We start from the raw sequence: 72,089 nt of genomic DNA, 5'->3' as shown, positions 1-72,089 counted from the left end.
TTCCATTTCAAAGTCCTTTTGGACGCTCTGTGTAAACGTTGCGCATCCAATCACAGAGGTTGAGGACTGATCACGGGGTTTGTCAAGCTAAGCACATGGTGTAGTCCCAAACGATAGCTGAGGATTCTGGGTAGTGTAGTGTCTTCTGCCGATCAAAAACTCCGAAAATATATTTGTTTCTCCGAATCGAAGGGGGAAAATACAAAAGCATTGTACACAATTCAAACCAATCAATGTTGTGTAATTAACAAGGACAATTTGGTGTTTATTAGTCGATGAGTAGTGCAGATATCACTGTAAAATCAATCGACAGTAAGGAGAATAGGCTACTTACTTCCGGGTGTAAAATTCTCCGTTATCCAATGGGAATGGACGCTCGTAATACAATACAGGGGACATGATCATTATCTTTTAAATAACGTTAACTGAAGGGAACAATCTATTTGACACAGCTGAAGCTCTGGCCTTCCTTAAAAACAAACTAATTTAATAAAATTAACAGTTGCATTACACACAATGCACGTTGTAGAAATGCGTGTGTGCACCACGACAAAGGAGCCTCATTCACTTTACATTGGGGTTGTTTGCGTGGTGCCGACACGCAAATGTAACAAAGTTCGTGACTCCACCACGCATTGTGGTGTTAAGGAGTCGTGGTGGAGTCACGCATTCTGGTGAGATCAGGTTGCCCATTCCTGTCTAAAACACTTGAATGTGGAGTCTTTAAACAACTCTCATGTTATCTCCATCAGAACAACCTTCTTGATCCGCACCAGTCTGGTTTCAAGGCAGGTCACTCTACAGAAACTGCTCTCCTTGGTGTCTCTGAGGAACTGCACACTGCTAAAGCAGCCTCCCTCTCCGCTGTCATCATCCTTCTGGACCTGTCTGCTGCATTCAACATGGTGAATCATCAGATCCTCCTTCACACTCTCCAAGAACTTGGCGTTTCAGGCTCTGCACTTTCCCTCCTCACCTCCTACCTCAAAGACCGCACATACAGGGTAACTTGGAGAGGGTCCGAGTCTGACCCTTGTCAATTATCTAGAGGGGTCCCTCAGGGCTCTGTCCTCGGTCCCCTCCTCTTCTCTCTGTACACAAACTCGCTCGGATATCTCATTAGTTCGCATGGTTTTTCATACCATTGCTACGCTGACGACACTCAATTCATGTAGTATTTTCTCCGTTCTGAAACCCAGGTTGTCACACGCATCTCTGCTTGTCTAGCAGACATCTCTCAGTGGATGCTCACCACGTCAAGCTCAACCTTGACAAGACTGAACTGCTTTTTCTTCCGGGAAAAGATTGTCCCACTCTTGACCTAACAATTAACATCGGCTCCTATGTTGTTTCACCGACTCAGACTGCTAGGAATCTGGGTGTGACCCTAGATAACAAACAGTCCTTCACTGCAAACATCGCTGCAACAACCTGCTGCTGCAGATACACACTTTACAACATCAGGAGGATACATCCCCTCCTGACCCTGAAAGCTATGCAGGTGCTGGTCCAGGCTCTAGTCATCTCACGCCTAGACTACTGCAACTCCCTCCTGGCTGGTCTACCTGCATGTACCATCCAACCTCTGCAGCTCATCCAGAATGCAGCTGCTCGTCTGGTCTTCAACCTTCCTACATTTTCCCACACCACACCGCCCCTCCGCTCCCTTCACTGGCTTCCAGTAACTGCTAGAATCCCCTTCAAGACACTGGTACTTGCGTACCATGCTGTTAATGGTTCTGGCCCTTCCTATATCCAGGACATGGTTAAACCATACACCCCAGCACGTGTACTCCACTCTGCATCAGCCAAACAGCTCGCTGCACCCTCACTGCGAGGGGGACCAAGTTCCCATCAGCAAAAACACGTCGGTTTGCTATCCTAGCTCCAAAATGGTGGAATGAGCTCCCCATTAACATCAGGACAGCTGAAAGCTTACACATCTTCCGGCGCAGACTGAAAACTAATCTCTTTCGACTCCACTTTGATAAGCAAAGTGAAGCAGGTAGGACCCAAACGCAGATAGCACTTGATAACACCTTTATTTCAAGGACTTAATTAGACTTGGACAGACAAAACACTCTACGGTGAACTAGGTCACAAACAAAAGAAGCACCAACACTGAACACAGGAAGAGACAAGACTAAATACAGGGAGGGGTAATCACAAGACGAGAAACAGCCGGGCAGGGGAGGAGAAACACAAGGGCCACAGGTGAACACAATCAGATAACTAGACACACCAAGGAAACTAACGACAGGAGGAAAAACACAGGGAAAAGGACCAGACAATAACCCAGGAGGAAAACATGACAGAGAGAACAGCAAAAACACCTAAACCTAGAAATGTGACATGACATGATAATCGTGACAGAACCCCCTCCTCAAGGGACGGATTCTAGACGTCCCTAAACACCAAAACAAAAGGCCAACAACGTCCAGCAGAGTGGGTCCGGAGGACGGGCCTTGGCTGACAGCCCAGGGCAAGGCAGAGTTTGAAGAGCAGGTCTCGGGCGGACGGCCCGGGGGAAAGGCAGAGTTCGAGGAGGGGGTCTCGGGCGAACGGCCCGGGGCAAGGCAGAGTTCGAGGAGGGGCGAAGACCACAGCGGGCGAACTCAGGGGACCGGGCTCGAGGGCGAAGAACTGACAGCTCCGGAGGCCGGGCAGGAGCCGGTGTCGACCGGACAGGATCCGGAGCCGGTGGGAAAGGTATCGGCAAGATTCCCCACGGAAGAGGACACAGGGCCGGCAGGACCCCCGGCAGGAGAGCAGTCGGCGGGACCTCCAACGGCTCAGGACATGGGGTTGGCAGGACCCCCGGCAGGAGAGTAGTCTGCGGGACCTCCAACGGCACAGGACATGGGGTTGGCAGGACCCCCGGCAGAAGAGTAGTCTGCGAGACCTCCAACGGCACAGGACATAGGGTTGGCAGGACCCCCAGCGGAACCTCCAACGGCACAGGACATAGGGTTGGCAGGACCCCCGGCAGAAGAGCAGTCTGCGGGACCTCCAATGGCACAGGACATGGAGTTGGCAGGACCCCCGGCAGAAGAGCAGTCTGCGGGACCTCCAACGGCACGGGACATAGGGTTGGCAGGACCCCCGGCAGAAGAGCAGTCTGCAGGACCTCCAACGGCTCAGGACATGGAGTTGGGACTCGAGAGAGGGCTCGAGAGAGGGAACTCGAGAGGAAATTTGAGAGTTGACTTGAGAGGTGACTTGAGAGGGATCTCGAGAGGTGACTTGAACGGAGACTCGATAGGAGACTTGAGAGGGAACTCGAGAGATGACTTGAGAGGGGACTCGAGAGGGGACTCGAGAAGAGACTTGAGAGGGGACCTGAGAGGGAACTCGAGAGGAGACTTGAGAGGGAACTCGAGAGGGGACTTGAGAGGGGACTCGAGAGGGGACTCGAGAAGAGACTTGAGAGGGGACCTGAGAGGGAACTCGAGGGGAGACTTGAGAGCTGACTCGAGAGGAGAATTGAGAGGGAATTCGAGAGAGGACTCGAAAAGGGACTCGAGAGGGGACCTGAGAGGGAACTCGAGAGGAGACTGGAGAGGGAACTCGAGAGGGAACTCGAGAGGGGACTTGAGAGGTGACTTGAGAGGTGACTCGGGTAGGAACTTGAGAGGGAACTCGAGAGGGGACTTGAGAGGGAACTGGAGAGGAGACTTGAAAGGGGACGCGAGAGGAGACTCGAGAGGGAACTGGAGAGGAGACTTGAGAGGAGACTTGAGAGGGGACTCGGGTAGGAACTTGAGAGGAGACTTGAGAGGGGACTTGAGAGGGAACTTGAGAGAGGACTCGAGAAGAGACTCGAGATGGGACCTGAGAGGGGCCTTGAGAGGGAACTTGAGAGGGAACTCGGGTAGGAACTTGAGAGAGGACTCGAGAAGAGACTCGAGATGGGACCTGAGAGGGGACTCGAGAGGGGACTCGAGAGGGGACTCGAGAGGGGTCTTGAGATGGGTCTTGAGAAGGAACTTGTGTCGGTCGGTTCGCCGACAGGACACGGGGAGCTGGCGTCGGCTGGAGAGCCAGCAGGAGACGAGGTGCTGGAGTCGGCCGGGACGCCGACAAGACTCGGGGAGCTGGCGTCGGCTGGGGAGCCAGCAGGAGACGAGGTGCACAGGTTGTCATGTCCGACTATCACAAGTAGAATCATGAAAAATACGCCGGTAAAATGTGCCTGTAGAAAACGGCTTATGCCACAATAGGATAGCAACAAGTAGTCAAGTTATAGTCAGTTTAGCTTCGGTTGCTATGCTAACATCACCCATTTTATACCAGAGAAACTTTCATAACAGCGTTGTGATGCTAAACAGCGTCAATTCAGACTGACACACATTCACTTAAGGGGAACTGGGGATATGTATCAGGTGCTTGTGTGACAGTCGACAGTGAATACTTTACAGCGGCCGCTGCTGTGAGTTAACGGGAGAATAAACTCCTGTGGAAGAGCAGCCAGCACTGCAGCAGTCGGTAAATGCCGCTGTAACTCATTAATAAACAATGAACCAAGGCACTCTGGAGAAAAGTATAAGGTTGGCGTCGTATGATTAAAAGCAACATGATCATCGACCCGACGCAGTCCCCCATTGTTGTTGTAGTTAGCGCCGTTGTGGAGAAAATCAGCAACGTAAACGGTGACGTCATGACGCAGCAGCGGCAGCACCGGGCTATGGGCGGTGTGAACAGAGCGGGAGCTGAACCGATGAACCGGTTCTGAACCAGAAAAGCTCTAGCACGGAGCTATAGGGAAAAGCCTTGGTGTGAAAGGGGTATGTGTGGCTCAAGAGAGTTTTGTTCAGCTGTTTCAAACTTGTACATCTTAGTTATTTTTGGGCAACTTTTATTTTATTTCAGAATTTTCTATGGAGTATAATAGACCTAAGGATTGTTATGTACCAACCCAGTCTCACGGCATTTCGTGTTATAGTCACGACATTTAATCTATTGATTCGTGTTCACCAACACGATTCTCCCCCTTTTTTTCGTGTCACACAGAACGAAATGTATTTCTATTGGTAGTATGTTTCGTGCCTGCAGCACGTCTTTTTGTCCGTTCGGGTCTTGGAAGACCGGAAGCTGTGGGGTTCATAAAAACATGTTCTTACTCAATATCAAGCCACGGTTATTGTTTTTATTTTAAATTGTATAATGTCAGACTTTTTTTGTCGTCTGTGAGGAAAAGAAATTAGGCTCAGAGCCTCAGAATACTGAAATCTGTATTTGTTTAAATCTTTTTTTCCTTTTAATTTGTTATTCTTTTCTAAATAACACACTGTTATTTACTCACCAATAACACACAATTATCCTTGTTTTTATTTATTTGTTTAATTTGGTTTAATTCCATAATCTCTTTTTTGGCGTCCGTCAGGAACTGAATTTCAAAATAAAAATAACCGGAAACAGACGTAGGCCTATAAGGGACATTTCGAGCATCATTGCGATACACAGCCACTGAACTGATTACCCAAGATCCTCAGCTATGGTTTAAGCTTGCTGATTGGATGTTTTAGCCGCAATGCATGTAGGGATATGGTGTTAATGCCATATCAAATCCGAAAAACATTTCTGAGTTTAGGATGGCCGAAGACACTACACTACCCATAATCCCCAGCTATCATTTAGGACTACTGTCCCCGTGATTAATCTTCAAGCTCTGGGATTGGATGTTGGAGTGGCAGTGCGCCAAGGTTACGCCGAGCGTTAAACAGCTGTTTGAAATGGAACGAAACCACATCAGACTATCCAAAACTGGAATCGAACGCCCCCCCAGAACTACACATGCTGGCTATTGTGTTTCGCAAAATATTCTATGGGACGTCTCTACTGAACGTTTTCGTTTTTCCCACAATTAGAAGTTGCCAGTATTAAACACATTGGTGTTATCAAATGAGTGAAAATCGCTTGTGTCCACAATGCGCAGCATTAATATACACCCACATGACAGCTCATTGTTACTTTGTAATTATACTCCACTACAATTCAGAGGTTAACCTGGTATTTTTACTCCACTACATTTATTTGAGTTACTTTGCAGATTCTGATTAATGATGTGAAATATAAACAACCCTTAAATCAGACTTTAGTTACACCTGAGTAAAATTCAGGGAAGGTGATTGTCAAGTGCCAACAATCAGGAGAGATATTTGATAGTTGGTGCTTGAGAAGACTAAACATGTATCTGCAATTGACATGAATGGAAACGTAATAAAGTATATTCATTACTCGTTATTCTCTACTAATAGTTAATTAAAGACTGTATAATGGCTATTTTGCACACCCCTTTCAAGATTTTCTAAGGTGTATTGACTACACAACTATGGTGTTGTTATGCAATGAATGAAAAACTTGGGTCGCAGCTGAGGTTCCTCAACAGTGCATTATAAGACGACATATGTGTGTGTACCTCCACCATTAAACTGTCATATTCTGCACATTTCTTATACTATCTACATACATAAGAGTATAATTCATATGTACAATATCAGTTAAAATAAGTGCTTCAACATAGTTAACATTGCAGGAAAGCAATATATTAGACATTAAGTACTTTGTCAGGCTTAATATTTATTTGTTGATACCCCCAAAGCTTTTTTCTTATTTAAAAGAAGACCTTAATCTAAAGTATTATTTAATGTTTAAATAAATGTTAATTCGTTTTTCTGTTTTGCACCTCCTCCTATTAATATCTTTGTACATCCTGCACTAAACTGTTTTATTGTAAAGATCACTTAAAGTATCTTCTTGATTTTTTATATTCTATATTTCTATCATTGACCTTCTACTTTCCCCCTATGAAAGTATGCACTCTTAATATTTTTTTCATCAAATATAACACATAAAAACAATAATTCAATAATGTGCTTTAATCACTAGGCGGTGCACACAAGGTACACACAGCCAATAACTTTGTATTATTAGTGTAGGACACTTATGTATGTACAACATCTGAAGATGTGTATTTTTATTCATGTTTTCACATAATTTTACAGCATATTGCTATATTATTTCAGACTCAGTATTTACATTCTTATATTCAAAGAAAATCAGTAATATCTTTAAAAACGACAAGTCCTTTTATATCAGCTGTGCACCGTTATAGTGTAAATATAACCTATCTACGAATTAGATCAAATATAAAAGTCAGCCGAATTAGTGTTGATACTGCAAGGAGATGTATTGTGTGAAGAGAAATTGAAGATGTTGTTTAATTGTTGATATATTTATGATCTACATCAAGTATTCAGTTTCGGCGGCATTTCTTCCAGTTTTTCCAAAGGTCTTCTCATCAGGGCTCTATAAATAAAGAACTATGGCAGATCTGTAATATGTAATGCAACCGAACCGTGTATTACAATGCCGTTATGTGATGACTTTCAAAGAGAAAAGCAAAAACACTCGGAATAAAGTATTATTTCCTTTAAAAAAAAAAAGTTTTTCGGATTTGATATGGCATGAACACCATATCCCTACATGCATTGTGGCTAAAACATCCAATCAGCGACCTTAAACCATAGCTGTTTCCGTCTACGTCTGTTTCCGGTTATTTTTATTTTGAAATTCAGTTCCTGAAGGACGCCAAAAAAGCCCGAGATTATGGAATTAAACAAATAAATAAAAACAAGGATAATTGTGTGTTATTGGTGAGTAAATAACAGTGTGTTATTTAGAAAAGAATAACAAATTAGAAGGAAAAAAAGATTTAAAAACAATACAGATTTCAGTATTCTGAGGCTCTGAGCCCCATTTCTTTTCCAAAAAAAAGTCCGACATTATACGATTTAAAATAAAAACAATAATCGTGGCTTCATATTGAGTAAGAACCATAGACTGTATATAAGCTTGCTTTTCTTATGCTACATTAATGACCTGCCGTCACATGTAGCATCTACAGTGCGGACGGTTATTCGCGGATGACTGCCTGCTCTACAGGCCTATTAAAAATGGAAGTGACCAAGAAGACCTACAGGGTGACCTGAGACTTCAGGAATGGGCTAACACTTGGGGAATGTGCTTTAATACTGTGCTACATCCTACGAAAAAGCAGATCAACAAACCCGCACAAACTATACTCTATGTGGCCAGGTGTTAAAAGAGGTGACCCACCAGCCTTATCTTGGGGTAGAAATCCATAATAACCTGAAATTTGGCCAACACCTGGGCCAAATTGTAACACTGGCAAACCGTTCGCTCGGCTTCCTACGCCGGAACCTGCGACGCTGTCCCCAGAAACTGAAGGAGACAGCTTTTGTGGCCCTAGTACGTTCTAAACTAGAGTACGCCAGCTCGGTCTGGGACCCCTACACTGATAAAGACAGTGATGCCCTGGAATCAGTACAAAGAAGAGGTGCAAGATTCATTTTTGGAGATTATGAATGCACAGCAGTGTCACAGAAATGCTCAAGCGGTTGAACTGGGTGGAATTAAGTGAAAGGCGGCGATTGGCTCATTTGGTTCTCTTCTTCAAGATTGTCCATAACATCTCAGCCATTGATGCATTAATGTACCTCGAGCCTACTTAGAAGAAGTGCAACCTGCAAAGCCAACTTTTTGAACTTCGAGCGAATTTTCGCAACTAGTGACACTCTTAAATACTCCTTCTTTCCGAGAACAATCAGAGAGTGGAACTTGCTACCAGAAGAAGCTGTCATCGCAGAGTCCGTGGAGTGCTTCTGGCAAATTTTAAGAGACATTTAGCGGGGATCATCCATCCCCCACTGAGCGTGATACCTCTGGGTTCTGCTCAGTATTAATCCAGATCCAGATAAGAACATGTTTTTATGAACCCCACAGCTTCCGGTCTTCCAAGACCCGAACAGACAAAAATACGTGCTGCAGGCACGAAACATACTACCAATAGAAATGCATTCGTGAACACGAACCAATAGATTAAATGTTGTGACTATAACACGAAATGCCGTGAGACTGGGTTGTATGTACAGTGGCCCTGAACTGCAAGTCAACACAGCATTTCAGGAAACACCACAGCATTTCAGGAAACACCACAGCATTTCACAAAACACCACAGCATTTCACAAAACACCACAGTATTGTGTATTGTTGCTGTTAGCATCTGGTGCTAGCTAGCTGCGCTAACGGATATAAGGAGCTGTTTCAACAACAAGGTGGAGGAGATAGTCCGGCAGTCAAAGGGATATTTTTACCCTAACCCCAAATTCTCTGATAAAGTTTTTTTCTCTGCTGATTATTCATATATAGGGTCTATATAAAGATATCTAGGGTGGTGTGGAGTTCTCATCCTTGGGCAATTTGAATTATTCACGATTTTGTGCAGGTACCCTTATTCGCGATATTCGTGAATCGCTGAATTAGGGGGTAGGGCTACTCTTTGACGTCTAGTGTAATGTAACATTCACATATTACAGCATATGATATACCATAGTAAAAAGGAATAACATACCTTTCCAACGGTGTATTATACATGTCTTTGTGATGAATAATAACGTCACATGACACTGGAATGTATGTCTTGCAAGGACGATCTACGGACATTTTTATAATAGTTTCCTAAAAATAAGGGGAAATATCGATTATTATATGGGCATGCATCTCTTGATGAGCTACGTAGGATGCATTGGGTCCCTTATGGCGGAGAGTGGTATAGTGGAGGTACTGAGTTCATCATTCGGTGGTGTGCTGAAGATGCTGATAGGAAAGAAGTTCCCTGAGAACGTAAGAGCATTGAGAATGTTGGTGGAGGAACTCCTCAAACCAGTCTTTGAGAAACATGAGTTGGAGAGGATGGATGACCTAATGAAGATCTTGGAGGATGCAGCATCAAAAAACAGACTAAGACTAAGCTGTGGGTCGATTGTTTGATCAAGCCGGTCTTCACAATTATGCAATATATTCGGGCGGGAAGGGAAGCAGACTGGCCACTTCATCTGGCTACAGTCAAGGAGATGATGCCTCTGTTCTATGCAGCTGCTCACTTCAATTATGCCCGATATGGTTTATATTATCTCCGAGCAATGGAATAAATGCCAGAGGAAGTACGCGAACACTTCATGAAAGGTCAGCATACGATGCATCACAGATCAGGTTTGTTCAACGGAATATGGAGCGACATGGCCATTGAAACCACGTTCATGAGATATGGACATGGTCAGAATGGCATCATCGGGATCACACTACGGCCAGAAACTCTGAAAACATGGGCCTACAGCATGCATGCGTGTAACAAAGTTGTCGGGAATCTGGATTCGATGAGGGACCATGAGCAACAGAAATGTCCATCACAGACCCATCACAAAGAAGAGATGAAAGCAAGAATGAAATCAGATGGAGAGGACAGAAAACATCTTTGAGAGAAGTTAGAACTTTGCATTGATCCACTCAACAATGATCAACACCCAGAGGGACTAGTAAACATTGTGACAGGAAAGGTATTTGACCATTCCTCTGTGAATGTTGACAAAGCCGTGGAGCTGGGAACAAAGCAAATGGAAACATTCGAAGCAGGTTGGCCAGTGAGCTTCCATGCGCCAATTCAGAAATGTGTCACGACGATGGCAGCGTTTCGCAAGCATATCAAAGTTGGTGATATGAAACTATTTGACACAGAGATGATCTATGCCAGAGCTATGGCTTTGCAGTCCAGCCATCGAAAATTCGATACGAACAATCTGATGTCACACGAACTGTCCCCAAAACCAACATCAATGTTTGATGACAGCGGGCACATGAAGGAGGCCAAAACTAAGTCAACCCTGAAAAACGCTCTGAAAGTTGAAGTGTCATCGAGGCATGCTGATGTTACTGCTTCATTCCTGGATGGATGTGCAGTTATGTGGGTAGTAAGCTGGCCTACCGGTGGTGGTACTGTGCAAGACTTCCTCGACAACTTTCGTCGACACATCCAGGTTCATCTACAGACGAGTGACGTGTACCTAATCTTCGATAGGTTTGTATATACTATATAACTTTGTAAAACTACATGTAGTCTAACACTAATTAGTAACATATGCCAGGTTTGTACATTCTATATAACATAAAACAAAACTAGAACTAATCACGCTGTGTCTGTATATACTATATAACATTATGGGATGTGGAATATAACATTTTGTTCATAGGTACAACGAGGGTAGCATTAAGGAGTCTACTAGAAGTGACCGGGACAAGGGAGCCAGTAGAGTGTACACACTTCGCCCAACAGCCCGACTGCCACCGCAGAAGGTGTTGCTTACTGTTAGCAGCAACAAGAAACAACTGATTGATTTGATAGTGGATGACCTTGTAGCCCATAAAGATGTGTTGACAGCATCATTGGTTGTCACTGGGAATGATCCAGTTCCAGTTCAAATCAGTCGAGGTGTGGTCACCAGAAGAGAGGACATGTCCATAACACATGAAGAGGCTGACACAATGATAATCCGACAGATTGCATATGTCGGAGCTTCAGAAGTCCTTGTTGTTGCCGACGACACAGACGTCTTGGTTCTGCTATGCCACTTTGTGTTCGAGGGTGACATCACTGGCCATGTCATGATGGTTTCTCCGGTGAAAGGAAGGTCTTTCATTGACATTAACGCAAGCGTTGAAAAGAACCGTGATGTGATGGGCAACTTATTAGCTGCTCACGGCGTGACCGGCTGTGATACCGTCGCAACGTATTATGGCATCGGGAAGGGAGTGGCACTGAAGGTTCTGAGGTCCAATGTCCACTCACTGTCCAATGTTGGCGACATCAACTGTTCTGTTGAAGATGCCGTTCAACAATCGACACGATTTCTACTTTCCTGCTATGGTCACCCCGAATGCGAGTCAATGACGGAAGCCAGACAAAAGATATGGTCAACGAAAGTGTCCCGCAGCATTGGTGGTGCTCCAAAACTCCAAACTCTTCCTCTAACAAATGAGACATTCAGAGAAAATGTGGCAAGAGGTCACCTCCAAGTAGCGATATGGAGACAAGCCATTCAGCCTAACCCTCCACTTATGGACCCTCTGAATTATGGCTGGTCCAAGGATGAAGGTAGCTCTTCTCTGTATCCAACAATTGCAGCAGAAAATGTTGCCTTCGCCCCAGAAGAGCTGCTGAAAGTGATCAAATGCTCGTGTGACAGTGCCGTACCTTGTAAAACTAAGCGATGTGGCTGTTACCTTGCCGGAATGGCATGTACATCATTCTGTAAATGTGAAGGTGGACATGGTTGTTTTAATCAAAAGACCAGGGAATGTCTCCAAGCAGAGACCGAGGATGAAAACATGTGAAACGAACACTGACAATAGCAGACTATATATGCACATACGTACAGTATATAACATTAATGTGCTAGTTAAGCTAAAATGACTTCTGTGGTTCTTGACTGTTGTAATTTTCTTTATTTTGCCTTCAGCAATAAAATTGTCTTTGTTATCAATACTGGTCATAACATTAGTAAAGTAGAGTGCAATAATATGTGTGCATGTGCTTGCTTGCTTGTGAGAACAACAACAATAACCCTCATATATCTTAATACCAGATTAAGCAAAACTAATTGGTAAATTGTTTGTATGAGCAGAAAACTTTAATTTGCAGAGTTGCCCTGAATGCCTTACACGTGATTTACAAGCGATAATACAAATATGCTGACTCGGCAAAATTGAAATAAAATACAGAAACGGCCATTGTAACACATCATTTTAATAATGAGGCATTCAGTTATTATAATACACATCAATACACCATATTAGCAGACCTCCAGTGATACCGCACATATAATCGATATTTCCCCTTATTTTTAGGAAACTATTATAAAAATGTCCGTAGATCGTCCTTGCAAGACATACATTCCATTGTCATGTGACGTTATTATTCATCACAAAGACACGTATAATACACCGTTGGAAAGGTATGTTATTCCTTTTTACTATGGTATAATATCATATGCTGTAATATGTGAATGTTACATTACACTAGACGTCAAAGAGTAGCCCTACCCCCTAATTCAGCGATTCACGAATATCGCGAATAAGGGTACCTGCACAAAATCGTGAAAAATTCAAATTGCCCAAGGGTGAGAACTCCACACCACCCTAGATGTCTTTATATAGACCCTATATATGAATAATCAGCAGAGAAAAAAACTTTATCAGAGAATTTGGGGTCAAGCTCCTCACTGCCGGACTAAGAGTCCTCTCCAGTCAGACTGAGAGAATAACTACAGCTCAGGTGAGGTAAAGGACTCTCTGAGTGTTTGTTTAGATGGTTAACTTTGTCTAAGTTATCTCTGTGGGTCTCAAACGGTTTGGTCACCATTTATGTAAACACATATTTCCATTTGAGGGGGGAGTGAGATTAGTGAAATATGCATGAATAATAAAAAAAAAAAGTGAACTAGGTGAACAAAGGTAAGATAAACTTTTAAAACTTGTTGAGAGCTAAAACTAGTCTTTGCTTCAGCCTCAAAGAGGAGCAGGGAGGAGAGGAGGGAGACCGGAGAGGCTGATTCAGGAGCCCAGACACACTCACAACTATAAATGAACCAAAAACAAATAAATAAAAAAGTTCAAATGTTTTTAAATATTGGATATGGTATGTTATTGGTTATGGCCATGTTCTTATGATTTTATGATTATTTAAATGTATAGAGTTCTGTTTCATATGGGTATAGTCTCTTTATTTCCCCCTCAAAATGCACCAGATTGATGCATTTAACTCCAACATTTAACAAAAAAAATCTTACAGGGGGTGCATGCCCCCGGACCTCCCAGAGGATTTGAGGTCCACCCCCACTTAAAATATGTTCACATGTATAGATTCCTAAATACATTTTCACATTTTTTTAAATAGTGACCCATGTCCATATGTTTATTTTTGGGTAGTAGATTTAAACTATAGGGCTATCACTATGTTGCGCTGTCGGGTGCTGACCAATCACGAAGCGTCCTTTCTTGACTGGCAGCAAAAACAACCAATCACAGCAATGCTTCTCTGGCTGGCTCTGTCCAATCACAAACAAGAAGTGTTCTGAAAGTGCAGTCGGATTCTCACAGTCTCTTCTCCTAAATCCTTTTGAATTCTCCTATCCACTATCCCTTAACCCTGTGACGTTTCACTCAGAGGTCAAGGAATAGACGATAGGGTTAGAATTTAGGAGCTGATTTTTGGATTATCCGACTGCAGCCCTGGTGTTTTGTGAAATGCTGTGGCGTTTTGTGAAATGCTGTGCTGTTTTCTCGCTGTGGCGTTTTGTGAAATGCTGTGCTGTTTTCTCAAATGCTGTGGTGTTTTGTGAAATGCTGTGGTGTTTTCTCAAATGCTGTAGTGTTTTGTGAAATGCTGTGGTGTTTTCTCAAATGCTGTAGTGTTTTGTGAAATGCTGTGGGGTTTTCGCAAATGCTGTGGTGTTTTGTGAAATGCTGTGGTGTTTCCTGAAATGCTGTATTGTTTTATGAAATGCTGTATCGTTTTCTGAAATGCTGTAGCATTTTCTGAAATGCTGTAGCATTTTCTAAAATGCTGTATCGTTTTCTGAAATGCTGTAGCGTTTTCTAAAATGCTGTAGTGTTTTGTGAAATGCTGTGGTGTTTCCTGAAATGCTGTGGTGCTTCCTGAAATGCTGTTTTGACTTGCACTTCAGGGCCACCGTAGTTATTCTTAATTGACTATAACAAAAAAAGCGTTGTCATATTTTTATAGTCACAACAAATGCCTGATATCTCTTACATTGCATTTTGGAAGATCACTGTATTATGTCAAAGGTAGGCCTATGTCTATGTATATATCTTATAAATGAGCATAAGCAGTGTCAATATATAATATTAATGAACGTTCTAGTTCATTCAAAGCCAGCTAACTCACTTTTTGATCATTAGCTTATATAGAAGAACATGTGCAATATCGTCAGAAGAGTTTTGATGTAGTTGTTCAACTCCACAGTTTCCACTAGCACTAGGCTACATTGTGTTTTTGTGCAGGGTTTATTTCTTTCTGAACTATTGTCACCGCATGATGTAAAAGTAGCTTCTATAACAAAAGGCTGTAAACATGTCACATGTCTGGTAAATAGAAATGTAGAAGTTAATTAATTTATGGTGAGAACTATATCAGGTGTGGTCATTTTAAATGTCTGTTTACATTTTAATGCCACAATATCACAACTCTTTATTACGATATTATATTAGTGATTTTAAGTGAGTTATGACAAGATACAAATAATGTCTATAAATATAGTTTGAAACATCCCAAAACTCTCATGTGTTCACTGTGACACGCCTGTTGCAGCCTTACTTTACATTCCCCACTGATCCACGCAGGCTTCACCCTCTCCTCCAGGCCTCTGACTGAGCATTTGTGCCCCCTCCCTCCTCCCCAGCTGGCCTGCGGTCAGTTGCTGTACACCTGCACCACAGCAGACATTATGGGAGCTCAGCAGCGTAACATCTGATTCAGGCTCTGCAGGGGCGGCGTGTGTCGTGTGTTCAGCCAGGTTTTCACCCTCAGAGTTCGACAGACAGAGCAAAGCAGGCCCGCCATTTCGCCTCCTCCTCGGTAGTCTTTTTTATTTCTCAGCGCTTTACGGCGGAGCAGCGGCAGGAGGAGGAGAAGCGGCGGCGACGACTGGCGGAGCGGTGGAGGCAGGCAGTCAGGAGGAGAGACGCAGGGATCCGGCGTGCCACATCGGGATGAGAGCGACACAGAGACCCGGGTCGGATGAGTCAGCGAGTGGACCCTGCAATCACGGCATCCCTGAAATCTGACTGACGGAGCGCCAGAAAGAAGAAACAATATAACAATTTCTGATTGTTGTTGTAGTCGGATTCCGTTTCTCTTTATTCCGCCCTCCCCTGGTCCGCGTCTGCCATAGCCTAGTTTTGATTTGGTATTCCACCTAGGTGGGAAAGGGGGTCCGGCAAGGTTGCGGAGGAGGTGGAGGTTTTATTTTATTTTTTTCCCCTTAAAAGCTCACACCCGAAGATAACAACTGAAACAACAATTCTAAAGTCTTTTGTTGCATTGAGTGAGTGAAGATGTCGGGGCAGAGCATTACGGACAGGATAACTGCAGCCCAGCACAGTGTAACGGGATCCGCCGTGTCAAAAACAGTATGCAAGGCAACCACTCACGAAGTAATGGGCCCGAAAAAGAAACATTTGGATTGTGAGTATCCTTTTTTTTCTCAACTTTACAGTACACAAGTGTTAAATCACCGCAGGCTGAGCGGAAACGCCGCTTCAGCTGTCTGAGTTATGGCGGTGGAGGAGCTACCAGGCCTCAAAGCCTAAGCGATGCTACATGCTAAATTGCTCATGTCAGGGAGATTATATGGTTATAACATCGTGCACAGGCCTTGTTGACATAGTGCTCTACATAATTAAAACGGGTTGAAAGACGTAGTGTCCCTTTATTAAGCCTTACAAATGGGTTTCTTTTCATGTTTTGTCACAAATAGCTGTCAGACTAGCTTATCTGGCTGTCTGGTTTTGTTCACCCCTTTTCTCGTGTCATTCCCATGTCTACTCATTTATTTGTATTTTAAATGTTTAGCCTGCGTTGCAGATACATTGGATGAATATTTATTGAGATGCATCTTAAAGGAAACGGGTACATCGGTGTAAGCTAGTGGGCCCCTGACTCTCACAGGCCCTGATATGAACATTTACTGGAGTCCAATTTCATCTCCCATCTTGGTGCACCTGCAGCTGGACAAGTGTCTATTGCAGGCTACAGGGTGAAGTGATTGAGTAAAAAACCTGGTGTTGCTCATGGAATTATCATGATGTGTAAGACACTATGAATCTGAGTTTGTGGCTGAGGTTTGTGAGTTTCCTTCCTCCTTTACTCAGGAAGTCAAACACCTCTGCTTGTACCCTGACGTAAGCACAATAGCTTAAATCCTCGTGTGACCATTAGTGTGATGCACTCCCAGAAAGAGGAGTCACTGTTCTTCTGTACTTAGGCAGGCAGTGGGTAGATTTTCTGCATATTGATCTGCACTTGCAAATGCATGATGGCAGCAATGAAAGAGTTTTTTGATAAAATGTCCTGCGTCATCATAAGAGTTCAGTAACAGTGCAGGAAAAAGTGTGTGCTGAATCCAGGCTCATTGTCATGATCTGTGGAGAGGAATCGAAGATAACATGATGAGTTAACTGGTCATAAGTAATGGTTAGTTGCTGAATATTCTGGCTCAATGTTAAAAGTTGCAGGTGCCACACCTGTTGTGCTGCTTGGGCTCACTCCCCTGAGGTGAGATGAGCAAAAGTTGGCAGAGTGAGACTCAAATATCCAATGTGACTGACGTGTCTGAGTATACAGAACAGTGTATAATCTGTTTAGATACAGTATGAACACAGTATCATCTTGTTTACTGTTGAAACATGAAGGTGTCTGGATTATTTGATTTATAGTTAAGATGGATTCTGACAATATAGTAGAGTTTTCCCTAATATGTAAGTATTTATATATGGCATTATTAGAGCGTTATCAATACTTTAAATGAGGGGAGAAAGAGATGTGGAAAAGCCTAAGTTTAAAGATCATACTTGCAGTATGCACAATTATGGCTGGATATGAATATGGTTGTATCATAGTCTTAAATGTTGTCCTATCCTAACTAAGCAGTTTTGCAGGAACCTTTTTGAGACGATGGTCAAGCTAATGCATTACAATGATTGATTCTGTCTGACCAAAGGTCTAAAACCTAAAGATATTGAGTTAAAGATGTTGAGTTTACGATAACATAATGCAAAGAAAAGCAAAAACTCTTTAGATTTGAGAAGTTGGAATAAGGTAATATTTGTCCTTTTTGCTTGATGGAAGACTTTGGCTTTCTGATTGTAGTTCATCTACTGTAGGATACATGAGTTTTTGGGATTTAAGGTATTATACTTTTTACAATTTCCTACAACTCTTTTTCTTACCTAACCAGAAGCCAAAGTTATCAATAGTCAAATATATGTCATCATAAGCAGTCCGATAAGAAAATGGCGTTTAAATGAGTTTTATTTCATGAGTCTATTGGAGTGTTATCCCCACCTGTTGATTTGTGGAGTTGTCAAAAACTATACAGGGAACCTTTTAAATAAACCAGATTATTAATCTGACATTTGATGACAGTTTTTTTTATTCTGTTCTGGCCTGATCTCTTACTTTGTTCCTCTCTGTAACAACACTTAATTCACTCGCAATCATGCAGATCACAATCATCAGAGATATGTGTGATTGTTTATACACATTGCTTGTTCTCCTCTGTTGTTTTGACCGTGGTTTGACTTTGCACAAGTAAAACAGAGACTGGATTTATTTTAGGATTTTATTTTTTTTTAAATTATTGGCAACTTTTGAAAATCAACGCTACAAACATGTCTTGTACTATAACAGACAGTTTTAGGGTTGGATACCTCGTCCTCCACATAGTTATTTAGTGCTTCTGGGCAAATAAACAAGTTTAAAGAGTCATTATTTAGAACATTTAGGATTGATACAATTACGATACCTGCCTAAACTATCTTGCTGCCAATACTGAAACATTATTACATCAGAAATCTGTAAAAGTAATGGGCAAATGAACACATGTTTAAGGTTATCCTGAGCAGAGATGGGGTCGTTACTAAAAAAAAAAGTACTACTTCGTTACTCTCTACATAAAGTAACTCGTTACTTTACTCGCAGGGCCGGCCCGCCCCTCCCTACAGGCAGATCACGCAGACTGCTAAAGTTTCAAATGTTCTCTTTAGTTCAGTTTCCATTGTCGCATAAGACTGATCCAGATAGCTCCTGAATGTTTTCCTATCTGACCGTGGCTGTCCTCTGTCTCCTGCTATCTGTATTTTGCGCAGTATATCTCTGCTCACGCTGTTGCGTCGGCGTGTTCTCCTGCGTGTTAGCCATGTGTCGCACTGGAACACACCGCCAAGACTTCAGCCGAGCACGTACCAACTGCGCATGCGTGAGTGGCAATAACTCTCCTTACCAGCAGGCGGCGGTAGTGTGTATTCGTCATTCAAAACAGGCAACAACCGGAAAACAGAGAAGAAGAACAGACTACGTGATATAAACAAACAACAAATAGCTGTGCGTTAGCTTCACCTTAGCATGTGTTCTTTGCAGGTGTTTGTTGAGGTTTGATTATGACTGATTTTAGTAAGTAACGAAGTAACGCGTGTCGGGGCAATGTTAGTAACTGTAGTGTGATTACTGAATTATAAAAGTAGCACGTTACACTACTCCGTTACTGACAAAAGTAATATTACAAAGTAACAGTAACGCGTTACAAAGTAACAGTAATGCGTTACAAACACTGTTACTTTGTAATATTACTAATTATTATTTTAACTGATATTATAGAACAGGGATCACCAACTACATTTGTCCAAGGGCCGAAATGTAACCAATAGACACTATCGCGGGCCAGCGATTTTTATATAGCCCATAATCTTATAAATACTATTCAGATTACTTTTAGAATACTTTTGGAATACTTTCTTTTTCCATAACAGATGGGTATGTTTTGGTGAACAGGAGACACGTATTTTACTGTTTTCATGGCTTATCAAGAACTCAAACACAACATCTTGGTGACAGCTCTCTCATCTGCACCACACATAAAAAAACATCACCCGGACTGCATTCTTTGTACTGTCTTAAAACCTTTCCTTGGAATATGTTATGAATTGTAAGGTGTCCTTGGGTGCTTTGAAAGGCGCCCCTAAATTGAATGAATTATCATTATTATTTATTATCTGAAACGATGTAATAACTTTTAAAACGTGTTCAAGTCACTTGCCCCATGCATTCAGCAGCAGCAGGCCATTCACTTTGATTTCATCCCGTTATGAAATGTCATCATTTCGACAATAAATAAATGCTACATAAACGATATCTTGCACATTTTATCCAACCATCTCCGTTTCTAACTTTCAATATATTTTAAAAGAGATCTCTCTCTCTCATCTGCGTGCGGGGGCGGGGCCTCACAGACACGCTGCATCTCTCTCGCTCACAGACATGCTGCAGCGCCGTGCAGTGTGCACACAGTTCTGCCGGTAATGAATATTACATTTTGTGAGGAAACTTTTCCTCCAATAAGTATTCCAAAATGTATTCACTTCAGGTTTACGAAAGTAACTGTAATCAGATTACTCGTTTTTCAAATGTAACGCCAGCTGAATACAGTTAGTCTACTTGATTTTTGTATTCTGATTACGTAACGCCGTTATGTATTCCGTTACAACCCAACCCTGCTTCTAGGCTACTGTCCCGCAGCTCCAGCCTCTCTGTTGGACTCTGCTGTGGTGCGGAGCGCATTAACCAGACTCTTCACAACGAAGGATCACTTCTTCTTCAGGGGAGGGAAGGTTTCGCAGTACGCAGTCTACTGTCCCGCAGCTGCTGCCTCTCTGTTGGACTCCGGTACTGCACCTTACTCACGAGACGTTGTAAACAAAGAAATGGGTGGGGGGCGAACACAGTAACCACTCCGCCAACGCCACAGTCACCCCCGTTGTGCGGGCCGGATGAGAATGTCTGGCGGGCCGGATGTGGCCCTCGGGCCGCCAGTTGGTGGTCACTGTTATAGAAGGTTACTTTGTAATATCACTAACGCGTTACTTTGTAACGCGTTACTTTGTAACACGTTACTTTGTAACACGTTACTGTTACTTTGTAACGCGTTACACCCAATTCTGATCCCGAGTTCGTTTTTAGTGATTATATATTAAGTCCCAACACCCTAATGGTGATTAACACTGTTCAGCAGCGTCATGCTCTTTCATGATTGTTACATGAATGAATTAGAATCATTAATGTTAACCACAGTGAATATTTAGTGGCTGATTGTTACATGACAGTGCTGTCAGTTTATCCTCCTCCCCCATATTCCTCCTCCTTACTCGTACTCATCTCCTCTTCATCATCTTCTTCTGTGGGCAGCTCAGCCACCCATGCTAACTGCTGCTGCTTCTCTGGAAGGTTATCCTGTCCTACTTAAAGTCCCCCGCCTTTGAAAAGTCAAATATAGGACAGAAAGGGAGGCCCAATTACCCCGCCAGTCTGATCGCTGCTGTGAATGGCAGGGTTATTCTCACTCTGACTAACATCATTCAAGCAGCACATGGATGTAGGGTGAACATGTTTGCAGAGGAAGTGGGGCAGAAAATGTATGATTTACATCTTAATGTCCTGCACTTTACCTTGCTCTGTTAAAAGGATGTTTTCATTCCATTAACAATTTAAATGAATGCTATCAGTGTCTGCTTCTGCTTCAGGGGTCCCTGATTGCATCGGTGATGGTTCTATGTTTATTATGCTAATTTTATATAGAAAACTTGTTGCTTAACATACTGTTATTTTAGGGTATTTTGAGTAGAATTATTCTGTAATTGTAACTCAGGTCTACAGGGTAATTATTGTGACTAACAATGAGATGTATTAACAGTCAATAATTGACAAATAGATTTGGCAATCAAGCATCTATTCTAGAATATTAAATGCCAGCAAAAAGTCAGCAGGAATATTTTTGCTATTTTGGGTAATTTTAAATGTAAATGAATAACCAACTTCAATTATACATTCTACAGAGGTTTTCAGGGGGGTATATCGAGTGAATCCAACTGAATAAATAAGATATGAACATTTGATACTTAATTTAGAATGGTATTAGGTGGAGAACATCGGCAAAGCCCAGAGAATGCTTGAGACATAACTTAAACAATCAATTGAATATAGGGGTATAACGGTATCCGTATTCGTCCCGTACCGTCACGGTTCGGCACATGCAGTCACATGGCGAATACGCCTTTTTTTTTTTACGAGTGGGAAAAAAGTCTGTCATTCAGGTGTAGTGTCACCCACAGTGATGTCCCTGAACGCGTTCAATGAACGATCGTTCATGAACGCGTTCATATTTTGGGCGAACGTGAACTGAACGTACTGTATTTCCGCTAGATGAACGTAATTGAGAACGCGTTCATTCTCAGCGCTGTATAACGGCGTTCAAAAGTGCGTTCATTCTTAGCACTGTATTATAACGGCGTTCAAAAGTGTGCCAGATTTCATATGCCTTTCAGCCGAAAACCCAGTTAAAACACACCGTAAACAGGCTTCAAAATAATGCGGAAAACCACCCAATCTGGCAACAGCAAGCTGCCTGTGACGCGTACGCGCCTGTCACCCCTGGCTGTCGCACTAAAATATAAATATACTAAATATATCAGACTCCTCACAACAAACAATGTGGAACCGCGGAACCGGCGAGCATTGAATGAATGAATTAGTATGGACGAAGCCGAGAGCAGAGCTCTGCAGCAGCACTCGCTCAGAGTGAGACTCTACGGCAGGGGTGGGGAACCTCCGGCCTCCGGCCATCTACGGCCCGCGAGACAATTTGGTACGGCCCTCGAGGTAATTTATAAACACACGCAAAAAATAAAAAAATGAAAGAAATCTAGACCGCAAAAAAATTAAACAAGCGAGTGCCTGTTTTTCCTGGCCAAGGTCAGGGTCCTTGAACACAACACGAGCCTAAACGTGTCATCACGTGGTATATGTCTCGACTGACAGGGGTGCAGTTCTGACGGAGAGCACCAGAACGCCACTCCAGCACTTCAGAAATTGCAGTACCGATAAGTCCATACACATGCCGCAGTTTCTGCGTGTCTGTGTCTTTAGTTGAAAGCCCAGTGGCGATCTGCTCATCTGTCATACTGATCAGACAGTCAATAACTGTGTTGTTATCATTAGCATCTGGTTAGCTAGCTATGCTAACGAATATAAGAAGCTTTGTCTACAACCAGTGAGGCAGAGATGGGGACTCGAGTCTGCGACTCGGACTCGAGTCGCACTTAAGTCGCACACACAGAGACTTCAGACTTGACTTGGACTCGTGACCAAAAGACTTCAGACTCGACTTGGACTCGTGTGTTGGGACTCGTGAACAATCATTGTGTTTTCTATTTTTGGCGTATTAAAGGTGGGGTAGGTAAATTTGAGAGAAACCGGCTCGAGATCGCTAGAATTTGAAAATACACAACCGGAGATAATCTGCTAGAGGCTGCTACTTCCTTATAGAGCCCGCCTCCTCCAACACAAACGAACGCGCACATGACCAATGAGGGCACGAGATAAGTTTGTGCCCAGATGGAAGGCTGACAGGCAGGTAGGCCATCCAGTTATTTTAGCCGGGCTCATTACACGCAGACGTGCGCGCCTCTGTTATTACCTCGTAGTAACACAATGGCGACCGGCGGCACACCTGCGGCTGTACCGCTCGTAATTAGGTTCAACTACAAAAACTTCGAACAAAACGCCAGCGGCACCAACAAAAGGAGCGCACACTGCAAAGTCTGCAATATCAAAATCAAGGATGCTGGCGCAACAACGTAGAATTTCATCAGGCACAACTCACCCGAAGAGGTCAGTCACATTAACGCATATGGACGGTTAGCAAACATGTTTAGCTCAGCATCATCAGCTATGTAATGTTAACTTAGCTTGCTACTAGCTTTGTAACTGAATATTTGAAAAGATTAGTGAATTGCTTGTCGCACTTGTTTGAGTTGAGTGGTGTTGACATCCAACTCTTGACATGACATAAAAAAGGTCGGTAACGTTAATCATTACGTTCCGCTGCCACTATCTACTGGCTAACGTTAAACGTAGAAAAATACATAGTAACATACATAAATACATCTGTCGGTTTATAGGCAGGTTACAGGTTTATTGTTGACCACGTAACGTTAATGTTACAGGTTTATCAGGTTACCATGACACTGGCTTTGAGTGAGAGGATAGAGGAATATGTTTATTAACAGTAGACTTAAAAAATGTCATTAGAGACCCCAGACAATACGGTTGCAGAGGTCACATTTTAAAATGTTTGTCCACTGGCCAAATGGCTAGCCTAGTGAATGTTGACATTTTACCAGCCACTCAATAGATTGCCATTGTTATTTTTGGCTGGTGCGTGCAACATACAGTACTACCAGCCACTTGTATGATTTACCAGCATTTGGCTGGTAAATGGTTTTAATTTTGTGTCCAGCAGATGAAGCCTACTATAGCAGCAGACAATAGAAGTCTTATTACAACCAGAAGAGACATGAGACTTTTATTTTTTTAGAGACTTGAGACTTGACTTGGACTCGTGACCAAAGACTTGAGACTTGATCAAGTCTCACCCCACAAAGACTTGAGACTTGACTTGGACTTGCAAAAAAAGACTTGTGAACATCTCTGCAGTGAGGTAAAGGCACATCTTTATATGATCATTATAGTTATAAAAAAAAATAAGAGAATAAAGTAAACGGGTATAAAATACTATATAACAGTTATTAATAAAGAAGAATACAGTTTGAAAGGGTAGTGATTTGTCAAATATCCATAAATTAAAAGAAAATCTGCTTACAGTTGTGTTTGGGTGTTGAGAGATGTGTCCATATATCTCCTAATGTTGCTCTCAAAGTGCAACAAATCTTCCCGGGGGAGCATGCCCCCCGGACCCCTCTAGAGGAGGTTAGGTCCCCCCCCCCACTTAAATCATGTTCACATGGATAGGAAACTAAATACATTTTCACACATCTTGTGTCCATAAATTATCTTTCTGTTTTGGTGGTCACGCCACACCGTGCACGTGCATGCATACGCGAGTCATGGTGAGATATCTGGATTAAGTGGTTGCTTTTTCTTTGCACAGAATGAAATGAATGGGCTGTGATTTTAGTTTTTTTAAGCAGAGGTCAATAACTTGTACGGCCCTCTGAGGATATTGTAAAAATTGAAATGGCCCATTAACATCGTACAGGAGACAAATAATAGCTCGCAGCAACGTATTGAAAAAAGAACTATGAACTATAAATTAGTTCATTTTTGAAACCATGAACTTTAGTTCAACATTTTGAATTATGAACTATGAACTGAACTAGTTCATTTTAAAATGTGTGAACTGTGAACTGAACTAGTTCATGTAGAAAGTGAACTTTCCCAACACTGGTCACCCACTACACTATATATAATCCAGGGGGCGGTATTGCGCCTAAAAGCTGTTTGCCAGCCGCCCTTAAACAACAAATGAAGAACAAGAAGAAACAACAACAAAACCAACTAAATACAAGAAGAAGAAAAGTTAGTATGGTGAGTTCAGATAACACACAGGAGCTAGAACCCACCTGCTTCTTTTAAATCAGCTGTGTGGGAACATTTCCGGTTCCCTGTGGACTACAACAACGATGAAGTGTGCGAGTGGTGGATCCGACGAGGACGGTGTGTCGGCGTTGTTCGATAGCGGTGCGGTATGCTAATGAAAACACACGCCAAACATGCTAAATCATATCAGAAGGGATCACCCAGATTTGCCAATCACCGTAGCCCGGCAAAAGACAACAGCTGTTCAACAGCTGATCCCCGCTGTTTTTAAGAAGCCAATAGACATGAAAGCCGTGAAACCAAAATAAATAACGGAAACTTTTGGCATAATGTTTTTCAACGACTTTGCGCTCTGGAAAGACTTTCTTATTATTTATGATGTAATATTTTCAAGACATTCTTTTTAGTTTTACAGCTTGATGAAACCTTTTAGTTTGACATCAGCCATTATAGATAATATGGCCATCTGAGTGTGTGTGGTGCTGTTTGTGGTTTGTTTTTAACTGTTTAATACAGTTAATTATTCAAAATGTCAGAGTTCCTTATTTTGAAACTGAAACTTGCACTACTGTTCAAAAATAAATAACAACAAACCTGGAATTACTCATTTGGGACTTTTTTTTGCTTTTTCTTGTTGTACCGAACCGTGACCCCCAAACCGAGGTACGAACCGAACCTTGACTTCTGTGAACCGTTACACCCCTAATTGAATATCTAAGTTATTGTGTCAAGATGTTATGTTTGTATTTTATTTGGAGATCAATTTGTAATCTATTTTCAGTTTTAACTTGACCAAACCTCTCTTTGAAAAGTATCCACTTAAATATAGGAATTAGCAGCAGTGTGTTTTGCAACTTTTGGTATTTTGCAAATGCTGCTAACAGGTGACCAAACTGCACATAATGACCTGTTGTGGAGGAGTAAAGTGTGAGTCACATCGGAGACTGTTTTTGTCTCAGACATCCAAAAATGAAATGGTGCATCTGTGTTCGCTTTTTACTTTTCATCGTAGGCAGCAGGTTGTCTGTTCACTAACTCATCGTGAGGCCTTTTGACAATTCACTCTGTGTGTGTGTGTGTGTGTGTGTGTGTGTGTGTGTGTGTGTGTGTGTGTGTGTGTGTGTGTGTGTGTGTGTGTGTGTGTGTGTGTGTGTGTGTGTGTGTGTGTGTGTGTGTGTGTGTGTGTGTGTGTGTGTGTGTGTGTGTGTGTGTGTGTGTGTGTGTGTGTGTGTGTGTGTCTCTATCTATCTCATTATATATTTAGCCTTGGAAAATCAGATGCCTCTTCTCCTTCTGTCACCTCCACCCAATATAATGATATTAATATAGAACTAAATATCAAATATCCCCAACTCAACACACTATCGATTGTGCAATGATATTTTCAGTTTTGTCACACAATAACGGATTATATTTAAGCAGTGTTTTTTACACAAATTGTAATTTGACTATTATCAAGACTTAACGATTATCCAAATATTTGCGCAATAATGGACAACAATGGTCTTATCATAATAAAATATGTATTTCTGCACTTATATTCCAAATAATGGAAGGATAAAGCACAGTATATTGGAGAAGAGCAGTTTGACATTTTCTTTTGATGGACTTTTCTTTTTTTTCAGCCTTGGAAAATAAAACGTTTATTTTTGATAGTTACTCTTATGTTTAACGGAAACTTGTGTTGTTTTGTTTCAGATTTGATCCACTGCACCAACGAGATGAACGTGAACATCCCCCAGCTGGCGGACTCTCTGTTTGAGCGGACCACCAACACCAGCTGGGTGGTGGTGTTTAAGTCTCTCATCACCACACAGCACCTCATGGTCTATGGCAACGAGGTGACGCTCCTCAGCATGCACAGGCAGACCATTTCACCGTTAATGTGTTACCTATTAGGAGTGTGGTGTTGTTTTGTTAACCTGTCTCCCCTTCCTCACAGCGGTTTGTCCAGTACTTGGCCTCAAGGAATACATTATTCAACCTCAGTAACTTTCTGGACAAAAGTGGGCTACAAGGTAACAATTTGATTCTGGCTGTTTATCGTAGTTCTAAGTTATTCTGAAATGATGCTCTGTTTCTTAAAGTACATGTTCCTTCTGTTGTTTCATTGCAGGTTATGACATGTCCACATTTATCAGGAGGTATAGTCGATATCTGAACGAGAAAGCTGTTTCATATAGACAGGTCGCCTTTGACTTCACAAAAGTTAAACGCGGGTAAGGACCTTTTTATTTTTAATATTTATTTTCTATTCTACAATATCAAACTGTCAAAATATTTACTTTTGTAATATCTGAAAGAAGAGTGGTATTTAGTCTGCAACAAACTATCATATTCTTTATTGCTAAACATCTCAAGTATTTTATGTAGTCTAAAACATTTCAGAAATAAACCAATTACAATATTCCAGATATCTTCAAAACAGTTTTTTGTATTATTATTACTTCTAAGTATGATTGTACACTGAATATCTTTTGGGTTTAAGCATGACATCTGTCATAAAAATGAAATGCATTCAGTCTGTTTGCTCATCTCTCTCTCTCTGTCTCCCCCCCACCTTCCCCCTCTCTTCCCTCTCCTTCTCCGACCCTTGCTTTGTCTGCACAGAGTGGACGGCGTAATGAGGACCATGAACACGGAAAAGCTGCTGAAGACCATCCCAATTATTCAGAACCAGATGGATGCCCTCCTCGATTTCAATGTGAGTTTGAGGTGAAGCCCCCCGCAGCGCTGCAGCTCGTGTAGTAAAAAGCAGCTGGAAGAGGCTGCTGCAAACTGAGGCAGATGCATTACTGTCGTTTGTTTATCCACGTCAACACATCGCTGTGGGGGAGCTCTAAGATAAACCACTGCTTTCCCTCAGGTCAATGCCAACGAGCTGACTAATGGAGTCATCAATGCAGCCTTCATGCTGCTCTTCAAAGACTCCATCAGGCTCTTCGCTGCTTACAATGAAGGCATCATCAACCTGCTCGGTAAGACCACGTTCACCTTTTGTCTTCATTTTCTGCCCAATTCTTTGTGGTTGCTCATGCAAAATTATTCTTTTCACTAAATAGAGAAATACTTTGACATGAAGAAGACTCAATGTAAAGAAGGCTTGGACATTTACAAGAAGTTTCTCACCCGAATGACCCGGATATCAGAGTTCCTCAAAGTAGCAGAGGTAACAAGAACTTAATGTTTTTTCTTTTTTACAGAAACTCTTTTCTGCTCTTATTTAAAGTGGACCTATCATGCTATGTTTGAAAAATATATTGTAGGGCCATACCTAATATAAAACATGTCTGTGAAGTTTTTTTTTCAAAATACCAAACAGATCATGCATTTTAGCCATGCCTCATTTCGCTCCATTTGCTCTTTTCCAGCCTTGTTTTTGCAAGGGCTGATTCTGTGACGTAGCTTTAATGCAAATGAGCTGCCACGCCCCCCTGCAGGAGAGGGGAGCATGCTCTGATCAGCTGCTGGGCTCTCAGAAGAGGGGGAGGAAAAGAGAGGCTCCGTCCTCCGTGTTTTATTCTTATATGATTTATATAGTCATTATTCATTTGTTTTTAAAGCTCAATAAATAACAAAGAAGACCTTTGACCAGCACTTTTCTAATTTTGTCCGGAAGATTTCAACTTTAACGGACATGTTGACCAGCAAAAAATCTAACTGAAACTCTGCCGCACGGTCCCCTCGTTCCTTGGAAGAGGCGGAGAGGTGGGTGTTTTTCATCTGCTGGTGGACTACCGGAGAGAATTACAGCGAGGGAGGGATTGCATTGAATTACAGCAACAGGAGCAAACGTTTGCCTCGGGGAGGGAGAAAAAGAGCCACAGCGGAGAATAAACAGAAGGGCAACCATGCGCGGGAAGTCTTCTTCGCTGTCTTACAGTGCCACTTACAGGCCTGGCATATGCACTACAGCGTCTCCAGCGCTTTCGAGCGTGGCCGCGGCCCAACCCCCCATTCCCCTGATAGGTGGAGAGTTGCCCATATAGGCGGAGCACCCCTTTTTCTGACGTCAGAACAATTCAAATCTGTATCAGCCCCGTTTTTAGAGATTTGGGTATGGAGGAAAAGAGAGGGTTGTGTTTTCTGACACTTGGTGAGTTCCCTGACACACCGGGGACACATATTCATGTATAAAAGACGTACAAAAGTGCATTTTGCATGATAGGTCCCCATTTAAGATGTTTTTTGTTCAGTGAAATGCCTTAATGCTGCAGGGAAGTGATTGTAATTATTTTTGTTTTTCTCGTCTAACAGCAGGTGGGCATTGATCGAGGAGATATCCCAGACCTTTCACAGGTAAGCACCGAGCCTTGAGAAAAATCTGAGAAGATAGCTTTTTCGTTCTTAATAGGAAGTCTTTCCTTGCTCTCTTACTCTTATTTTGAGCTCCAACTGCTCTGTTATTATCACCGGCGTTGTTTTTATTGAACTAGGGTTTAGTACACAAGACACAGAAAGTTATTAAAATAAGACACTTTGCATGATTTCCTTCCCAAGCGCATGTTTGCCAAAGGAGGTGCTCTTCTTCTCCTGTTTCTCGTCCTTTTTCTTCTTCTTCTCCTTCTCCTTTTCTTCTTTCCCTATCCTTCTTCTTCTCCTTCTTTCTACAGTAAATAAAGGTGTTGTTCCACTAAGTGTTTTAAAGTAATCACTGTAATTGCAGTCCACTCAGTAAATCCGCACAGTGACAGTTAGATGAAGTGCACATACTGTTGTGCTATGGGGAACCAATTGAACAGAAACACGTTACCCCGGAGAACTGCAGCCAAAATGCATCCCCCCCTCTGACTGTCACCACCTTTATATTCTGTATTCTCCCCCTTATCTTTCCACTTTAGTTCACAGTTTGTGTAAGTACTATCATTTCACTCTTCTTCTATGTCCGTGACTTGCTTCAGTGTTGTCTTTCTGCATGCCTCTGCTCTGACTCTGTCTCCTACATCGTGGTGAAAAAAAGTTGAAGGAAAAAACCCTCGCTGTGGTAAATTTCTGTTCACTTTGGTCACGTTATTGAGGTGTAAACCAGTGTAGCTCATCTCCTGTAGAGTGGCTGCCCCGTTGTACTTAGACACGGCCGATTCAACAACACCCCGGCTGTTGAAGAGTCGTGCTGCAGTACGTCATCCCACGTAGATGTGACGCTCATCCAAAGTAGCTTTTTGGCTGGAATGCAGTCATCTATCAGTGGTGGGTAACTGTTAGCCCAACGCTAGTTTTTGTGGCCCAAATTCAACCTCCTAATCAAATACATAAATTGGCTGTTTGGTGTATTTCATGGTGTGGGATGTTTTTGCTCCATCGTGGTTGCCCACCACTGTCCTTTATGGTCTGGATGTCCACGTAGACTACATCTTCTACGTCTTAGGAACTTGCTGATTGTGTGTTTTCTGTCACGGCAGGCTCCCAGTAGCCTTCTGGAAGCTCTGGAGCAGCACTTGGCCTCTTTAGAGGGCAAGAAGGTCAAAGACTCCACGGCTGCCAGCAGGTACATTAAAGCTCCCCTCAATATTACTGAACTCCTCTCTCCTCTTCCTCAAATCTGTCTTCCAATTTATATTGCTCAGAGATATAACGTTTAATTAGATTGTGCTGAATCAAGTCAGTCTTTTAGTCAAGTTTTATTTTGACTATGATTTGTATAGCAAGCATTCGCAAGAGCTGAAAATATGACGGTATGTCAAAAGTAAAGCATTTTGAGAGAATTGCACAGATACAAATGTGTAATAAAAAAAAACTATAAAAAGAATAAACCAATTAATGCAGAGTACATTTGTGTCTCTTTCCTCCAGGGCCAGCACTCTGTCAAACGCAGTGTCATCGCTGGCCAGCACAGGCATGTCTTTCACTAAAGTGGACGAGCGGGAGAAGCAGGCGGCTCTGGAAGAGGAACAGGCTCGACTCAAAGCTCTGAAGGTGGACTTTCTGTTTTAAAAACAACACCTTTACACTTTAATATTCCCAGTTGTTGCCTGTATGTTTGAATGAAAGTTTCTCTTCACTCAGGAACAGAGGCTCAAAGAGCTCTCCAAGAGGCCCTCCTTCGCCACCACCGACACATCGCCCGTCTCCACCACCGGGGGCACCATCAGCACAGCACCAGCCATCGACCTCTTCTCCACGCCCAGCTGCTCCAACGGGTACGCATACATCGACGGGATATATTTGAGTTATGGATAGGTTTATTTCGTTTTTTTCCCACTATTTTATATCAATGCTGCAATTATCTAGTCCCTTAACATTCATCCACTTTAGATAACTAAGAAAAGGTCTCTATATAGATGTGTATTGTCTGTTCATACTCTTCGTGGAAGGTCATTTCAAAAACCGTAAACTTTTTTTAGTCTAATAAATAAACAAATAACAAAACCCATGTCATTTATGTAACAAAAAATCCAAACTACACCTTCAGAATTCAATGTTCTCTCTTTCACTGAACTAACACTTTTAGTTCATGCAATTTTCTCATATTTTCCCAAAAACTACCAATATTTTCCGTCCAATCACAAAACCCTATCTTGTACAAACAAAATGTAAAAAATAATCAATCTTCATGGCAGTGCATGTGGAACACAACAGTTATGAAATAAAGAGTAACATCTTAAACAAATAGGCAGAAAAAAACACCACATACACCATGTTCGCATCTATAAATATAGAGAAGTTTATTTTAAGACGAAAAGGGTATTTTTGACTCCAACCTTTGAATCAGGACTTTACATTTTTTATTTTGGCCACCTTTTTAGTTGTTTTTTCACATGAGAAAGGGGGTCTCTTTTTAACGTTGTTAAACATTGGTTTTCTTTCCCCTCTGCAGTGCAGTGAAGATGGAGAGCGACCTCTTTGACCTGCAGGCCTTCCAGGCCTCCATGCAGTCGGGCTCCTCAGGGCTTCCAGTGGCTACAGCGTGGGCAGGTACACAGCGACCTCTCAGCACCTCCAACATCTGTGTTTCTCAACATTCTGGGTCTTTTCTGCATGCTGTCCTTCTCTTGTTGTCTGACTCTGATTCCCCCCTCTTCCTCTCCACTCTTTTTGTCTGTCTTTGTCTTTTTTCTCTGTCTCTCTTTCCTCTGCCTGCCTAGATCCTTTCACCTCTGCAGAAGCTGGAGATGAATCCATGCCAAACCTTAACCCTTTCCTCTCAAAAATCGTTGTCGAAGCCACTCACTTGCCTGTCGTGTCTTCAGACGGTGTTAGCTTTCCCTCTAGGACATCTGGTCATGAAATGTTTGGTGGTAATGACTCATTTTGTTTCTCCTCAAAAGTCTTCTTGTCGCTCTTGTTCATTTCTCTGTTGCCACTTAAAAAGCATGACTAGCCTGCATGTTTACTGTGCTGACTGTTGATTTTCTGTCTCTTAATTGATCTTCTTTTATCTGTCTTCAAAGCAATCCTCATTGCAGTTCATACCAAGCTCCAGCTATGTTTTATTGTAGCCAGTGTAGAGGCCCTACACCCATTTCGCTTTACCTTCCATCCTCTATTCAAATTAAGTTTGGTGTTGCATTGTTATACAATCATGCCTTAGAGCTTTTAAGTTAAAACCTGTTCTCCTTTTTACCAACCCTATTTTTGATTCTCCAGATCGTTACAATCCTTTTATTGACACAAACTCATCCGTTTCAACCAATTACAAACGCACAGTTCGGATAGAACACTCAATCTCAGGTACTATGATGGCTCTCCATCCCAGCCTATGTTTCCTGAGCCCTGGCAAACATAGGGTCCCATACACTACCCTCAGGGCTCCTATTTAGATATAAACTGTATGTGGTCATAGACTAGAAAAAGTTTGACATTTTGGGAAATACAATGATTTGTCCTCTAGCCTGGAGAAGATTGATAACCTTCGTATATGTGTGTTTGTCTGCTACTACACACCTTTATTTCTGCTCTGAAACCAAAAGGACAGGTTTTTATTTTTTATTTGATTGTTTTTCACTGATCTTCTTATCCAACACTCAGCAGGAAGTTTCCCAAAATGTCAGACTATTCCTTTAATCCCCCCTTTTGGGAGCTACAATACTTTTCTACACTATTCTATCCTTCTATTAATCTTAAGCTGTACTTAAAACACTCAGAACTGAACAACAACAATCATGTTATCTGTCTTCTTTCTGCCTGTACTGCTGTCATTTCCCACCCGTCTCTTTGGCCTGGTCTTGAAATGCTTTTTCCTTTTTGCTCTTTTTCTTCTCCTCTCTTTCTTCTTTGTCTATCTCGTCCTGCTTCCTGTGGCGTGTCAGACTCCTTCTGTGGTCCAGTGTCCATTGCTCAGCACCTCCCACACCAGGCTCCCTTCCCCACTGAGCCCTCTGTAGCAGGTCTATTCAGAGGTACTGAAGGCTCTGCGGCGCACTAGATTTATTTTGCTATTCTGTGGAGAAAGTGGTAGCACTCAGCTCTCTGTTCAATTGTTCTGTAAAAATGGTTTAGAAATGGTTTAAAATAACCACACTACATTCAAACTTCATCTTACATTTGGAACTTCCATTCAGACAACATTTGAGTTAAAACAATATATTTTTTTAAATGGAAGCTTTAATGTTTTTTACGGACAAGGATTTAACGTTTACAGATTTTAAGGTGCTGGTAAATAACGGCCTGAGTGAAATAAAAAAAATCATGCGAGAATCAGATGAATCATACAGTATTACAAACTCCTGAGGGTAAACCAGTTTCTACCGTTGCATCTATGGACACTGTTCTACACGGGCCAGTGCACAAAACAAAGTCCAAATATTCACTTTTTTATCTCTGTAACTGCAGCTGTCTCCATCTCTTGTGAAGGATACTCGACGCCGCAGGCCGCTGCTCAGCAGTCGGCTGGAGGACTCCAAGTGGACTTTGAGTCCGTCTTTGGAGCCAAAGCCGCAGGCAACAACAGCCTCGATTGTGATGGTGAGGATTTACATTCAATAACTGCAATATGATGGTTTTAAGTAAACATTCATCTAAAATTAAAAGGTAGGTAGGCAGTAAGGTGAAAGTTATACTACTTTTCCAAAACACTAAAGCTCCTTTTTAGTTTATGTAGCAGTCTGCTTTTTCTGTCCTTAACATTTACAGATTATTTTTTAAAAGAAAACTCTAAAAGGTCCAAAACATTCTCTGCATTTTTCACGTTTTTCTTTTTTAATATATTCTTGAAAAAGTAAAATGAGAACAATTTACTCAGACTCATCACTGATCTTGATAAGTACAACATAATACAAGAATAGAGTGATATAGTCCTGCACTTATCTCTATCCTTTTTAATTGTTAAACTACTACTGACAAAATACTTTAAAGATATACATGTGTAACCCAACAAGTATCCATGGGTTTATTGTCTCTGTGTCTTGTCAGATATTTCTGGCGGTATCCTGAAACCGACCCATGCCGGCTCCGGCCAGGCGTGCGGTCTGCTGCCGGACAAGCTGGTGTCAGATGACCTTGACTCCTCCCTGGCTAACCTTGTGGGCAGTGAGTGTGATGCTGTGGCTTCCAGCTCCTCTAATTAAAGCGCATGCTCATTAAGGCATTGACGTCTAAGACCTTCCCATTGAACTGTCTTTTTTTCTTTTCTCAGACCTCGGGATTGGAAACGGCACGATGAAAAAGTAAGAAATGGCTGAGCGCTCTGTGGCTTCAACAGACACACACACTCTGCATCACACACACTCTGCATCACACACACTCTGCATCACACACACTCTGCATCACACACACTCTGCATCACACACTCTCTGCATCACACACACTCTCTGCATCACACACACTCTCTGCATCACACACACTCTCTGCATCACACACTCTCTGCATCACACACTCTCTGCATCACACACAGCAGCAGCGTGGTGCTTTTAGGGCAGATACAAACTGTTGCTAACATCCACTGTCGTCTTAATCTGCAGCGACATGCACTGGGTTCAGCCGGGGGAGAAGAGGATGACCGGCGGCACCGGCTGGCAGCTCAAAGCGGCGCCGTCCACGACCTGGAACCCCGTTTCCATGGTGACGCACAGATTTCTAACTGTAGTGCTCCTCATTTCTGCTGCTCTGTCAGTTTATTGCCCAATAATGGCAGATGATGTATTGTTATGCTGCTAGTTTGTGTTCTCACTACCCTGTTTGTTTTTACCTCAGCCATCGTCAGTCATGGCCTTCCCTGCCACCACACCCACAGGCATAATGGGATACGGCATGGTCAGTATTCTGGGAAATGTACAGTGTAGATCTAGTAGCTTTTAGGAACTCTTATATAATATAATATCCGAAATGCCGCTGAATCAGATGAATTTACCTGTTCCTTATGTTTCGAGAATGAATTGACATTGATTGAGTTTAACTGGATCAAGAGACTTTTCTCTTTTGAAAGTTGTTTTTATTTAAAGCACATGCAGTATTATTATTATTCCACTTTCACTGACACAGGGTTGTCTTTTTTTACTTTTGAGGGGTAATGTATGGAATGCACACAGACAGCACTTGTTGTTGCATGATATGATTATTCTTCATAATTATTAACAGTTTCAAATATTATACAGTAACACTGTAAACGTAGTCACCTATGATGCTTACGTTTTGTTGAATGAGAATCCATTATGTGTAGAGTTTGAAATGTTTGAGTTTAGCGCCCTCTAGAGGTTGTATGAAACATTATGAATTCAAAGATAACGCTTAAATTAATCTATTTTATAACAAGGAAGTCAACGTTTACTCATTAAATGTGCTTGTGTTATCTTAGTCATTATTCATATAACACATCCTTTAAATATATATTCTTGGTCTTGAATAAATTGTCACTATTGTATGACAGACTACAGACCAAATAATAAACCAAAAAGTGTTGTACCTTTACAGTTATAAACTCTACACATAGCGTCTTCATTTTTATTTTTTAAGCCAATGCACCCCCACTGACATGACTCCTCTCCTCTGCGCAGCCTCAACAGATGGGCTCTATGGGGATGATGAACCCCCCCACCATGATGTACTCCCAGCCGGTGATGAGGCCTCCCAACCCCTTCGGCTCTGTGTCCAGCGCTCAGGTGGGTGATCAGCAGTCTGACCACGCCCCCGAGCTGATGCACAATGAAGTCAGTATCTGTTTGCGCAGTTATCAGGTTGAGTAAATAGGTGTATCCATTGTGCCGTGACGCGTATCGTAATTAGTCACCATGTAAGCCTTGTTGTCGGTGTGAATACCGCTGAAGATGATGACAGTTTTAACAATGGACCCATCACTCTAATGATGAGCAAAACTGTGAATCATCTCAGTCTTGACCCCCCCCAAAAGTACTCCTTTTTATTATTAACCCTTCTTTCATACGTGACAGCCTCTCCAAACTAATCTCATCCCTGCTTCAGTCTCTGTACTGACTCTGACTTCTCCTCTGGTCCTCCTACTTCCTGTATTTGGTCCTGAAATAGCCCTCCGCAGCCTCTAGTCCTTCCAGCCAGAGCCCCCTCCGAGCCCCCGGACAGGACCCGTTTGCACACCTCTCTCTCAAGGATTTCTTGTAGAGCGTCTCTTTAGGTACAGCATGCCCTTTGCTAGCGGTTGCTCCTGCATGTGTTGCACGCTCACTGCTAACTCCCCTTTCTTTCAACATCCTTGATGTCTCCCTCATCTGATTAGATGCTACAGGTTTACTTTTCTTTTTTTCTGTTTTATTTTCACCCGTGTTGCTTGGATTTCTTGCTGTTTTAATGGATGTAATGTGTCTTTAACATAGCTAGACTCATTCTAACCCTTTGTCCATGCACTGTCATCACGTATTGCTCCAACCTGTGTCAACTGAAGCTTGCAGCCACTGCTAGTTTAACCAGTTGACTGTTTGCTTAGCTCTGTCCTGCAAGTTATCATTAGGCAGTGTTGTCTCCAACAATTATATTTTAAAAACCATGAAACACAAATATCGTCAGAAAATGGTTGTAGATTAATGTTGAGCCGCTATTGCTTCAATAGTGGTAATTAAGTTGACATTAGCTCTATGGGTTGGTTTAAACTGTGGTCTCTCTGGCTGACTTCTAATATTTTCAGCTGACTCCTTTTTAAAACAAGGGAAAACATTTTCTTAAATTAGCACAATAATGTCTGCATGATATCATGTTAAAGGCTCATAAGGGTTGTCAGGTTTGAATAACTTTGCTTTCTGTAGGGTAACCTAACCCTAACCCTAACTCGTTACTAACAGGTTGATTTTATAGAAAAAAAGGGCTAAATAACATTAAATACAAGAGACGCTTTATTTAGTTTATATTTTCATTGACATTTTGAAGAGCTATATGCCCCAAGATGGGCTGAAGTTTGATGGTTTCTGGTTTAAAAAGTGTTATAATTTTAATATAAGGTCCTTTGTTGGTGGTATATAGGCCCATCAGAAGAGCCAATTAGATGATGCATTGATTCTACATTTTTAATACACATTTAGCTGCTCTTTTATTCTCTCAGAGAGCGACACATGTTCTCATATTTTTGGTTTTTAGAAGCCAAGGAGAACCAGACCTGCCAAGGAACAGCCAGATAAACAGCACCTCAACACAAATCCAGAGCTTACAACACCTGCTATTATATTATACATATAAGCTATTGCTGTTCTGGGGAAGGGTTTAGCAAACAGTCAATTACCTTATTGATTATTTCTATTCTCATTTAAGCAATTTACTAAGACTGTGTTTTACCTTTCTTGCAGATGCAGTTCATGTAATGAAGAAAAAGTGTCTCTCGGAAGATGAAGCACTTAGCAGCAAAGCTTTGTCCTAACTCTACAGCGAAACATTCACACACTCCCCAAATACAGACATTTCAAGAACACAATGGTGCAACGACTGTCAGAAACCATGGTAACCATGTCCCAGTGACGTTTGGCGGTAGCTCACACCCATTATTCTGTAACTTGTCCGAGACGTGGAGTGATGCTGCCGTCTAAACCCCCTTAAAGAGGATTCCTTATCCATTTTACAGTGTATTCTGTAAAGATAGATATGGGTGCTGAGAAACTTTGATGTTATGTATTTGGAAATACTGTGGTTGGATTAAAGGCTTGATGTTCAGCGCGGAGGGGGTCCGATCATCAGTCATCCACTCCCTACAGTTATTTAACTGTCACTAAGTAGTGATGCTAATGGCGTTTACACCTGTTTAGTTTTTGTCTTTTTTACCGTGTTTACAGTAGACATTCCTCGTGTGTTTGTATTTATTTATGATTATTGGTTTAAGAATGGGGGGGAAAAAATAATGTAAAATCTATCATTGAACAGCTGTGGGAGTGCTTCAGCATTAAACCAGGATCTCAGACTATCATTGAGAGGTAGAGTTACAAAAAAAAACTATTATATAAATTACACCTGTTAAGCGGAATGATAGAGCACTAAATATTCTATGAGTTTTGTGTTAAGAAACCTTTTTACTAGATGAAAGATTTCACAATCTCCATTGTACTCAAAGTGCAGGGGTTAGAGTATGAGTCAGTCAGCAGTATATATTCGATTCTGTGCCTAGGGTTTTTTGCAATGGATCGTTTCCTGTCTAGTTGAAAAACACGTAATCCACGAATCTGAACGTCACACTGGGCTCCATTTGCTTTAAGCTTGGCATGCCATTGACTCACTGACCGTATTCAAGGCTGCCTTTACTCTGAATGTGAACGAGTTGTCTTCATGTTGCACACATCTTTCCACACTATCGTTCCTCAGTGGAAGTGGGTGGGGGCGGGGTGACAGGATGGAGTGTGTCTGCTTGTTGGTTAGCCATCGCTACGCTAACGGGGAAAAAGGGTCACAGATTTGATGTAAATTAATTGTATAAAAGATCCAGAGGACCAGGGTGGAGCGGAGGAGCACTGTTGATCGGCGCTCTGTGTGTATATAAAAACTGACTGTTCTTTGAGTTCAAAAGTGAAAGATGTATGAAATATGAAAGCAATTCAATCAAATTTGACTCTACCTAAGTTTGATTCAGGATATTCTCTGCGTTTGTCTCCGCAGATATTTTCTTTATGTAATTAGAACGTATAGCAGACAATGACTGAAGTGTTTTCTTTCTTTTACAAATAAAGAGCAGCTTCCACAAACTGTTGTGCCGAATATATGTTTATTTTATGTAAATGTGAAATCTGTCATACAGAAATGTGAATCACTGGCATACAGCAGCCAGTTTTTACTGGGTTGTTAACATGCAGCTGATTATTATTTTCTTGATTAATCAAAGTAATATAGTTATTGTTGATCAAAGCACAACCATAAAGTCAACTTGTTCTCTTAAGACAAGGCAGCTCAATCAAGAGTGTTTGGATATTTAACTTGTATATAAAATAACCAGCAACTAGTAAGTATTTAAGTAAATGTTATTCACAAAATGCCTCTAGAGAGTTTAGGATACTTGAAATAACAATAACAACTTAACAAAAATCAAACAAGCTAACAAAGTCATGCCATGGTAGGCACTTATCACACCATTTTGAGGTCATAAGCCAAACATTTTTGATAACGTTCTCGTGTTTTTAACCAAATGACACAATCAGCCAGCAGCATAACTCATATTTTATTCATCTTCCGCAGTTATAAAGCCTCAGAGACTTCCCAGCTTCTGTCAAGGTCTGGTTTCCAGATGTTTTTGTTTATCTCTTCTTTCTGGACTGATCAGCAACTAATCAGTAGTTTGAACATAAAGGTGTTATCATCATCAGGTTACAGTTGGAATAATGTCTGCAGCGTGTGTACTCCCAACACAGGCCTTCAAACATATTTGTATTGTGAACATGTGATTGCGTTTTTAAATACCTCAGGATGTCCACACCCTTTTGTCAAACATAATGATATCAACTGAGGACACCTGCTGGACCTCACCTGCCATTACAGCACAAAAGACACCTCAGAGGAAAAAAAGAGTTTAACTGCTCTGCTGGCTGCTTGTACTTGCTGCACTTGACAGGTCCTCCCACACAATCACACACACACACACACACACACACACACACACACACACACACACACACACACACACACACACACACACACACACACACACACACACACACACACACACACACACACACACACACACACACACACACACACACACACACACACACACACTCACTCACTCACTCAGTTCCACCCTCTCAGCTCACAGCAGCAGCACATCCAGCAGCATCAGAGCAGTGGAGGAGTGAAACACCGGGACACCTTCTTCACCTGTTTGCTTTTGTTAACTGACAGACACATCAGGACGGGATTTAAAGTAGCCGTTTGTAACCAGCCTGCATGCGTCCTGTAAGGTAGGAGACACACTGACATCAATAAAGGTCAACTTGCATCATTACTTATTCATAAATAGGTGTTTGCTAAAAGTGGATAACAAAAGGATGCAATCAGTAGCATGATTTAACTATTTCTGAAAATATCCATTGCTAGAACCTGTGTAAAACAAGTCAAACTACTTTTATTTGAAACAGTCAAAGCCAAAGTTAACATAATACATCAAATTAGATTAAGTTTGCCTAACCGAGAGAAAAACAACGGCAGTGTCCTACAGCTTATTCACTTTTATCTCAGAATCTGCAGCTGCACAAAGACATGTATCATTTTACTTTCTTTTGGTCTTATGTGATGAAAAATGTGTTGTTTTTAGTGTAAATATAAATGCTCACAAAGTCGGTACTTTGGGCATTTGACTTCTTACCTGTTGTGTAAACAGCCAGTTTCCTAAATAAACATGCAAAAGGAGCTCACAAAATACACTTAACCAGTCAAGCCCCGAGCCTGTTGTTCAGGCCTCAGGAAATTCAGATTGAACATAGTCAAAAAATGTAAATTATAGTGTCCGTCCAAAAACAAAACAATACTTATAGTGAAAACCACCCTTGAATGATGGGTTAGTAGACTAAAAGCTTTAGGAATCCAAACTATAACATAATAATAAGTACCCTGTATCAATATTGATGCAAAATAAGTGACATTTTACCTTTTTAGAGAGATTTAGAGAAAAACAAACAATTCTAGGGTAATTTGGGTGCATTTTCCATATCTCTGGCCCCCCTCGGTCGATTTTGATCATTGACACCTCTTTTTAACCGTTAGCCAATAGAATCGAGGGGAAGTTCCTGAAATCCATCATTTCAAAGTGACACAGACACATTGGATTAACCTATGGATTAATATTCAGCAGCCTTTTTATCGTTTTAGTGCCATTGAACACAACTTTTGATCAGAACAACAGCATAGGTAAAACAATGTCCCGTTTTTGCTCCGTAAAGCTCCGTGTCGTGAAGTCTGTGTTTGCTTCCCCTGTCGCGAGTTCTGATCGCTCAAGTGATGATACTTATACCCCTAAAATCTAGAACAAATATATTGTTTGTGCAGATTCGATATGTAATAAGGGTATTTATACCTAGAGTTCTGTGTGTTAGCATTCTTTCGCTAAGGGCTCATTTAGACGCTTCTTGTGAGACTTGTGTTTTGTTTCGGTAAAACTGGTTCTGTCAATTAGCTGAGTTTCTTCGCGTTAAGTGGGTATGACACATTAATAGGTTTTTAAATGTTAAGAAGCCATCAGACGCTGTTTTCTTGCAAGATGTTGGTTTAACTGTTTTTTTAAGTACTTTGTGGTGTAGAAACAGGGGTGGAAAAAGTACTTAGATTATTTTCTTATGTAAAGTACAAACCTATAGCTACTGGGATTAATCTACTTTAAGTATTAAAAGTACCAGTATGTAGATAATCATTATTATAATTCATAAGATGATTCGACTTTTAACGTTAATGCATTATTGTGTCAAGCATAATTTGTAGTTTGCAGGTCACCCTTGAAAAAAAGATCTTTTCTCAAGGGGCTTTCACCTGGTTAAATAAAGGCTGCAAACAAAGTTTTGTGGTAAATTGAGATGGGCTCATTTAAATAGGTTTTTTGTCCAGTGGTACCAAACAAGAGGACTGGGCCCCTTTAAAGGGACACAAGATAAACTAAATGCTTTGAATGTTATAACTTATAAGTTTATCATATGTGAAGGACCAGGGTACGCAACAATCAGGAATGCAGGTACAAAAATAAGGATTTTATTTGCCCAATATATGTTCAGTCTTAAGATGGGTAATAAAATCAATTAGGTTTAAACCAAGCGGCAAACTCTGGGGAACAGCCGGGAAGCCAATACGGAAGTGCCACACACTGCAGTTCATACATGGGCCGCTAGGGTCTGGCTGCAGAAAGGAGCAATTTCCATAGACCCCCATGTTAAAATGCCCAACTTTACAGCAGAAAAAAACATGTTTCTACCCATGGATGCAATAAATATTATTATCGATATAGTTAGATTCCACCTTCATGATTATGAATCTGTGAGTGAATTGTTTTCTAACACGACCCTTTTATTTATATTAGGTCTTAAAGTGTTTGCATAAATTAGGGCGTGGTCACATTGATGGACACGTACATGCCTCACTGTCAGCTAACAGCAACTTGTCCACTCTGCTAGGCTACAACCATAGAGGCTACAACGTTAGTTAGTCATAGTACTGTACTTGACCCTTTAGCTTTAGCCGTGTTCGTGGTGATTGTGCCTTTTAGGGAATATTGTTACAAATACCAGACAATTAAAATGTCGTGCTGTGCGCTTGAATGTACTAACAGAACTTCCAAGAAGTCTAAAATGATAATATTATACATGTTAACCCCGTTCGCAGGTGTTTGTGTGCTTGGTAGCTTAGCTTGTTACTTATTAGCCAGTAAGGACGTAACCCTTTATGCATACATATACATTTTAGTTTATGATTCAGCCTTGGGTAAGACTTGTATAGTCTATGGCTATGACGCCCATAATGCTAAACGGGAGCAAATGTTAATAGGGGACCCGATTATCCCAGTGGTGGCCGCCGGAGCTAACGGAGCCGCAGGGGGCTAGCTCCAGCCGGCGTCCCGGAGCTAGCCCACTGCGGCTCCGTTAGGTCCGGGCGGTGGAGTCCGTCTTTTCTCAGCGTGTGAATGACAATCATTAAGAGTAACAAAATATAGCTAATTCTCTTGCAGATTGTCTCATTTTATTATGAATGTAACGTTTATATATAGGGGAACGACACTGTTAGCAGTAACTTGGTATGCATGTATTTCATGTTAGCTTAGCTTCTTAGCCTGAGCTAGCTCTGTTTACTTCCAGTTCGGAGGCAGCTCCGCCTACTAAGGGCTTCACGGCAACTCTGGAGAATTCTATGGGTGACGTCACGGACACTATGTCCATTTATATATACAGTCTATGGTTTAAACTAGTGATGTTACGTATTGCGCCGAGGCTTCGGAGCGTGTGTCGAGTAATCCCCGAAGCTTTTTGTGAAGCATGTATCGAGGCTTGTATCGTTTTGTGCCAGTGACGTCATCGATGACAAACGAAGCCTCGCTGCCTGTCGATACCACGTAACTGCTTCACGAAGTGATTCAGATCGGTTGAATCGTTGAACCACAACGCTCATAATACCCATGGATGTATAATAAGAACCATATTACCCCTCCTGGGTCCGTGTACTTTTTGTCAGTTTGATTTTTCGTTTAAACCAAAAGCCAAAAAACGGAAATACCAGCCTTTTTCCGTTTTTTTGTTTTTTATTTAAAACGAAAAAACGGGAAACCAACGCCGTTTTTCCGTTGTTGTCTGAATAAAAAGACGGATAACGAGAAAACCTAATATAAAAAAAGGTAAGTGGACAGTATGTCCCTGCGTAGTGGGAGCTGCCATGGCTGCCCGCACAGCAGCTGATATATCTCCGCTAGCCAGTACATAGCTGGCCAGTGCGGAGCTATCAGAATAAGTGTGTGGCGTTGCTCTCTGGCCAGAGTTGGAGGTATCAGAGCCAGGGGCGGGAACGCGTACAGAGTCTACCGCTCCATAGGATAAGTTTGCGCGCCAGTGTGTGTAACTGGAGAGAATGCAAGCCCCCTTGGCGGTTAATATACGATATTGTGGTCGTATTGTCTGTCCTCACGAGGACGTGATGTCCCCTGAGGAAAGGCAGAAAGCGTTTTAGGGTGAGAAACACCGCTAAAAGCTCCAGGTAATTTATGTGCGCCCGCTGTAGGTCTCTGCTCCAGAGACCCCTCACTGGGTGACCTTCATAAATACCTCCCCAACCTGTCAGACATGCGTCCGTGGTGACCACTTACGTGAAAGGACAGCACCCATAGACACACCTCATACTAGGAAAGTCGGGTGCAGCCAGTGGCGCAGTGCCATTACGCATTTCACAGTAACCATCACTCTTTAGTTTTAGGGCAGCCACCCAGCGCTGAAACTCCCTCATGTGTAAGCGTCCCAGTCGTACGACCAGGATAGCTGACGCCATGAGCCCCAGCAATCGCAGGCATGATCTGAAGAGAACATGTTTGCGCAGCTGGAAAAGAGCGAGACAAGCTCTGAAAGCTTTCACTCTTTCCGCTGACAAGCGAGCTGAAAAGGGCACCGAGTTCAGGCGTAAACCCAGGAAGAGTATAGTCTGCGCGGGGCACAACATGCTCTTCTCTGTGTTTATTATGAAACCCAGGTTGAGCAGGTGCTTTACGAGGACATTTGCGTAACAGCCTCCTGCTCCGACTGTGCGAGAAGCAGCCAGTCGTCCAGGTAGGTCGCCAGGCGAATACCCTGTTGTCTTAACGGGGCTATCGCGGCTTCCGTACATCGTACAAACACCCTTGGACTGACAGACAGACCGAAGGGGAGTACTCTGTATTCATAACAGATCCTCTGAAATGCGAATCTCAGATATTTCCTGTGTGGGTAATATACTTGGATGTGAAAATACGCATCTTTCAAGTCGACTGATGTAAACCAGTCGTTTTGTCGCACGAGCCGCAGCAGAGATGTGTGAGTGAGCATTCTGAACTTATATCTTTTTAGATATTTGTTCAGAGCCCTCAAATTAAGTATTGGCCGAATTCCGTTCCTTCCCTGTTTGGGAACGAGGAAGTACTTGGAATAGAAGCTGCCCTGACGCTGCTCGGCGGGTACAATAGATATAGCCCTCTTTTCTAGGAGTGAGAGAATCTCTCTCTCCAGAATGAGGGCTGACTCTCCTCGGGCCTGCGAATGCAGAATGCCCGAGAAGCGAGGGGGGGTGACAGCGAATTGGAGTCTGTAGCCCCGTGTTACTGTCTTGAAAACCCAAGCAGATGATGTGAGCATCTTCCACTGCATGCTCCTTAGAGCCAGTGGAGATGTCACATCTCCTCCTCTCTTGCCCCTTTCACACCAGCGCCTTTTCAGCTCCGGCTCGGAGCTAGAGCCTGAAAAGCGCCGGGTTTTCCTGTTCACACCGCAGCGGCGCCGGCTCTTAGCTCCGGAATCCGCTTAATTTCCAGCTCCAAAAAATTGTCGGTCCAGAGGCAAGAGCTTTGGAGCTAAGAGGCGACGTCGCTTACGTCTCTCTTACGTCGAGGCGTGCAGGAAACTAAACCCACCTCCCCTGAACATGGGTCGACTGTTATGCCTGCCAACAAGCAGTAGTGCCTATAAACACACTTTATAAAGTCAAGCAACACTAACCAGGCTTCGTGTGATTCTGTTTATTTGTACCTTACTTTGACCATCCGTTCACTGTTATCGATCATTGTGGAGAGAGGCAGACGTGTTGTTTTGTATTATTGCAGCTATCGGATGCAAGTAGTCAGTTTAGCTTCGGTTGCTATGGTAACATCACCCGTTTTATACCAGAGAAACTTTCATAACAGCGTTGTGATACCAAACAGTGTCAATTCAGACTGACACACATTCACTTAGGCTAAGGGGAACTGGGGATATGTATCAGCTGCTTGTGTGAGTCGGACAGTGAATACTTTAGAGCGGCCGCTGCAGTGTGAGCTAACCGGGAGCTAACGGGAGAATAAACTCCCGTGGAAGAGCAGCCAACACTGCAGCGGTCGGTAAATGCTGCAGAAACACATTAATAAACAATGAACCACGGCACTCTGGAGCAAAGTATAAGGTTGGAGAAGTCGTTATTCAATTTATTCTGGCTTGGTGTGATTAAAAGCAACACGATCATCGACCCGACGCAGTTGTTGTTGTTGTTGTTGTGAGCGCCGTAATGGCTGCCGTTGGGGGGCAAATCAGCGATGTAAACGGTGACGTCATGACGCAGCAGGGGCAGCTCTGGGGCGCCAGTGGGCGGTGTGAACAGAGCGGGAGCTGAAAAGGGAAACCGGAGCTGAACCAGAAAAGCTCCCGCTCGGAGCTAGAAACTGAAAAGCGCTGGTGTGAAAGCTGCATCTGAGTCTCTATTTGTTGTGTTATGGGGCCCTCTAGTGTCTGAACACAGTGGTGCCCCTTTTCGACAATCCCCACCGACACTGCGCATGGCGGTGGTTCCTTCACAGATCCGCCTGTAATCCGCCTTTTGAGAGATGCCGTAGCTGCTCTCAGAAGGGGAACAGTTGACGGGCTGTTTATTGGTTTTTATTGTTTTTCTTTTCATTTTTTCGAGCTGCGCCCTCGGCCTGAAGCCTGGATGCGTCAGCGGCAAATGTTTTATAACAGAAAAATCAACCAATGTGTGACATGTGTTTGTGCGGACTTGAGGATGGTGTTGAGGCATCTCTCGAGGCGGCGGGAACACATTCAGAGCTGGGGAACCATGGACTTCCAGCCCGGACCCGGAGATTTTCTAGGCCAGCTCGCCCTCGTCTCCAGCCTGGGCTGGGGACTCGGGGCGGGCTGCGACCTCTGCGTCTTCGGTGCTTTAAACCGAGCAGAGTTCGAGGCAGCTTGGGCGAAGGACTGCTGCTGCGAAGGCAGCGGCTGTACCCTTCGAGGGAGGCAGAGGTGGTGTGCCTCGTCCTCCTTCTTTTTCGACTCACACCTCCTTTGCATGGAGGCGAGAACGGAGCCGAAAATTCCCTCGGGAACGATGGGCATATCCAGCACATCCTCCTTTTCCCGGTCTGGGAGGTTGGTGAGGTTGAGCCATCTCGCTCTTTCCTGCACCACCATGATCCCCATTGCCTTGCCCGTGGCCTGGACGGCGCAGCGTTGGACACAGAGACAAATGTCCGTGACCGCTGCCATCTCGTCCAGAGTGGCTGACCCCGGGTTACCCGACAGGTCCTCGCAGAGCTCCGCTTGGTAAGCAGTTAGCAGTGAGGACACATTCAGGGCCCTGGCGGACAACACTGCAGCTTTGTAGGACCTTTCAGTCATTGTCGACTGAAATCGGTCCGACTTTGCTGGCAGCGTGGGGTTCCTGCTTGGTGACGGGCCCACCCTCGGTAGGAGGTGGGCCGCTACCAGCGGTTCCATGGGCGGTATGCGGAGCAGGCCGAGCTTCTCCATTCCGTCACAGTCTAGGGAGGAGGCACACTGGATTTGGACCTTGTTGCTGAAGGGCCGGTCTCTCCACGAGACCGACACCTCATCCAACATCTCCGGGAAGACCGGAAGGAGTTGCCTCTTAGTCCGCGCTGCTTGGGGAATATGTTTCCCTTCGTAGCGGGACCTGGAGGTCTCCTTGGCCATTTCAGGCCACGGGATGTCGAGTCTGGCCGCAGCGCATTTACACACGGCCTGCAGGTCCATGCTCAGACAGGGTTAAGCTGGTGTGCTATCACCCGGGGGAGCAGCCCTCGCTCCAGGCTTTGCAGCCTGAGCCGATGACATGAAGGTGTCCTCTTCCTGTTCATCCGACTCGGACAGGAGGAATGCCAAGGCGTCCTCTTCGTCCTCCTCGTTGTCCAGCTCGAGGACATCCTCCGCGGGTGAGACCATGGTGAGGTCTAACCGGGAGCCCCAGCTTGGTAAAGCCCGGCCTGCCAGGGCGCGGGATTCCGGTTCTGTAGCCATCGCAGATAATGAGCCCCAGACCGACACGGAGAGGGGTTCACTCTCTGCGGCGGACGCCCCCGTGTCTTGACTGCCGGCCGGCGGGTCAGTGGACATGGGGGGGGTCCTGCTCCGACAGGCTAGCTTGTCGTGCTAACCGTCGGCGGAGGCTCTTTACGGTGAAGCGGACACAATGTCCGCACGACCCGGGGTTGTCGATAGCGCCTCGGGCGTGTTCCAGCCCGAGGCAGGACGAGCAGACCTGGTGTGTGTCTGTGCCCAAGATCTTCAACCCGCAGCCGCAGAGTCGAGCCACCGCGTCCCTGACTCCTCTGGTGTGAGGGAGAGGGGCGTCCATCTTGTTCGCCTCGTGGCGTGGAGAGGGCCCGCTCTCGACAGGTAAGATGGGAGAAAAAAAGATGTTACCACCCTGTCCTTAATCCGGAGAAAAGGACGGTGTGGGTCTTTTATTCCCGGAGAATACTGACTGGTGTGACAGTATCCTTTCTTCCTCCGTGGAGAAGAGAAAAGAAAAAACTTCCTCGCTACCGTGGTGTCGATAGAGAGGGAGCGAGCTAACAACAGGTGTGTTGCTAGCTTAAAAAATCAGACCTACCTTACTTTCCCGGGAAGAGAAGGGCGAGGTCGATTTTTAATACTAACTGGCGTTAGTACAACCGTCTTCCTGCGAAGCAGAAGGAGTAGCCGGCAAGCGCCCGTCGACCGAAATGGGTATTTGGGTTCAGTCTGTGGACCGTTAAGCTTGTCCGGCTACTGTAGAGATGTGCTCTGAAGCGAGAAGAGGTGTTTGAATGACGCATGCGTCGTGGCGCAAGCTACTTATAGGGGGTGAATTCCCTGACGCTGACGTCAAGATCACCAGCCAATCAGGATTGGCGTAATGAGATTGATGCTTCTGTTTGCTCCGCGATGAGGCGCATCCCATAGTGAGACATCGAACGGAGTGTTATGAATGAGAACTACACCGTAGTTGTGTATATGATATGTCAATAAACCTTTGAAAATCTTGAAATCTTGAAAGGGATGTGCAAAATAGCCATTATACAGTTTTAAAGTATCTATTAGTAGAGAATAACGAGTAATTAATATACTTTATAGAGATCTGCAGATAAATGTTTAGTCTTCTCGAGCACCAACTATCAAATATCTCTCCTGATTGTTGGCACTTGACAATCACCTTACCTGCATTTTACCCAGGTGTAACTAAAGTCTGATTTAAGGGTTGTTTATATTTCACATCATTAATCAGAATCTGCAAAGTAACTAAAATAAATGTAGTGGAGTAAAAATACGAGGTTAACCTCTGAATTGTAGTGGAGTAGAATTACAAAGTAACAATGAGCTGTCATGTGGGTATTAATGCTGCCCATTATAGACACAAGCGATTTTCACCCATTTAGTAATTATATGTTTTAAAGGTCACATGTCATGGCCATTTCCACTGATCATAATTCCATTGTTGTGGTCTACTAGAATAGATTTATACTGTGCAATTTTCCAAACTCACATTGGTTCCGCATACAGCATCTCTGTAAAGTATGTGTATTCACTCTCTGTCCTTAACGGCTCGTTGCAGCTCTTGCCCCCCCTCCCTGTGAGCCCAGTGTGCTCCGATTAGTCGGGACCAGTCGGGACGTTGTGAATCGCACTAAGCTCCGTGGAGGTGTGATTTCCTTGTTTAGCGATACACAGCGAAACACAGCCAAACTCACCCTGAGCACACAAAGTCACAGCCGAAGTAAAAACAATAAGTGTGGCTTGATATTGAGTAAGAAAAAGGTTGATAAACGCTGTGAGAATGGGTCTGCAGAGAGAATTTTGCCACGATCCCAACTGTCTGTTATCAGCCTGCAGCCAGGGAGGAGAAATCAGCAGAGCTGCATGCACTGAGTGTGAGGAAGTCCGTGGATTGGTCAATTTGGACCAATCAGCGGGGGCTTAACGTAACGGCTCCGCGGACGTAACGTAACGGCTCCGCGGACGTAACGTAACGGCTCCACGGATTGGTCCATTTCTTTCCGGGGACGACATGACATCATGATGTACCCGGAAGAATCAAATGGACAGTGACGTATCTCCAACGAGGCGTTTTGGGGAGGTATTTTCTGTTTTAGAGTTTTACTCCCTACATGGTGTACTTTGAGGGTGTTGACTCTGCAGACCGTTTACATTCATAAAAACCTTCATAACACACAAGGGGACGGGCAATAACCGGAAAAGCATGACATGTCACCTTTAAATGTGTACACACCAATGTGTTTCCTATCACCTAAACCTCCAGGGATGTACACAGTTCAATACTGTCAGTGTCAACTTCTAATTTTTGGAAAAAAGAAAACGTCTTTGAAAACTACAATTCCCAGTAGAGACGTGCCATAGAGAACAAGTTGCGAAACACAATAGCCAGCATGTGTAGTTCTGGGGGGGCGTTCGAGTCCAGTTTTGGATAGTCTTGCGTGGTTTCGTTCCATTTCAAAGAGCTTGACGCTCGGCGTAACCTTGGCGCACTGCCACTCCAACATCCAATCCCAGAGCTTGAAGATTAATCACTGGGTTTGTCAACGGGACTGTAGTGTCAAAGGATAGCTGGGGATTATGGGTAGTGTAGTGTCTTCGGCCATCCTAAACTGAATTTCGTTTCGAATATAATATCGCATTAACAACACCACATCTGGCTTCACAGAGATCTTCTGTTACTGTCCTTTCTTCTTAGAGGAAGTACAGAAACACGTAACTCTGGATTTGTTTTAATGTTTGAGGTGCAATAAACGACACAGCAGCTTTTTGGCATGTTAAAACTATTATTTTCTGACTCACTCATGAAAGTAACAGCTGGCGAAATTACAGCCTCGCCTACTGATTTCAAATGTGTGCTCTAAAATGATATTTATAAATGACTATTATCATTATTATAAGCAAGACAATAAATGGCAAAGATATGTAGAAAATAAACGTATTTGAGATACGTTCATAACGAACGTAACGTGGGAGAAAATAAGTTTCTCGCTAAACGTAATTGAGAATGCAGTTTAGTTCTGTGGGAACGTAATTTTTAGGAGACAGGGTTGTGGGAGGGGACATTGACAGAGGATTACTCAAAAAGTACACAGTAAGTACTTCATAGTACTTGTTGTGGGAGTAGTTTCACTAGTATGCTACTGAGTCCAACAGGATCGATCTCACTCACGAATAACTATTGGCAGAAAAAATAATAACAAACTCGAGAGACGGCTGAGTGACCGCAGTGCAGAATCGCTGTATAGTTGAAATCTCCTAACAATGTTGTCCATTTTAGACACAGGACTATTATATTTCCAGCCCTCAATAACATTCATTATCTGGGCTCAATATGTGTCTTGGCTGTTTTCATTGTGAAAACAAATGGACCGTAGATACACGGATTGGCCGTCCTCATCTGCGCTCTTATGTTGAAAGACAGCTTCCGGTAGCAGAATATGAAAAAACGGGGGATTTTTTTGTTTCTGTTTTCTAGTGAATTTATTTTTTGTTTTGAGAAGTAGAAAATGAAAATCATCCCGTTTTTTAAGTTTAGTAAATCCAATTTTGACCATGATAAAGAAAAACGCCTTGTATTTCAATTTTGGTTTTTCGATTTGAAAACGAAAATAAAATATCCAGTCGTTTTTTGTTTTTGAATATCCATTTGTGAAAAGAAAATCCAATGACCAAAAAAAACCCTGACCGTGTACGTTTTGTTAGTTTGATTTTAACGTGAAACCAAAGCCGTTTTCCTGTTTATGTTGTCTGAATCAAAAAACGGATAACAAGAAGACCTAATAAAAAAAACGGTCTGATTTTGGTTTTTGATAACAAATTCATTCAATTTTCCGTTTTGTATTGAAGAATGAAGAAAAGCAGTCCGGTGGACCGGAAGTTAAAGAACATATTTCAAAATAAAAGACACGAGGATATGCTGTAAAAGTTAAATCCTGGAACCCAGAAGTCTGACGAGGATAAGTTTATCTCTGCATTCACATGCAGATATGCGTTTATAGAGATCAATACAAGTATGCAAGCACTGTGCATAACTTTATTTAGCTGACTTCCGGTTTGTACTGTGTCGGTAAATCCAGTGTCCAGCTTGCCGCTGTGTGACAACCATAGACTGGTGACAGCATCATGTTTGTTGCATACCTGCAAGATAAGATAAGAACTATCGCCCTACTTTCACCTGCACCCAGCAGCAAGCGGGAGAACGATATATCATACGGTCGACCCCTAAAACAGTTCACACAGTAAATGGAACAGTTGTTAATTTGTCCAACTAGTCTACATTATGAATGTGATGTTTGTCTAAACCAGGGTTGCCAACTCTCACGCATCTGGCGTGTGACACACGCTTTCACTCTCAATCTCACGCTCTCACGCTGCCCAAACTATTCTCACGCCAAAAACAAGATGAACCGGCGATCGTTTTTGGTTGGTTATTTACAATGTTGAGTTGACAGCTGCTCAAGCTGTCGATCCGCTCCCTCCCCGCCCCTCTTAACGTTAACAGACAGCAGAGCAGTGGGAGACGGTTGGTCAAGCCCCGACCCGTATTGCGCATGAGCAGATCTAAGATCCAGTAGAAATGATAACAAGTAAAAGTCTGCTGCTTATTGTTCTACTAGGCCAAAAATAGAGTCAAAGAGTATATGAGAGTGAGAGTTCATTAATATATTTGACAGTTTGGAGTAAGTCTGTAGATTTGTTTGTGTGTGTGTGTGTTTCATGTAGGCCTATAGGCCTCTCACGGTAATTAATTTTGTTGGATACATTTTCCCGGAAATTATTGCGATAAACGATAATATTGTCGGCACCGTTGTATGACCATTTTAGACCACTGACCTAATGATAATATATAATAATAATTCAAGTACATCCTTTCAAACTGCTAGTCACATCCTCATGTAAATGGAAATGTATCGAGGTCAGAAAAGTTATGGAGTTCATTTTTATTTATCCTACGATAAGTCAATTAATTGCTTATCGCGACAGGCCTATGCACACAATAAAACAGTGGAAACAAACATGTGTTTGACTTTCATTAGTGAATGAAACTTTGTGCCCTTTATAGTCTGTGTCCAATATTGTGTATTCATATATATATCCTATATATATATGCTAAGGTCCCGCTACTGACACGATAGCAGTCATTTAGTGCGCATACAGTATGTGTAATTAAACCCATGATATCAAAATCTCACTCCAGCCAGCTACCCAAAGTTGGCAACCCTGGTCTAAACTGCTAAGAAGCTGACAGCTGAGTTGGAACAGAAAGACATGCAGGCCAGTGGCGTAACTATCGACGGTGCAGCCGGTGCATTGCACCGGGGCCCACTGCCGTCCAGGGGCCCATGCAAAAAAAAAAAAAAAAAAATGTATATAATTTTTTTTTTATTATTTTTTTTTTTTATATTTATTTTATTTTGGGGCCCCAATGACATTGACTGGTTCACGCAGTCTTCAAAGTAACCTAGCAACCTACATTCATTTTTAATTTGTCTGTCCAATGACCTTGCTCCCTTTCATGTCATGTGATACCTTGCGTGACGAGCGAACCGTTTAATCACCATCAAAAGTTATATGTATTACACAGCTATAGCAGCAGCAAGATCGGCAGAATTATAACAAATTGAATAGCTTGCATTTATAATGTACAGCAAACCAAAACACAAGAGCGGCGCTCAAAAGAGAAAGGACAAGAGAGAACAAGGAGATGTAAAGGCTAAACAGACAAAATTAGACCGTTTTTTTCGTTATACATCGTCCTCGAAATCGAACGCTAATGATGGTAATGTTGACGTGCAGCGGCAGCCGGAGCCGGAGGCTAACGATAGCTCACCTGCCTCACCATCATCTAGCTCCACAAGTGAAGCTGTATCCGTGGCTGTGCGACCTTCTTCTCCAGCCATGAGCCAGGAGGAGAGGATGGATTTGGCTGTGCCCGGCGGTGGTCCTACATTTCCCGCAAGGGCCCCACTCTATGGCGCTATTGAGACCCCCGACGCCAAGATCAAAGGCTATATTATAGCAACCGGTCCATGTAGGCCTATCGGTCCATTCCCCAGAGACACACATCAAGGAAACAGGTGATTCTCTGAGATGTATTACACCACCACTACCAGAGCAGGTATCAAACTGCCACAGACATGGCTGTGTTACTCCCCCACTCTGGACTGTGCCTATTGTGAGCCGTGCTGGCTGTTCGCAGACCGAGGTGCACCGTTCTACAGTGATGTGTGGACATGCGTTGTCTGCGAGGATTGACTCACATGCACAATCTCAGGTCCATGTCGGAGCGTGTGTCATATATGAACAGTGGAAGAAAAACGGGAGAATCGATGCAAACATGGAGAGGAATGCAAGGAATGCTGCTAATTACTGGAGACAGGTACTTGAGCGTATTGTCAACATTACAATCACTCTGGCTACTTGTAACTTGGCCTTTAGAGGACATAGGGAGATTCTTGGACAGCCCAACAGGGGGGGGGGGGGGGGGGCAAAAAAATCTTTGCGCCGGGGCCAATCACAACCTTGTTACGCCACTGGCTCAGACCCTCACTTATATAGAGGTCGGAACATAACGTATAAATAGATACAAGCATAAATAAATGTAGGAATAAAAACATGAATAAATACAGAACTAAATACATGAATAAATATGTTCCAGTGTTTTCAGGGACATTCAGTGTGTGTGCTGTGGCTCAGCTGGAAAGCAGTTGACTCATGACCTCAGGGTCCCTGGTTCAATGACTGAACAATACATATTTTTAGTTGTTTATAAAAGCTACAGCTAAATGAGATGTAGTTAATAAATGTATTCTTTGATATGGTTTAGCCTTTCTCAGGCTACAACATGGTTAAGTTTATGAATATTATTAAGGAATACAAATCCCTCTTTGCAATGTTTACCAGCCTCCTTAGGCTTTTTAAATCACAATCATTAAACTGGAATAAAAACAATATTGTTGACATGAAGATATGATTTAATGTTCGTTGTTTAGAGTTATTCTAAGGCTTTACTCATTGGGAACTCGGTATGAGATAGAGCACACTGTTGAGATGTCCAATCTGCCTGTTTTACACACTTTGACCAACAGGGGGTTTGTGTTCAAATGAAGCCCATGATGAAGCCTCATGAGATGAAGCCTTTTGCGAACCAATTGGCTGGAAAGCTTCATCTCACCATCACTAGTTTAAACAAAAAGGTGTAGATATAAACGGACACAATCTAGCATTTAACGCAAACAAAACCGGGTGACATCCTGTGTGCTCTTCTGCCCAAGAGCAACTCACAACCCCCCCTCATCTCCACACTGCAGGAATGTATAGCACTACTGGCCAGTCCATTGTTGCGTGCAGGGGGAAGAGGCTCTAAAAAGGGGTAGCTTAAATGGAGTGGCCTCTTTAAACACCCCTCAGGGTTTGAGAGGAATGGCGTAGTCCAATTAGCTGACACATCTATAAAGGCAGGTGGTTTCCATCAACTCAGCCTTTTGCCAGGAGCAAGGTGAGATGTAAAACACTGACAATAGGATTACACACAACACAATTAACTTTAAACAAGATTGCGTGCACTCAATCTAGCAAAAATAAAGCTGTTTCAAATAAATGTGTCTGTTTGATGTAAACAAAAGCATAACTTTTAGCATGTGTGTTCGTTTGTGAGGCTTGTAGTCCTAACATCATAGATTTGTATTTAAAGTAGTACCTGTAGCTGATAATTAATTTAGGGGACAAAAATATTAATATTTGTTGTGAATGTAGACAAGTAGGATAAAGTCATAAAATGGGTATACTCGAGTAAAGTACCTCAAAGTTACTGTTATTGAGAAAATCTACTTGGTTAGCTTTCATGATGTTACTGAATTCATTTGGGGGAACTGGGAAGAGCTTCAGGTATTGCAAAAGTCTTTAAGTTGAGCTAAGGGGAGTCAACAGCCTGTTGTACATAAGTCACTGTAGTTTAATGGCTGTTTAAAAAATGCCATGCTGTGGTTTTTCTACTCACTAGATAACTGTTAAAGACTGTCTATTTGATTTTAGGTATGTACCGATCATCGACAAGGTTGTAAAATATATATATTTTAAACTACTTAGGATGTGACAATGTAAATCTGTCCAACAGTGACAGACCCAGCTGGCTGCTTCCCGCTTGCTAAGCTTTTCTCACACTTGCCCGCTGAGAAACACACTTAGAGGAGGAGGAACCATGATCGACCTGAGCCACCTGACGGAGGAGGAGCAGGGGATGATAATGACGGTGCTGAGGAGGGACACAGACCTGAAAAAGGCTGAGGAGCTGAGAATCAGGTAGAAACATGCGTCAGGCATACATTAGCTCACATAAATCAGCATCTGACGTGAAGTTTCAAATGTCAACAGCATTCAGCTTACTTTACAGGAGCAGAAATGTTTGGCTGACATTTCAGCTAATGTCATGGTATTCAGCTTATGAAATTGTAATGATTGAATAAGTACACTTAAATCTGTCCATTGCCTGTGAGAAAAGGTATTTGGTGGGACATTCAAAATAGTACTTGTCTGGCCATAATGGAATAACACAATAACAGCTTGGCCGGAACAGACGTCGCCTCCCTCGCTGAGAAGCCTTAATGTGAGATGTCCAATTGGATTACAGCCAAGATGATGTCCACACATGAGAGAGGATCATGCTGCTCTGACGGATAAGAATAGAAACCCTTAAATGCCTCAATAAGGGAGATAATGAGAATGATACTGTCTCCTGTCCCTAAAAGACAAATGTTGAATATCATCTAAAATCGCTGTTAAACTCTTCATTTAGACAGGGACAAACATCACTGTGTGTGTATATAAGACTTGTTAAGGCAAACAAAAGGCCCATTTGTATTCCTCTAATGTCCAAAAACAAAAGGAGAAACTTCTTTCCCAATACAAATGCAGTCATGGAGGATGACCTACAAACAAAAACCTTGTAGAAGATGCGTTTCATTTCATTAAGTGTCGGGAATGTCATGAAACCATGTGCTTTTCATTTGGAGTTAAATGGAATTGGCAGGTGGACTTTTTTTTATCAGTGGTTGACTGAATGCTCGCTGTGTCTGAGTAAAAGGATTAGGCCAACAGCCTGTAATAATGCGCTACCCTTTTTTCACATGACCACTGTTTCTCTGTCAAGAGGAAAGAGGAGTTGCTCATTTCTCTTTGATTCAATTTGAACTTGACGAGAATGTTTTCCGTAATCCTTTTAGATCGATCATGTGCAACTGGTATGTAGAGCTGGTGGAGTACACATTGGAGGTAGTAGAGCAGAACAAATATACATGGTGTAATGAAAACATTATTAAATAATTAGAATTTAGTTTTATTAGGCCGAGTTCAGAAAGCCACTGAAACATTACATTTTGCAAGAGTAAAGATGTGGAGACAAACCAGCACTTTCTCGCTTTTCTTTCTGCCCGAAGCCTACACCGTATTTAGAGATTAGTGCTACTTAAACTAAATTAAAACGACTCCGGACCATTCAAGTAAGCATTGTAAATATGTCACATGGGAATAAGATACAGATAATGATGACCTCTTGACTTATTCATTTGTACATGTCTCTTTTGTATTTCCCCTTCAGTAAAATGGAGAAATTACTGGACGGCTCGCAGCCGAACACTCAGCTGAAGTATCGGACTGGAGAGTGGTTTTACAAGGCCAAGTCTCTCAGACACATGGACAATATCCATGGCTCGGAGATCATCCTGGCCTCCATGAAACCGAGGAAAGCTGGTTTAGGTGTGTTCGTGCTACACTGTGGACAAAGGGCTTGTTATAAAGCACATGCTTTAGCTCCATTTGTGGCCCAGCATTCTTTGCATATCTTTTTACCATTGATTGAGCAGCAGTTTTCATCTTCAGAGGTACTTTCATGATCCTTCAGATGTCTACTGGCTTACTGGAAGGAACAAATAAATAACCTTACACAGTAGATTTTTTATATATTACAGAAGAGACGAAGGTCAGATTAAACAATATGTGAAAATATTGGATTTTGTATCATTGGTTTTCATCGAAGCAAAAGCGTGTCCTTCAGGACGTTGTTGCCAACTGTCGGATAACAGAAATACTTTGGGAGATACAACCAGCTGCAGGAAAACAGATTAAAATATAAATATACACGTTACATCAGAGGCTGGAAAAACATCAAAATAGTGCAGCAATGAAAACATAAAACTTGACATTTTAATCACACAGTGTTGTAATTAATAAACTCCCGTTAATTCTCTGCAACAGATGGCTCCCTCAGGATTGAAAGATCCAAAACACCCAGCAGTCGAGGTTTAGACATCGTCGCTCCACCAAAACCTGCCAGATGTTTGGAAGAACTACAGCTGCAGGAGATGAAGTACACACAACTTTATTTTTTCAGATCCACAATTATTTTATATTTCATCGCCTTTCTTTTAAAATGTGTTGTATTCAACCAAACTAGTATTGGATTGAAATGGTGTGCTAGTGTTTGAGTTGTCTGCTATTACTCTGATTCTCACTCTATCAATATTAACAGTACCTCTGTATGTGTGTGTGCTGTCTTGTGACTCAGTCTGTGTAAACATAGGTGGTGCTCACTGGGAACCTCTGTTTTATTGCCCAGCAGCAGCTTCTGCTCACAACACTGCAGGATGTAGTTTGACTAATATTAAGGGATTGACAGATCAAGAGTTTAGCAAAGTGTTGAACTCAGTAGAGCTCTCAGAATAATGATTCTCAATGAGTAAACGTTTGAGTGGTGTTTTTTTCTGGAATTAATTTCCACCTAATTATAAATAATAATGTTGTTATTTATATATTATATATAGAGGGGGGTTGTTATTTAGAGACCAGAGAATTATGACAAATACTTTTTTAACTTTGTCTACCAGTGTTTTTATGTAGTTTTGCCACCACTTAGTCACATTCTACATGTTTATTTTACAAGTTGGGTCAATATTTGATTTGGCCAAGCTTCTGTACCTTTCTTAAACACACAGTAGACTGTAGAATATAATTGCTTAAATTAGTGTTGCAGCCTGTTATGCTACTGTAGGGTTTGACAGTGTAACTGTAGTTCCATCACATGCATTTTAAATTCAATCAATGAGTTAGAGATGTCCTTTTCTGAAAGATGATTCCTCTTATTCAGCCACAGACTGCTGGATATTATTGTGTGCTTTCCGACTTTCTTTGGATCTTTTGGTTGGGTAGACATCTTTCTCTTTGTGTTCTTTTACGAGTCAGTAAGCCCCAGTCATGCACACTGCAGTGTACTTTAGAGAAAGAAAAGCATCGCTGCCTAGATGTTTTGCAGCAGGCACATTATGTTATTATTTCACCTGATGTCATGTACGGCTTGTTTTTACTTTAAATTCATCTTTGTTAATTTAATATTTAAAAGTCTTTTTCCACAGCAATGCAGAAAAAGAACTTCTAAATTCAACAGTCCGATCTCCAAGAATGGTAGGCATATGTGTTACAAAACAGCTCAGCTTTACTCCTTCATTCAGCCTTAAAGGTGTGGTATGTCATTTATTTCAGAAACACTTTTTGTTATACTGTATTCAATGGAATGCTCTTAACATCCCGATAGCAATGCATAAATTAAATGCTTTGACAATAAATACATTAAAAAAAATGCATCTGTGGAAGCCGTAGCGTCTGTGCACAAACTTATCTCGTGCCCTCATTGGTCATGTGTGCGTTCGTGTGTGTTGGAGGAGGGGCTCTGTAAGGAAGTGGCAGATTTTTTCCGGCTGTGCATTTTCAAATTCTACCGCATTCGAGCTGGTTTCTCCAAAATTACCTACCCCACCTTTAACTGAATATTTCCTTTGCTCTGGGAAATTTGCGGTCATATTTTGATGCAGCTATTGCAATGCCAAAAGTAATTATAGTCCTTTTCCTTCAAGCCGAGGCACAACCCTTTCAACCGTGCTTCCCTGATAGTTGTTGAGCCACCTGAAACTAATGATGACAGGTCAACCAGGCGGGACCAGGAGTCATCTGAGACAGGTTAGAATTTAAACTAACATTTTTGAAATTGAGAATCATCACACAATATGAACGGCAAATAGATTTCAGCCCAGTATTTTAAACTAGACTTCTGCTATTCCCTTAGAGCCCATATCTCCTCTGAAGAGCCACGCAGCAGGGACCAGTCAGACTTCAGGGGGCTCCCTCACATCGGATGGCTCCTCTGGAGGTTTCAGGCCAGTGCCAAAGAAGAGGACATTTCTCTCAAGACGTAGCTCCAGTCAGTCGGAAAGCACCAGCAAGGCACTAGACACTCAGGGTGGGTCAGCGGGGATTGTACCTGCCCCAAGACTGAGCCTCCAACGGGGGTCCAGTGAGAACTCTAACCAGTCCTATGTGAAGGGACAGGATGAAGTACCGCAGAAAAGTGTTGTTTCTAATGAAGTATCTCAGCCATCCAAACATAACAACTCGCAGCAGCCATCTCAGGTTTCCTCTAACTCCAGTCTGGAGAGAGAAAGATACACACCTTCTATAACTAGAGACAGGTCAGTGGGTGACTCTTTACACAACTCTGAACCCAAAATATTAATAAATTATCCTATGACTACAACTCACAGCCTTTATCATTTCAGACCAGCCACATTCACCAGGAGTGATGCATCCACTGACCGAGAGATCCCACAGAAAAGTGATGAACGAGATGATCGGAAACAAAGAGAACATGCAGGGTTAAACACTTTCAAGCTGCACAGCGGCAGCATTCAGGATTCAGCCATAGGAAACAACAGCAGTGTGGGAACATCAATGAGGCAGGGAGAGCTGAGTCTGCTCCAAAGCACTGTGGGTGAGTTCAGTAACAAGAAATACCTCGGCTTACTGTGATAAAAGTCCGTTTGCACTGGTCATCCAATGTTAACTGAGAGTTTTATTCCTAAACTTTAGACCGATAAAATGAAGCAACAGCCAGGAATTGGGAAAAGAGTAGTGAGCAGTTTGACGTGACATTTCAGAGCAAATGTTTCTGGTTGTTTTTATTCTTCAGGATTCAGGAGGTCTAAAAAGGACAACGTTCTTTGCCATATTTCATAAGAAAAAGCAAAAACGGACATAAGTCAGAAATGAAACAATAAAAAAAAACACATTTCAGACTTTTATGTACAGCTTAATAGTACCTGCCAATGTTTTCTCTACTATAGATAAAGCAGCAATATCTGCTCCTCTGTTACTTCAGTGCATACCCCCAAAAATGACAAAAAAGCAACATCAGGGGGCTTTGTTGCACATCACCCCCTCTCTATCACCATAGAAGCTGATGAAAACACCACAGGGTGCAGCTGGAGCAACACAGACAAATGTAATCATAAAAACAAATACAAATGCCATCTTCACAGGTGGGGAACACCAGTAATATGAAAGTTATAAATAATATAGGGAGTGGATGGAGTTATCACTTAAAGGGGCCCTTTGATGCTGATTTTCAAGTTTATTGTATTTTTTGTTATTTTTAATGTTCAAAAAGGTTATTTTTATCATACTGCCTGTGCTGCAGCACCTCTTATCACCATGTGTGGTACCAGAGCTCAGTCTGCTCTGATTGGTCTGCTGGCCGGTTTTGGTAAACCCATCAGAGATGTACCCCCCCCAGCCTATCACGTACAATGTGTTGGAGCGCTAGCCAATAGAAGTTTGAGTGTTTATTATAATGTAAACATGTCACAGAAGTAAACAAAGGAGTCTGATTGTGTCATTTAAGGCAGGGTGGAGGCGCAAATAGCCGCAAAGCCAATAACAGAAGCTCTGACAGTCCTAGCTTTCTCATTATAATACAACTAGTATCTTATTCTGTTTTCAAATGGTCTTTTTCAGATGCAGACCCTCCTGTGTCTTACGATCTCAACTTCATTGATAAGTCTGCTGAGACAACGCTAAATAAATCAAATCAGAAAAATGCGTTTCAATTGTCCACTCAGACCAGCAGTCCCACGGGTGATGAGGGGGACTCCATCGCGAAGGTACTGGACTGGTTCAGCCGCAGCACTGATAGTCTCGATTGGTTAAAGACAGAAGATAGTCCAAAGGCCGAACATGTAGGAATCGGCAAGTCTAGTGGTAAAGACTCATCACGAAAAGATACCGGGGATATTATAAGTAATATAAAGAATGAAACTGTAGAAACTCAATTACAAAGACAGCCCAATGAGCCCGAAGAGTTAAGAGCAACAGACAGAATAGGTAAGAAGGAAGTTACCAAAATACGAGAGGAGGTGAAGAAGGATACCAGAGAAAAAATGCAGGGTCAGGAAGGTACAGATAACGATGAAAGCCAAGTGCTGCAAGTCTCTCATCTGAAGTCATTCTGGGAGAAAAGTAACGCAGGTCCCAAAATACTTATCAGCAAATCTATTAAGCCCCACGACAAAGGACAAAAACCTGTTCACCTCTCAGCAGAGAAAGACGAGGAGAAAGTGAACAAACTCTACAGATCACCTGATATGCCGTCTGTGCCTGTTATATATAACGGGAAGGGGATTTATGATAACTCTGCTTTGAAACATGGGGAGGAAAGACAGAAAGAGACTGGAGACAATGTTAATTCGAATACAAAACAGGATGTAGACAATCCAGTGATGAATGCTTCAACACAAAGACAAAACAATGACAACTCTGATTATGTAAAGTTTACAGCCAACCTCCAAGAAGCTGACAGAAGAGGTTCAGACCCAGAGATTTTATGTGTAACCAAACTCATTCAACAGCCAAGGACAAACATCCAGTCCAGTGCAAAACCAAACAATATTTTCCAGTCTAGAGAAACCCTACTGCAAGAGGAACTGTCGGAGACTATTCCTGTTTCTCAATTGGATACAAATCCGGACTCTGAGAAACTCTTTATGTCTAGAAACAGCCCATGTATGGACTACAAGCTAGATGAAATTCAAACCACCCTTAAAACACAAATGCGTAGAGGTTCAAGTGAAAGAACAGAGAGTGAGGATAAAAGCGGGCCTCCTAAACGAAAGGAAGATGCTAATAAAGATAGAAGTCCTCGCTCAAACAGAAAAGGTTTACCACATCAAGAAAGTACTGCAGAGAAGATAAAACAGCTGAAATCTTTCTGGGAGCAGGAGAGAAACAAGCCTCCATTTTATACTGGCAAACCTAAAGCTCTTGGGGACGGTAAGGTCCTTCGCGGTGCAAGTCAAGCAAAACTGAATAAAAGATATACCAAGTCGGAGTATGATCTGACTTCAATTGGAAAGGATTCAGACAGCGATGAGGAAGAGTCTTCGAATCAGAGAATAGACAAGTTGTCCCCTAGCCTAGGAGCGAGCCGATCACAATTTCACACTCTGCGTGAGTTCTGGGGTGAGTCCTCATCAGACACCAAGGTATCATTTCCCATCGAGAAACCCAAAAGCTCTAAAAGGAAAGAGCCAATAAGTGCCCAGATTTCATCTCAGGAGTTAAAGTGTAGTGACGCTGCTTTTGAGAAAACAAGATCACCCGCCATGAAATCATCTCTTCAGAATAGATCAAAGTCACCCCATGATAGACAGGCAGGATCAAAAGCAGCAAATGATGGCACAAACAACTTGGCTAATTATACGACAGCTGACTCCAGAAGGAATTCAAAAGACTCCACGAAATCCACAAGCAGTTCAGGAAAAGAGACTCGTCCTACAAAGAGCAGAAAAGACAGTTTTAGCAATTCGAGCAGTCGTGGAAATTCCATGCGTCGTGCTATTAGCATGGTCGCTCTGAGTGTTCCTGATGATAAAGAACTTAAAATGGATGTTAGTTCAGTCCACTCCCAGAGCAGAAAACAGAGGCAGAATGCCGACAAAGGCGCCTCATCAAGGAGATCATCAGAGGATACTGAGAGTCAAATTCCACGTGCACGGGCCTGTGTTCCCAGAGACTTTCGGCATTACCTGGGCATGACAGACAAGAGCAGCGTCCACACCTCTCCAGTTGTCAAGGGTGAGGGCTCTGAAGAGAAGCCTGGGTATGAGTTCGACCTAGTAGGGCCGGTAAGGGCCAGCACTCCAGCGTGCTCAGAGGAGCGTCACAGCAGGAGGGGCAGCAAGACGACTCAGCACCCCCTGTGGGCGAATTACAGCAGTTCAGAAGCAGGTCCGGAGTCGTCTGTGAGCAGCACGTCAGAAACCTGGTCCAGCTCCAGGAACAGTTCAAACCGTGAGCACTTACTTCACTCTTTTAAAAATAACAATATTATGAATATATGAAGCTGTTTTTTTATGTGAGTCAAAGCAGAAATGCAACTTTTCAGTTAATAGATTAAAATAGTAAAAGATCGAAACACCTACACACTTATATCCCTAACACCAAATGCATGATCTAAACTTTCAGTCAGAAGTTGCGTGGTCCTTGCTAACGTCCATTTTATTGTTTTTTAGCAGCACCTGGAGGATTGTTGGCAAATCAAACTGGATATCTTTTTCTATACATTTTTCTTGTCCGATGCATGAGTCTAAGGACAGAGGGGGTCGTGAATTTGAAATATGCATAAGAATTCAAGAAAACACTTTAAAATATATTGAAAAATATATATATATATCTCATAAATTCCTTGCAATAAATAGGATTTCATTTTTTCAGTTTAAAAAAATACAAATAAATAAAGCTGTATTAAAGGAGTCCAACTCCTGCTGTCTGTTTGCAAACTCATGGTTGATTATTATCTCTGGGTTGTATCCAGCAGTATCCTTGATATCATATCCGCATTGGGTTATCTGTGTTTGTAGAAGCAAATCTCTTTAAACCCTGTGTGTACCTGCCTTCAGCTGCCTATGTTTAGTTTTTGGGCTTGGCGATACTTTGCTCTTACTTCACTGACACCACACAGTTATACAAACCTTTTAAAGCAGCTTCATGTTAGCTTTCTTTAACAGTAGGTTTAATAGATTTGAAGCAAGGGCTGTACAAATACTTAACATTTACAAAGGTCACGGAATTCTTGTTCGGTTATTATTCAAAGCGCTTTATCTTAGCAAATGTCAGTGACAACATCTTGAATGAAAACCAGAGGAATTAAATAATTCACTATCATTCACTCTCTGCATTATCTTTCAGTTTCTCCTTGCAGAATAAGCTATGAAATGGCTCTACATTGTGCTTGGGTTATTGTGATTGACAATTGTTTCATTGTTTTATAAATCAAATGATTAATGAAGATTAGGAGTCTTGTTCTCTGTCCAATTTCAATGTAAACTGCTGTCTTAAATATTTGCATAGATAGACCAATAGGAGCATGAAAACACGCCCTGTTTTCTAACCTGTTGCTTTTCCTCCGTAGGTAAGAATGTTCTTGAAACCCAAAACCTTGTAACAAAAGCATTGAGGCGAGCAGAGGCACGGCCTAAAACTCTGGCTAAAAGTATGGAGGACATCACAGCATCCTTATCCCCACGTGAGCATAACCTCAACTCCTGAGTCAGGCTGTCCATAAGCACACATCATTTATAGAGACCGTGTTATCTTTTGATTGTTTTCACAGGGCAAGAAAGAAGGCAAGACCCAACTGCTGACATGAGACGCATTAGTAATGGTAAAAAAGCATGATGCTTTTCATTATTATGAATGTTTGCAAGCAAATGAGTCAAGATCTTAGCTTCTGTTTCCCAATCCACCACTGTTTAGTTTCATCCATCCCGTCGCCCACCTCGTCCTTATTTTCGGATCCGGAGCACCTGAAGAACATGAGCAAATCGGTTCCTTCGTTCCTGCAGAAGGAGGTAAAACGACCCCTGCATCTTTTAGACCTGTAGGTCAAAGCCTGCTCTGCATCCCTGTGCACAGAGCTTTCTTTGCCTGCTCTTTGTGTTTCAGGACACTGGCAGAGACACTGACTCCACCTGCGAGGACAGTGACCACCCAGAGAGACTAATGAAGGGCAGCTCCTTGAATAACCTCACTGGCTCCTCTGGCATGGCGTCTCTGTCCTCTGTATGTTCAAACACAGCAGCATGCATTGCTTACTTGTTGCTTAATTAACTCTCGGACACTGCTTTCTTAAACTGCGGTGCTCATTTGCCTTTACACTTAAGTTGTGATAGACATTAAACAATAATTATTTTGCTAGGAGTTGGATCACTGTCTCAATCAACAAGACGCATGAAGGCTGCCGTTTTTAAATCTAAACAATGGGCTACCTATCAACATCAGACTGATGGTAGGGACCAAATCTTCAAATACACCAACAATAAGAACTCCATCAATTTAGCATCGCAATGTTGAGAAGATAGTTTGAAAATAAAGGATAACAATTAATGCAGAATCAGAGATAGTCTTACATCATAAAAAAGCAATATGGTCAATATTAAAGCCACATTGTTATCATGAGGTAGTATGTCCAAATTCATGCACTTTGTAAGCGGAGCTTGGTCAAAGATTCAGTTGCGTTACGCTGGTAGTAACTGCTAATGTAGCCAAAAGCTGCTAGTCTCAAACAGCAATGAGGGCTGGAGAGGTCTGTGAAGATACCATTTTTAACTATACATCCCCAGTTTGTTTTTAATTTTAAAATGTTTATTATTTGGACCCAACCAACAAGTGAAATAATTTGAGGCAATATATACAATTTGAAGCCGGCTTTATACAATGTTTTTCATTTGTATGCTGTAGTTCTCCTTATGAAACCTGAAAACGCCTGGAAACATATTTGAAATGCATGATGGGTGGAGTTCCCCTTAAATGTGACTAATTAGCTTGTTCCAGACCTCTAGATTTGATTTAAAGAAAACCAAAACAAGTTATCCAATAAAACAATTACCTAACCGATATGATTTATGATATAAAATGTGGCCTACTTGTTTGTCTGTGCTCCTAGCTGAGCGGCAGCGTGATGACCATGTACAGCGGGGACTTTGTGGAGGTTCAGGGAAACATCCAGTTCTCCATCAACTACATCCAGAAGCTCAGAGAGTTTCACATCTTTGTGGCTCAGTGCCAAGACCTGGCTGCAGTCGACCCAAAGAGGGGCCGCTCAGATCCGTGCGTACTGTACCTGACAAATGCTAGAATCACATTGCTATACTGTGTAATTCATTTAAGGTTATTCATTTGTGCATGCAAGTCAGAAAGTATACTCCTTTATTATTATGAATGTGCCCTTTCAGTACTTTTAAAACAGATAAGTACCTCGACTGACAAAGCAAATAAACATTATACTGAAGGTATATCTTTTTTGTTCTTTTTAAGGTATGTCAAAAGCTACCTGGTCCCTGACAAAGCTAATCTTGGAAAGAGGAAAACATCTGTTAAAAAGAAAACACTGAGTCCTACTTTCAACGAAATCCTAAGAGTAAGAATCCACAAATATATTTCGAGTAGTACTAAGCAAGCACATACACTATTCCACTCTGTAATGCTTAAACCTGCATGATAATTAACAAACAAAAGCATCTCACTTTTATTTGGCCCCACAGTATCGTGTTCGCATGGAGTACCTGAGAACCCAGACGCTCATTCTCTCTATTTGGCATCACGACACATTTGGCAGGAACAGTTTCCTGGGCGAGGTAGACGTCGACCTCTCCAAATGGGACTTTGACCACACCCAGATGAACTACTTGGCACTGAAAGCAAGGGTAAGAAGAAAACCACAGGCTTACTTTATATGCAGCTGTATTGTATTGTATTACCTGTGCCCAAAGGAATGTTGGCAGTGGCACTACAAGATGGAAGTATTGTTTTTGTAATTTATACTCAAACTTTTCAGACTCTACCCACTCTAGCGCCATCACATGGTCGAGGAGAAATTAGGCTAGCCCTGCGCTTCCTGCCAGAGATCATCCACAGTGAAGGTCAACACAGTCTTAATCTGCTTTTTAAATTAGTAGTTATCTTTTGTTATCCAAAATCTCACCCATTCTAAAGACAAGGTTCATATTGTTTATTTATTTGAATTTCTTATTTGAAGGATTAGTGAAGGAGGGTCCAAGCACTGGAGAGATTCACATTTGGGTGAAAGAATGCAAAAACCTGCCTCTAATCAGGGCAACCATCGACCCATATGTTAAGTGGTAAGAATGAAATATCCATCTTAGAGAAATACCCCGGCATTTAGGGAAATACTCTCTTTTGAGAGTTAGATGAGAATGTTGTCAACTTCTTTTATATAAAAAATAAATGTATAGCCAGCAGACAATCAGCATAATTTAACATTGTGATTATAATAAAAACAGAAGTGTAAAAACACTCTATGGTTTAACAGGGGGAAATCTTCTGGCCTACTTCTTGTCAACCACAGTCATTTCCTGTAGATTTAACTTTGTGTGAAACAGCTAATTTTAATTATCACATATATTTTGTGAGGTATTATGGTTAATTACTGCGCATTAAAGGTGCGTGGAAGTGGATTTTATTCAACCAACCATAGACCCATGTGTGTAGTATCATGCTAAGCTAAACTAACCTTTTCCTAGCTAAAACCTTAGCCTCATATTAAATGGATTAACATGAGTGGTATTCCAGTTCAAATCAATCACTCAACAAATGTCCCTTTTCCCCCTCATCTCAAGCTTCGTTCTGCCGGACACAAGCAGGAAGAGTCGCCAGAAGACGCGCGTGCTGCGGAGGACAGTAGACCCAGCGTTTAACCACACCATGGTGTACGACGGCATCAGACAGGCTGACCTATCAGAGGCCTGCGTGGAGCTCACTGTGTGGGACAGGGACAGACTAGCCAGCAACCTGCTGGGGGGGCTGAGGATTGGAGCTGGAACAGGTACTGGTGGAGGGAGAGGGTTGTGTTTTTTCTAAAAATACAAACTGATAAGAATTCTGACTAATGCTAAGGTATTTATCATCAGCTGGAGCATAGAAAGGTTAAAAGTCTAAGAAATTTCCTTAAAAAACGTATTGATCAAATACAGTTCGCAGCACAGTGTGGTAAAGTGCATGTTTCAGTTAGATGTCAAATTGTTGTCATTTATATGTAAAAACTGGGGTCGCATTGTGAGGTATCAGAAGTAATCACCAATCCACCAATTTGTTCAATTATGTATTAATCAATACTTATATTCACTCTGATTTCAACTAACAGGACTATTGCCTGGCAGATGTCAAAATCTAAATGTCTTGGCACAATATTAATCCCACAGTCACATGAATTTAGGTTTACAACCTGCACATTTTCCATTGTGATTTATCCAGCCATTACATTCTTGAATTACTGGTTGGCCAGCAAAATGTCAGGAAATACTCAAAACTCAATTCGTATATCAATAAAAAAGAGTAAACATATTCTGCTATACTGTAGTCCAAGTCATGCGATCAGAATTATTCTCAACAAAATGTAGTCAAAGTATCTAAACTAGAAATAACATTAGGCACTACAATATCCCCTGTCAGTGATATATAGAATTATATATAACATTACAAAATAAATCTGAGGGGGTTGAGATGATCTGTGAGGGAGAAAATAAGTAAAATACAAAATGATGATACAAAGAAAAATGTATTTTTCTTTATTCACATTTATTTGTGAAACATTTGAAAATGTTAACTCTTTGGGCCTCAAACACTTACTTACATGAAGCTATATGAGAAGGGTAATGCTTGTCTTTTTAAGACTTTATTTGTCTCTGTCTCCCTGCAGGCAGAAGTTATGGAGCCCTGGTGGACTGGATGGACTCCACTCCCTTTGAGGCCGCCCTGTGGGAGCGCATGATGGTCACCCCAAATGAATGGGTAGAGGACATTCTCCCATTAAGGGTACTGAACTCTGCAAAAACTGGTTTCAAATAGGTCTAAATATATATAACGCCATATTGCAAAGACATTATATTTTTGAGCAGTATAAATGCAATAAGTTATCTGTTTTAAAGATTTATATTCTGCAGAGAAAAGCTGATGAAAAAATAAAGTGAAGACAATGTGTGGGTACAATTGTCTACTGTGTTTTTTTTAACCTCTACAGGTACTCTAGGAAATAATAGAAAGCGAAACGGTGGTAACAAACTCTCAGGAGAGTATGTTGTGTATGAAAACAGACACTGGCAAAACTGTGAGCTTCTGCTTGGGAACAAAAGGAGAAATATAAGACACCTGCTGGATAATGTGTTGGCTTTGCCTTTTAAAGGGTGTTCTAACAAGAATGTCAACGGACAAAATAATAAACCCAAATAAATACATTTAAAAACAGACATTAAAAAGTCTGGCATAACACCGATTGATAGACTTCTTTTACCCATAGATCCAGATTCATATAATATAACACAGTATTTCTAAGCTCCACTTTTTTGTTAGTTGCTTCCAAAGTGCAACTCACCTGTTTACTCCTTTAATATCTCATATATTTAGTAGGCGTTTTGTAAGGCTAATATGAATGAAAATAGGCTGGCACAGTGGTAACGATAAACAATGTACATTTAAATATTTTTGTAATCGTAAGCGCTGTATCTTATCAAAACCTTGCTCTCAAACGTACTTTTATTTTGTCACTATTATGAATCTAATGTAACAGCATTTGTGATGTGATGAACTGTTGCATATATAAAAGGGCAATTTGATACAACAAAAACCCCAAAATACACACAAAGTTACACAAGCTGTTGCAAAAGGTTGCCACCATGACTGCCATTGTATAAGGAATCATTCTGTACATTTTCATTGTTATGCAGATGATACTCAACTATATTTATCAATCAAGCCTGATGAAATTAATCATCTAAATAAAATTCAAGACTGCCTCAACGACTTAAAAACGTGGATGACCTTAAACTTTTTGATGTTAAACACAACCAAAACTGAAGTTATTGTACTCGGCCCAAAGAATCTACGAAACATACTATCTAAAGATATACTAACTATGGATGGCATTAATTTGGCCTCCAGTGAGACTGTAAGGAATCTTGGTGTTATATTTGATCAGGATTTATCTTTTAACGCCCACATAAAATCAACTTCAAGGACCGCCTACTTTCATCTACATAACATTGCAAAAATCAGGTATATCTTGCCTCAAAACGATGCAGAGAAACTAGTCCATGCATTTGTTACTTCAAGGCTGGATTATTGTAACTCCTTATTATCAGGGTGTACCAAAAAGTCAGTCAAGTCGCTTCAGCTGATTCAAAATGCTGCAGTTCGTGTGCTAACCAGAGTTAGGAAAAGGGACCACATTACTCCTGTTCTGGCTGCCGTACACTGGCTCCCTATAGAACACAGGATAGAATTTAAAATTCTTCTTCTCGCCTACAAAGCCTTTAATGGGCAGGCGCCATCTTACTTTAAAGAACTCATTATACCCTACTGTCCTACTAGGGCAGGGGTCGGCAACAGGCGGACCGCGGTCCGGATCCGGACCCAGACGCCGACCTATACGGACCCGAGCTATAATCAATACATTAATAGGGGATTTTTCGGCGCCTCCCGCTTTTTTAACGCTGATTTGGGTGACTTGTGTAATTCGTGGAGAACCGAAGAGTTTTAGACTGACGGACAACTTCTCACTTCACAAAAAAAGAAGAAATCTAGACCGCAAAAATAATTAAACAAGCGAGTACCTGTTTTTCCTGGCCAAGGACAGGTTCATTGAACACAACACGAGCGTAACCTGTCTTCCGTGTCTTCACGTGGTATATGTCTCGTCTGAAAGGAGTGCTGAGCACCGGAACGCCGCTCCAGCCCTTAAAATATAAGGATAATAATCCATAAGGAGCCGTACACATGCCGCAGTGTTTGCGTGGCTGTGTCTTTATTTGTAAACACAGTGGCGATCTGTTGTTATTAGCATCTGGTTAGCTAGCTATGCTAACGAATTTAAAGAGCTTTTCTACAACCAGGTGGAAGAGAGCTCTCTCCTGAGAGGCTCACATATCCTCAGCTCAGTGAGGTTAAGGCACACCCTGATATGGTCATTATAGTTATTAATGAGACTAAATGAAAAACTGGTATAAAATACTATATGACAGTAACAAAAAAGTTGTTAAAAATAACAAGAATAGAGTTTAAAAGGGGAGTGATTTGTAAAATATCCAAAAAGAAAAATATGCTTACAGTTCTGTTTCATATGGATGTTGAGAGATGTATCCATAGATCTCTTAATGTTGCTCTCAAAGTGTACCAGATTGATGCTTTTAACTTCAATATTTTAAGCAAAGGTTGAGTTCAATAATTTGTACGACCCTCGGAGGATGTTGTAAAAATTGAAAGGAAAAAGGTTCCCC

At 42.2% G+C, this 72,089-nt stretch overlaps 2 protein-coding genes across 18 annotated transcripts; both read left to right on the top strand.

Moving 5' to 3' along the window:
• The first annotated feature begins 15,231 nt into the window (after positions 1-15,231).
• Positions 15,232-39,165, top strand: picalmb (phosphatidylinositol binding clathrin assembly protein b). 14 transcript variants are annotated; one of them, XM_034097063.2, is made up of 23 exons: positions 15,232-16,120; positions 26,801-26,943; positions 27,045-27,120; positions 27,219-27,321; positions 27,713-27,806; positions 27,969-28,080; positions 28,165-28,271; positions 29,360-29,401; positions 30,505-30,590; positions 30,895-31,018; positions 31,115-31,242; positions 31,920-32,017; positions 32,188-32,340; positions 32,690-32,773; positions 33,352-33,441; positions 33,875-34,006; positions 34,454-34,570; positions 34,677-34,707; positions 35,002-35,101; positions 35,234-35,293; positions 36,034-36,186; positions 36,521-36,626; positions 37,786-39,165. In XM_034097063.2, exons 1-22 carry the CDS (start codon positions 15,991-15,993, stop codon positions 36,611-36,613), a joined length of 2,256 nt encoding a protein of 751 aa, XP_033952954.1. In that variant the 5' UTR covers positions 15,232-15,990; the 3' UTR covers positions 36,614-36,626; positions 37,786-39,165. The 14 variants fall into 14 exon arrangements, with proteins under 14 accessions (XP_033952954.1, XP_071061245.1, XP_033952956.1 ...); XM_071205144.1 differs by having other exon boundaries at positions 31,109-31,242; positions 33,896-34,006; positions 36,034-36,138; XM_034097065.2 differs by having other exon boundaries at positions 31,109-31,242; positions 33,896-34,006.
• Positions 39,166-40,279: 1,114 nt separating this feature from the next.
• sytl2b (synaptotagmin-like 2b) lies at positions 40,280-69,794 on the top strand. 4 transcript variants are annotated; one of them, XM_071205248.1, is made up of 20 exons: positions 40,280-40,371; positions 56,042-56,226; positions 57,521-57,678; positions 58,177-58,288; positions 59,331-59,379; positions 59,829-59,931; positions 60,038-60,440; positions 60,528-60,739; positions 61,762-64,092; positions 65,213-65,326; positions 65,414-65,464; positions 65,557-65,651; positions 65,746-65,862; positions 66,746-66,909; positions 67,117-67,219; positions 67,344-67,505; positions 67,637-67,721; positions 67,838-67,940; positions 68,439-68,644; positions 69,518-69,794. In XM_071205248.1, the coding sequence occupies exons 2-20, from the start codon at positions 56,126-56,128 to the stop codon at positions 69,664-69,666; spliced, it is 4,818 nt and encodes a 1,605-aa protein (XP_071061349.1). In that variant the 5' UTR covers positions 40,280-40,371; positions 56,042-56,125; the 3' UTR covers positions 69,667-69,794. The 4 variants fall into 4 exon arrangements, with proteins under 4 accessions (XP_071061349.1, XP_033952730.1, XP_033952729.1 ...); XM_034096839.1 differs by lacking the exon at positions 40,280-40,371 and adding an exon at positions 55,926-55,959 and having other exon boundaries at positions 67,844-67,940; XM_034096838.1 differs by lacking the exon at positions 40,280-40,371 and adding an exon at positions 55,926-55,959.
• Positions 69,795-72,089: the final 2,295 nt, after the last annotated feature.

Source organism: Pseudochaenichthys georgianus, chromosome 13, assembly GCF_902827115.2.
Source record: "Pseudochaenichthys georgianus chromosome 13, fPseGeo1.2, whole genome shotgun sequence".
Classification (NCBI taxonomy): domain Eukaryota; kingdom Metazoa; phylum Chordata; class Actinopteri; order Perciformes; family Channichthyidae; genus Pseudochaenichthys; species Pseudochaenichthys georgianus.
The sequence above is the reverse complement of the archived record's forward strand: the minus strand, read 5'-3'. Positions and strand labels throughout refer to the sequence as shown.

What these genes read in the sequence shown, in the direction of transcription:
- picalmb (XM_034097062.2), top strand. Translation starts at nt 15,991, where the DNA reads ATGTCGGGGCAGAGCATTACGGACAGGATAACTGCAGCCCAGCACAGT. An exon ending in AGGCATCATCAACCTGCTCG is followed by an intron (nt 28,081 to 28,164) that starts GTAAGACCACGT and finishes TTCACTAAATAG; the next exon opens with AGAAATACTTTGACATGAAG. An exon ending in CTCGACTCAAAGCTCTGAAG is followed by an intron (nt 31,019 to 31,108) that starts GTGGACTTTCTG and finishes CTCTTCACTCAG; the next exon opens with GAACAGAGGCTCAAAGAGCT.
- sytl2b (XM_071205248.1), top strand. Translation starts at nt 56,126, where the DNA reads ATGATCGACCTGAGCCACCTGACGGAGGAGGAGCAGGGGATGATAATG. An exon ending in CCTTCTATAACTAGAGACAG is followed by an intron (nt 60,441 to 60,527) that starts GTCAGTGGGTGA and finishes TTATCATTTCAG; the next exon opens with ACCAGCCACATTCACCAGGA. An exon ending in CTTCGTTCCTGCAGAAGGAG is followed by an intron (nt 65,652 to 65,745) that starts GTAAAACGACCC and finishes TTTGTGTTTCAG; the next exon opens with GACACTGGCAGAGACACTGA.